At 38.4% G+C, this 72,089-nt stretch overlaps 1 protein-coding gene and 1 long non-coding RNA gene across 2 annotated transcripts; both read left to right on the plus strand.

The window, feature by feature from the left end:
* Positions 1-14,026: 14,026 nt before the first annotated feature.
* LOC116421315 lies at positions 14,027-22,899 on the plus strand. The gene is made up of 3 exons (XR_004231632.1): positions 14,027-16,632; positions 17,442-17,542; positions 22,708-22,899. It is a non-coding gene; the product is annotated as an uncharacterized LOC116421315 (long non-coding RNA).
* A 426-nt stretch (positions 22,900-23,325) lies between these two features.
* LOC100931976 (thyrotropin-releasing hormone receptor-like) lies at positions 23,326-38,396 on the plus strand. Its single transcript, XM_003758488.3, has 3 exons — positions 23,326-23,749; positions 25,151-25,568; positions 35,864-38,396. Exons 1-3 carry the CDS (start codon positions 23,373-23,375, stop codon positions 36,290-36,292), a joined length of 1,224 nt encoding a protein of 407 aa, XP_003758536.1. The 5' UTR covers positions 23,326-23,372; the 3' UTR covers positions 36,293-38,396.
* Positions 38,397-72,089: the final 33,693 nt, after the last annotated feature.

Here is a 72,089-nt window from a genome sequence, read left to right on the forward strand (position 1 = left end):
TTCCACTTTTGATGGATTCAATCAAGAAATCTGGGTTTTCTATATAAATAGGATGAAGACTCCCACCTGTTACAAACTTGACTGATTCTTTGGGGATGAAACTCCATCCCTAGTCACTCTCTTCCTTGTTTAGTCAATAAATCAATTGATCAATAAACATTTTTGAGTGCCTACTAAATGCTAAGCATTGGAAATACCAACAAAGTGGTATAAGACAATCCCTGCCCTCAAGAAGTTTACAATCTAATGTTTGCACAACATGCAAACAAAAAGAAACAAAGCAAGCAAATGATATGGGATAAATGAGAAATAATTAACAGAGGGAAGGCACTATAATTAGAAGGGAAGGCTTCCAGTAAAAGAAGAGATTTTAGTTGGGGCTTACAGGAAGCTAGGAAGGACAGTACTCAGAGAGGAGAAAGGAGAGAATTACATACATGGGAAACAGTCAGAGAAAATACCCGAGAACTAAGAGATGAAATGTTTTGTTCTTGGAACAGCCAAGAAGCGAGTAATACTGAATAGAAGAATATGGGGTAAGAAGCAGAAAGCCTGGAAAGGTAGGAAAGAACTAAGTTATGAAAGCCTCTGAATGCCAAACAGAATATTTTAAATATATTCCTGGAGGCAATAGGAAACCACTGGAGTTTATTGAATAAGGTAGAGGGGTGTGTGTGTGTGTGTGTGTGTGTGTGTGTGTGTGTGTGTGAGAGAGAGAGAGACAGACAGACAGACAAAGAGAGCTTACCAGGCCATAAATATGTGAAATGATCAGGCTTTGTGATTTACAAAAAATCACTTTTGTGGCTGAATGGAGGATGAATTGGAGTGGAGAGTGATGAAGCAGGCATAACAACCAGTAAGCTTGAGGTGTTAAAGTCAGCACTAGGGTTGTACCAATATTAAAAAGAGAAGGAGGTATATTAGAGAGCTGGTGCAAAGATAAAATCGACAGACCTTGGCAACAGCTTGGATATGGGGGAAATGGGGAGAGAGAGTGAGGAGTCCAGGATAACTCTTAGATTGTAAGTCTGAGGGACTGGGAAGATGGTGTTGCCTTCTAAATAACAGGAAGGATAGAAAGGGGAAGATTTAGTGGAAAGAAGATGAGTTGCTAGGTGGCACAGTAGTTAGAGTCTCAGGTCTAAAGACAGGAAGACTCATCTTCCTGAGTTCATATCTCTTCTCAGACATAGACAAGAGCTGTATGATGCTGGGCAAATCACTTAACTGTTTGCCTCGGTTTCCACATCTATAAAATGAACTAGAGAAAGAAATAGCAAACCACTTCCAGTATCTACCAAGAAAACCCAAATAGATAGGGTCATAGAAAGTCAAACATAATTTTAAAATGACTGAACGACATGAGTTTGGTTTGGGACATGTTGCATTTAAGATGACTGCTGAACATCCAGTTAGTTTTGAAAGGCAATTGAGGGGCGAGATTGGAGGTCAGCAGAGAATTTGGGGCAGGATAAGTATATTTGAAAATCATCAGCATCAAGATGGTAATTAAATTCATGGGAACCATTAATATCAAGAGGGCCCAGGACAGATACCTAAGGCTAGGGATCCGAATGAAAATCCTGCAAAAGAGACTGAGGAATGGTTGGGTAGGTGGTGTCTCAAAAACCTAAAGAGAAGAGAATATGAAGGAGGAGGGAATGATCACAATGTCAAAAGCTGCAGAAAGGTCAAGAAGGATGAGGATTGAGAAAAGGCCATTGGATTTGACAATTAAGAGCTCATTAGTCTCTTCAGAATGAACAGTGTCAGTAAAATGATAAGGTTAGAAGATGAATAGTAAGAGAGTGGGAGGACAGAAAGCAGAGATGCCTATTATAAATGATCTTTTCAGTAGTTTGGCTACAAAGGACAGGCGAGATATAGGATAATAGTGGGAATGGAGGAATCAAATGAGATTTTTTTCAGGATGGAAAAGGCAAGGCATGTTTGTGTGCAGTAGGGAATGAGATGGTCATGGTCAGAGAGAGAGAGAGATTGAGAATAAACGAAGAGTGAGAATGATAGAGAGGTCAATTTTTTGGAAGAGATGGGATAAAATGGGATCTTTTGACTAAGCTGAGGGTTTAACCTTGGTATGAAGTAGGGCCACTTCATGTGAGATTGGGATAAAGGAAGAAAAAATGGACAAAGGTATATTAAGGAGATGAGGAAGAGGAGAGGAGTTAATGATGAATTGACTCAATTTTTTTTTTTTTTTTTGTGAAATATGAGGCATTCTTTCAGCTGAGAAAATTGAGAGAGGAAGTATGAAAAAAGTTTGGAAAAGTCACAGTAGAAAGTGGGAGAGTGAGTGTAAGGGGAAGCATAGCAGGAGTGCTGAGAAGCAGTGAGTACCAGTGTAATATAAATTTGTAGTGATCCATTTAGAATTCATAGCTCCACTGTGCTGACAAATATTTATTTAATTTCATAGAAAGCTGAAAGTTTCTTGCCTGTAGCTTCCATTATTAATTTTAATTCTGCTCTGTAGGACAAGCAGAATAGGTCCAATCCCACTGTGTGGCAGTTCTTTTCTTTTTTTCTATTTTTCCCCTTAATAGTATTTTATTTTTCTAATTTCATGTAAAGATAGTTTTCAAAATTCATTTTTATAAGATTTTGAGTTCCACATTTTTCTCCCTCTAGATAGGTTAACTGCTTGGGGAAGAGGGTTTGCTTGTATTTCTACAGATGGAGAAGGGATCAGATGGGTGCCAATGAGCCATATTCACCTTGTCCATCAGAAAGAAACAGAAAAAGAAAAAAATCTCAAAACAAAGGAGATTTAAAAAAAACATCTGACACTGAAAGAGCATGGCTGACAATGTGTTCAAAGAACTTTTAAAATCTTCAGGAATCATTGGATTCCCTAACACAAGATGAGACTGTTTCAACTTCTTGAAAACTAGCAAGAATCATTGGATTCCTTGAGATGAAAAATTGTTGATGAGACTATTTCAGTACTTCAGAGCTTATATGAATTATTGGATTCCTCGCATATGAACTAATGGACAATGGATTCCTTTTGGACTATTTCTAGGACTTATGGACATGTGTAAATTCTCATGTTGATTCATGTTATTTGTTACATTACTACTAGCCTGTGTTATATTGCTATGTGCTTATGTCATTATGTGTAATGCCTCCCATATTGATGGATTTATGTACACCTTGTTTCATACCTGTTTCAAGTGAGCCCCTTTAGAAACCCGCTAATCTGATTTGATTTTCTATTTCCTTTGGTGTTTTCATCTCCCTTCCTGAGATGTCAGGGAGGGTGTGACCACCTTCTTTTTATGGTGTTTTCACTCCTTTTTTGAGCAGTCAGGGAAGATGTGATCACCTTCTTTGATCACCAAAATGTGGTGTTTTTCTTCTTTAAAATATAAAGGGTCTCTCTGGGAACAGGTTTCTCGGGGAGGTTTTCTGGAGGCAGCCTTAGTTTCAGTTAAAAGTAATAAATCACCCAAATGCAGCCAGGTATTAAAGGTTCAGATCTTTTATTGCTTCCTCCAAAATAGCCTTGTTGGTTTTTCTTAAAGGCCTATCTTTCTGCTTGGTTCCAAGAGCTCTTACAGTTTTGTTCTTTGCTTCTGCCTCCGTTTTCTCAGTTGTCCTTTGCCTCTGCTTTCTTCAGCTTCCAGCCAGCACCAAGGTGAAAGTTGCAATGAGTCTCTCTTGCCCCCGAGAGAGGGCTTGTGGGCTTCCTCCCAGAGTGCTCCTCTCTGACCCCTAGCAATGTTCCAAAGTAACTGGAAGCTAAGAGCCTCTTTATATATGATCTCCCAAAGGTTGACTCCTTCTGGAGTCAGGGATTAAGAGAGGTGTGAATTCACAAAATTATAAAGTTAACTTTTGTGAATCTCCCATACTTGAGAACTCCAATGAGTAAAGGTGTGAACACAAGCATTGTTTCTCAGTTCCACTTAGGACCTTGTCTTACATAGTAAGACCAAGTTCTTACTATGTGACCCTAAACAAGCCATTTTACCTTTGCTTGTCTTCATCCACTGGAGAAGGAAATGACAAATCACTCCAAATCTCTTCGCTAAGAAAACTCCATTTATCAGCATGTTAAGGTCCACAAGCTCATGAACAGTTAGACATGACTTAACAAGATTGTATTAGTTTGGTTCTAGTTGCTACATCACACTTGTGGCTCATTTTGAGCGTGTGCATCACAAAAAGCTTCTAGCCATATGAGCTGCTATTTAGCCAGCTCTCTCAACCCAGAACTTATACAGGTTTGTTTTATTTTTTAAGTCTCAAATATATCTCTGTCAAGTTTCATCATATTAGGTACAGACCATTTTTTCTCCCATAAAGTTCTTTATAGGTCTCATTTCTGTTATCCAAAAGCAAAATGTTTCCCCTTTCGCAGATCATTCAAAAACTCTGACAATTACATCATCTATTCATCTGAAATGATAATTAAAATCTTGGCTGAAACAAGGCCCAGAATAGTGTCTTGAATTTTGTTTTTCCTTTTTCTGCAGCTGGTTGGTTAGATAACACTCAATTACAATGTGATTTTGAATCTTTTAAAAGATACAATGTTATTTTAAAAATATAGTGTTAATACAATTCAAATTGGCCTTTTTTTCCCCCTCTCACATCTTTCAAAACCAGCTCTTAGAAACCTCATGTCACCAAGAGCTGTGGTTGACCACCCTGCTTAGAACTGGGATGCCTTTCTTGGGGACTTTCTAGAGTAAAGGAAGCAGATGTTTTGGGTTAGTCAAGAGAGAACTAGTTTTGGAGTTCCCTGTTCCTTTTATAGAGAGGAACTAAGTCTAGAGAGATTTACTGACTTACTCAAGAGCTAATTAATGACAGAGTTAAGACTCAGGTCTGATGACGCAGCTACAGATCTCAATAGAGACACCAGCATAGGTGTATACTCAATTAATAGTACATTCAGCCAAATGTAATTGGAAGCAAGTCTCATTACACCTTGTAACACCCAGGGAATTTCAGATATCTGAAGAGAAGGAAATGTATGAAAAGTTCCCTTAGACCAGTGGTTCTCAAACCTTTGCTCTCAGTATCTTCATGTTGTTAAAAAACTATCGAGGATCTGTTCAAAAAGTTATTGTTCATATGGGTTATATTTATAGCTATTTACTATATTAGAAATAAAAAATAATTTTGAATTTGTTGACCCTCTGAAAGGGTTTCAGAGACCCCAACAATTCTTTGGACTACACTTTGAGGACCATTGCCCTAAACCATGGAGTGATGAAAAATCACATTCAGGACTCCTGAATTCCCACAGTTCAGTACATTCTTCCAGGACAGCACTGTGAGGTCAGGGTAAGAGAGTCCAACTTTGTGAACTATTGCAAATCTACCTCAATAGTTAAAATACTAATAATAAGTAGCCATAGTTATATAGTATTAATAATAAGAGGTCATGGTTACATAGTACTTTAAAATTTATAAAGCACTTTCAATCAATCAATCAACAAGCATTTATTAAGCACCTACTATGTACCAGGCGCTATGTTGGACATAGGAATGCAAAGACAAAAATGAAAACCATACCTATCCTCAATAAGCTTATATCAATATCAGTCAGATACATGGGTCAGTAAACATATAAAATACATAAAAAAGCATATAAAATAGAAAGTGACTTTGTGGGGAAGGCACTAGGAGGTCGAAGAATCGGGAAACTTTCCTATAGAAGATGGTGTTTGTGTAGTTTTCTTTTTTTGTGTAATTAATAATTTTATTCATTATGGCCATTGAGTAATTAAGGGATGATCAATTGACTTTATTTCATAAAGTAAAAGTTTTTTTGTTTTTTTTTAAGGCAATCAGGTGTAAAACTTATCCAAAGTCACACATCTAGTAAAGCTGAGCTGAACTCAAGTCCTTCTGATTCCAGGGTCAGTATTCTACCCATTGTGCCACCTAACTGTCCCTTAAGCAGAGTCTTAAAGGAAATGAGGAATTCTAAGAAATGAATTTGTGGGATGAGGGAAAGTCTGTACAAGTCCCAGTGATGGGGAAAAGAATATTGTATATGAAAAATGGTAAGAAGGCTAGTTTAGCTGAACAGGCTCAACAGTAGGGAGTGTGAAGGGGAGTGACAGATTGGAAAGGTAAGTGGGATCAAGTGGTAAAAAGTTTGAAATTTCAATGAAAAGAGTTTATATTTGCTACTAGAAAAGGAGCTACTATAGTGTATTGGCTATGCATATAACATAGTCAGAATTGTGTTTTAGGAAAATCATTCTTGAATCTATGTGGTAGATTGGAGTGGTCTGAGACCTGAAGCATGGAAACCAATTATGAGGCTAGTAATCAGTTTCGGTAAGCCTACTACATGCCAGGTACTCTGCTAAATACTATAGAAATTAAGAAAGGCAGAAGACAGACTCTGTTCATAGGAGTGGTCCATGGAATGGTGCTAAGGGAGTGGATGATACACTTGAGGCAGGGAGAGACTTGAGATAGAGAGACTAACCAGAAGTGTCTTGCAGTGAGGTGATACAGGTATGTACTAGAGTGATTGTTGTTTCAGAAGGAAGAAGGGGATATATAGAAGAGATATTATAAACATAACTGGGTGTAGGGAGTGAGAGATACTGAGGAATCAAGGATAATACTTAAATTCTAAGCCTGGATGACTGGAAGAATGGTGATGTTCTTGAAAATAATAAGAAATTTCAGAAGAGGGAAGGCTTTATGGGAAAGGAAATAAGTTTTGTATATTTTAAGTTTAAGGTTTCTATCGGACATCTAGTTCAAGATATCCAATAGGCAGTTAGAGATGTAAGTTTGGAGGTTAAAACTGAATAATTGCATTTAAAAATCAGCAAAATACATAATAATTGAATATATGGCAACTGAAAAGATCATTAAATATAATAATATAGAAGGAGAAGAGGACCTAGGACAGAGCTCCAGAAGATATCCAACGTCAACAGCGACTGAGGTATGATCATTATAGGTAAAAGAACCAGGACAGAGACTAGTATCCAAAAAGACTAGAGAAAAGAGAGCATGAAGGAAAAGAAGGTGATTGACAGTGACCAAGGTTTCAAAGAGGTCAAGAAGAATGATCATTTGGAAAAAGTCATTAGATTGGATAATTAATGAAGATGAAAGCCAGGTTGTAGAGAGTAAAGAAGACAGTGAATAAACAAAGTGGAAGCACCTATTATAGACAGTAGGATGTGTGTGTGTGTGTGTGTGTGTGCGTATTTATAATAGGAGATAGCAGCAAAAAGGAGCAGAGATGTTTGATAACAGCTGGTGGGGCTGAATGGAACAAGTGAGGGATTTGGAAATTGTGAAGAAGACATGAGCATGTCTATAGCCAGTGGAGGAATATACAGAAAGAGACTGAAAATTAGTGAGAGTGTGATAAATGGAGAAATCTTCTGGAGAAGATGGAATTGAATGGGATCACCTTACTTGTGGAGGAGTTTGTCTTGGCAAAGAGAAGGTTCACTTCATGTGAGACAGGGTGAAGGAGAAGGTATCTGCTAAAGGCATCTGAATAATGTGAGATCAGGAGGACGGGAGAAAAGGGAGTTCTTGGCAAAAAGCCTCTTTTTGTTCATGAAAAATCAAGCAATATTTTCCACTGAGAGAGTAGGGGAAAGGAGAACTCTAGAAGGTTTGAAGAGAGATGAAAAGATTTGTAAAAGACTGTGGAGAGCTTGAGTCTCTTGGGGAAGTGTAAAAGAATTGCCTTTTACAAGGTGAAGGACCAGTCAAGATTACATAACAAATTTATTGTGCACTCAGCACAGTTTTGTGATTTTCATGTAGTTCTGTTCAGCAGAATTTTGAATAGGAGTCAAGGCAGTTGATGGTGGGAGTAATCCAAGGCCGAGGTTGGCAAGGTAAGGTCAGTGATAGTATAAAGAGCCAAGGAATTCAAGAGGAAGAATAGATAATGTTGAAGAGATTCACTAAGTGTCAAGATAGGAAAATAAAGAGAATGCAGCCAGTGCGGGAGTTATGGTCTGGGATAGAACTGAGGGAGTAGAAGAATTGATTAGGATAGTGTGGATAAAGAACAGAATTTGGGATTGCAAGGCAAAACGAGAGATACCATGATAACAGATTATGATCAGATAAGGAATTTCAAAGTTCATGAACATGGAAGTAGAAGTAGAAGATTTGGGAGTGACGACAGGATCAAGGAGGTGACCATCTCTGGTGAAATTGAGATGGAGTGGAAGAGTCATTCATAAGAAATGAGAAATTGGGAGGTTGTGGTATTTGAATGAGTATCACTATGTATGCTGAAGTTCCCTACTACGAGGGCAGGAATTGTGGAGGAGTGAGAGACTGTGAACATGTACTGAACTCAATGAGGAAGGAAGAGGAGTGTCCTAGAGGTTGGTAGACAATCTCAGAACTTTTATTGGGTAGATGTGAACTAATGAACCTCAGAGAAGGAGAGACTATTGAATGATGGGGTTGAAGAAGATTTTGGAAGCAATAATGAGAAAAAGATTATTGTAATTCCCTCATCTGGGGCAGTGAATAAGAGAGAATTGAGTGGAAGTACAATCAGTATATAGGAAAGAGAGAGAGAGACAGAAACAGACAAAGAGATAAAGACAGAGACAGAGACAGGAAAAAGACAGAGATAGACACACACACAGACAGAAAGAGAAAGAGAGAAAGAAAGAAAGAGAGAGAGAGAGAGAGACAAAGAGAGACACACAGAGAGAGATCAGACAGGAAGACAGAGACAGAGCAACATAGATACACACACAGAGATTGATTATGGAGTCTCAAGATTTGAAAGTGACTTCACTTTAACCTAAGAAAAATCCCCCTTGTAAGAATAATTATGACAATTAATATAGTTATGTATTGCTTTAAGATTTTCAAAGTACTTTATATATATTATTTCATTTTATTCCCAACATACCCAACATATGGTCATCCAAGTTTTGTTTGAAGAAATAACCAGTAAATATTTAAGTGCTTAATTTTATGTTTGGCCTTGTACTAAGAGATGGGGATATAAATATAGCCAATGAAAGAGTTCTTGCTTTCAAGAGACTCACATTCTAATGAGGGTGACAAGAAGGATATACATATATACAAATATAAAGAGAGTAAATATAAATACAAATCCACAATCACGAGGTAACTTCATGGAAATATTAAAGGAAGATAAGTCGAGTCTATTATAAAGGATATATTGAAGGCTGTAAGTTTGGAGGTATAGAATCATTCCATCAATAAACATTTATTAAGTGCTTACTATGCACTTAATACTTCTATGCCAAGCACTGTGCTTAGCTCTGGGGATACAAAGAAAGGCAAAGTTAAGAAGTTATTATAGGATATCTGTCATGAGGTAATGGTCTTTAATGTATGTAGTTATTTTTACTAATTAGAACAAATATGAATCCTCTTTGCAGCTCCTTGACCATTTTCCATTCTCATTCTCTGCTCATTAAATAGAACCATCTAAGTTGATGAATTCTCTGGTCCCTGCCTAAATCCACTGCTCTTTAGGTTGAATAACTGTTTGTTGAATTGAGTGAAACTGAATCTTTATAAGAGATCTGAGGATGATAAGGTTTATCCATATCAACAAAGGGTCATGGTAGCCAAAGAGCTAATTCGGTCCCAGTCTGCATTAATAGAAGTATCATGTTCTGAGTGAGGGTGGTCATAGTCCTGATTGTCCTCTGCCTTTTGTCAGCCAACATCGGGAGTGTTATGTTGTAACTTGACCCTGTATTTTAGGAAAGGCATTAATGAACTTGAACATGGCCAGAAGGATAGTGAAGGCATATAAAAACATGACATATAAAAACTGTTTGGAGGACTGGGGGTTATTTCATTTAGAGGAGAGAAGACTAGTGGGCGAGAGAGATGTCTACAGAAGGACTCTGGTGGAAAAGGGATCAGACATGTTTTGCTTGGTCCCAGTGTGTCAGAGAAGCAGATTTTACCTGTTTATACAGAATGGCTTCTTAGGACAGTTGTCCTAATTGCTATTTAGGATCAGGCTGCTTTGGGAAGTGACTCCTCTATGTTAATTTGAGGTCTTCTAACAGGCCTATAGAAAGGGCTCCCTCTTCAGGTAGGAACTGGATTAGCTTCCCTTTGATTTCCCTTCCAATTCTGAGATTCCCTCTATCTCAACTGGATTTTGTTATCTCAAGAAACTATAGAGCTTTCAGTATTATTCTCATATTTTCCACAAGGAAGCATGCAAATCCAACCCAACATTATTTCATAGCCTGCTCCAGGGATGGATTGTTCCCTCCCTTCCTCACGTGGATGCTGAGAACATTTGTCAAATGGAGGAGAGACTTTTTAGGAAAATGGAGTTTTGAGTGAATTACACTGTAATTTGTAATACTCTAGCATTTTCCTTCTTTCCCAGCCTATTAGAATGATCTGAAAATGTCTTGAAAAAGCCTAGAAACTTGAGAAGCAATAAAAAGTTTTATATGTAATCATCTTTTATTGCATTATATTATTAATATGCTTGTTTTATTCCATAAATCAAAAAGAAATAATTAAATTTAAATTAAAAAGGAATATAGCTTCCCTTCTTTGCTTATTAATAAATAGAAGCAAAGAAGGTATAATAAAGCAATATCACAGTTTCTTACTTGTTTCTCCTGCAACCCTATTCTTATTAGCATTTAAAATGAATAAATACATTTATTTTAAAACTTTATTTTAAATTTAATAATCACTCATTCAGGAAGATCATGAACTCATAATGTCAGACTATGGCATTTAATCAGCTATATAATTTGTGAAGGTCAGCTAGGTATCACAGTGGATAGAGGACTGGATATAGAGTCAGGAAAAGCATCAGTTTTAATCTTCACTCAGATACTTAAATAGCTTTGTGGCCCTCAGCAACTCATTTTTACCTCTCTCAGTCTTTTTCTCATCTACAACATGGGAATAATTATAACATCCCTTTCATAGGGTTGTTTTGAAGAATAGATGAGAGAATACATGTAAAGAACTTTTTCACATCTTAAAGCTATAGTGACATGTTTACTATTATTATAGGAGTATGCATCTATATGCATGCAAGCACACATGTATTTATTAAACCTGTCTTCTTTTTGTACATTATTTATTAGTGTTTAAATAAATGTAATAACTACTATACAAATAAATAAACATACAAAAGGGAAAAATTATGAGGTGATTAGGTAAAGTAGAGCTAAATGAATTAATAAATAAGCAAAACAAAATAAACAGAAATCCTTTTGGTTTCATGTCTTTTCTGTTTGAAGGCTTCATTTCCTTTCTTTCTGTTTTTAAAACTATGGTCATAATCAAACATTCACTACTTCATAAAGTTTTATATGAATTTAGACCTCAAGTGTAATCACACTTTGATGTCTACATCTACCTGCTTACAAGTAATCACAGCTAAGCAACACATTTATAGTTAGTTCTGGACATCTCTTTTGGAGTGTAGAATGTCTGAACACAGGAAGCTTAGAGATGATTTAGCCTAATGCTTCTCTTTTTATAGATGTGAAAACTAAAGCTAGTAGAGAGATATGATGTGAAAAAATATCAAGGAGTTAAACTAGATCATTTCTGAAGTTTCCTCCAGTCCTAAGTCTGTGACCCTATGACCCACTGGACTAGCTAGTGGTAAAGCCCAATTCTATTTCTATTTGCAGATATATATGTGTGTGTGTGTATATATATATATATATATATATATATATATATCTCAATCCTTTGTTCTTTACATGTACTTTACAATTGTTTATTATACACATGTGCTTACCCCTCCCCTGCATTGTTCATGTGTATACATGTAATTATTTCCTACTACTCATATGTCACAAATGTTTTCTCCACATTTATCTGTCTTAATGTTTCTCAAGATGATATCTCCAATAAAACCTCATTCCCTCAAGGGAACAGAAAACACCCCAGGAAAAATAGCCATTTATAATTGAATATCTCTTTAGGGAAAAAAAATTATTTACCTTTAAAGCCCATAGTATTTAGGAGTTAAATGCCAAAATTTTAAGAGATTCCACTGTGGCTCATTACTTTTGCAAAATAATGCATTAATACAGAATAGCCACTTCCTTCTTCCCACCCTGCTTCTATTTTGTCCTTCTCTGAGGAAAAATAAAGGAAGGTGTTACTATAATATTGCCCTTCTCAAAAGTAAGTGTACATGGAAATCATGCTGTGTGGAGGTGGAGAGGGGAGATGTTGTAAGTAAAGAAGGTAGTAATGGCATCCACATCAAGATGGTGTTGTAAAAAGATTTGAGAACCATTCATCTGTCTCTATAGGAGATAATTATGAAGGTCTTTCAATTTTTTATCTCCACGATCATTATCTCTTCTGTGTAAAGTAAACCTAGTGGGATTTACTACTAGCTCCAAAACCTACAAGTCAAATCAGTAAATATCTATTAAGTACCTACCATGTGCCAGCTATTGTGCTAAGTGTAAGAATAGAGTACTATTGTGCCAAGTACCAGGAATACAGAAAAGGCCCAAAGGAAAAAAAAATCCCTGGTCTCAAGAAGTTTTTCGTCTAATGGGGAAGATAAATTCAAGCAACTCTATACAAATTATGGTTTGGTATGTTGGATATAATCTCAGATGGAAGGCTTCTTGCAGAAGGTGAATTCTTGATCTGAGTTCCTCAGTTTCCTAATCTGAAATTAAATTACTTCTGAAATCTCTTCCACATCTGATGTGTTAAGATTCTCTAATGTGATGTTCTCTCCCCTAAGCTATCTTATTAAGATCAGCTGGTGTTGTACTTCAGCACTGACACTAGAGGACAGCAGCAGCCAGGGAACTGTCCATAAAACATGTTAAATTCCAGGAAACAGATGTTGCATGCAGACTCGAGTGAAAATCATGACCTGGCATTGGTAGGGATAGTAGCATGGACAAAGGAAGAGTATCAAGGAGAATATTTGTCAAATCCCACTAAGTCAGAATCTATAGGAGAAAGAAAGAGTGCATTCAGAAGTAGAATTGTATTTGTGGTGACAATGTTTGTAGACATCTTGCCAGAAGCTAACAGAAAGTTTTCATGTAAGGAATTTTGGGGAAAAACAACTTCTTTGTATTCACTGGAGACTCTTGTTTCCTAAAAGAGCAGCTGTCAGCAATGACTGAAATAACTTTCCCAATTAGGAATTAAAATACCTAATAATGAATACTTATTATTTGTCAGGTCCTGTGATGGGCATTTTGGAGCATTTCAAAATTGTAAGTAATCTTGGAAGTCAAGCTGTATCTGATCAGGAGTTTCTTTCATAATCTTTTCTAAAAATGTATTCATTCAACTTCCAATTGAAAACCAGAGCAATGAACCATAACATGAGACAGCTTACTCCATTTTGGACAGCTCAGAAAATCTTTAAGGCTCCCCCTAGAATATAGAATGTGAAATTATATGTTTTAATAACTTTTTATGTTCTAAAGGCTCTGACAAGTCAATAAATATTTGTTAATAATGTCAAGATGCTATTAGGAGACAGCCTGTTTTTCAGAGCTAAGGCCCAGTAAGCAAGCTATGCCCTGAGTCTGGTGTAACAACAAACCTTTGAATTGATGGTCCCTTTCAGGCAATCATTAATAGATCCAGACATGAATCCCTGCTATGAATGGAGTTTTTGTCACTAGACAATCTTCCCTCACTGTTGCTGTTATATCTCACTACTGTTGCTACACTATACTGTTTGACTCTTTGTCTAGCCATAAGTATATAAATTAAGATTCAGTCACACTAAAGTGGGTCCTTCCACTAGGGGCAGGGCCTTGGCACATGTGTCTAATCTGCCTCCTTGCTGGCAAGCTATTTCCCTCACTTTGAAATTAAACTTCTCTTTGATTCCTGTCTCTTATGTCACTTGCCTGCTCTATTTGGCTCCAGGCACCCATAGGTTAGTTACTGATTTGGTCCAGTTGACAATAATAACAATAATAAAAGCTAAAATAGTGCTTTAAGATTTAGAAAGTGCTTTACAAATATTATCTCATTTTATCCTCATGATAACTGATAGGTAGGTACTATTATTATCCCAATGTGAGAGATGGGAAAACAGCTACAAGGCATGTGACTTGTCCAGGGTCATACAATTAGTGTCCAAGGCAGGATGAGGTTCATTGCTCTATTCATTGTAGTCGCCTATAGTATATTAAGCTCTTACTAGGTGCCAGGTATTGTGCTAAGTGCTGGCGAACAAATATGAACAAATATATGAACAAAATATGAACAAATAGTCCCTGCCCTCAAGGAATCTAAACTTTAATGGTGGAAGATTACACACACATATAAGATAAAGAAGAAAAAAAAAAGGAAAGGAAGGTGCATATTCCAAGACAAGATGGCAAAATCTAGTTAGTGAAGTATGAGTGGTCTACACCTTTCCTCAGAATAGAGGCTCTTGGAAGAATTCTATTTTCCAAGCACGTACTAGCTCTGGCACACAGTGCTGTAATTATTCTATGCTTTAGGAGCCTTTATAGTCTTAGCAGTCTATGTTCTAATGGACTTCCTAGCTCTAGAAATCTGTATTCTAAGATTGCTCGCATCTCTCATGTTCTCTGTCGATTTTACCTTCTAACATTCTACATTCTGGAAGTGCTGTTCTTTAATTTTAAAACATGGCTCCTTGACTTTGAAAGGCTTACAATCCAGCAGGGAAATTTCGGAGAAATCCAGATTTTTTGGTAAGTCTTTCCCTTAGCTCTTGACTGCTTTTTTTCCCTGTTGTGTGGAAAAGAAATCATATGCTCCTAGCTTTTTACATAACCAGTAGACTGCATCGATCTGGGTTCATTTACGTTCAATAAATATTTGTTAAGTACTCACTATGAACAAGGTCTTTCTAGTGAGAAGCAGTATAAACAGAGAACAGGCCAATCCTAAAACCAGAAAGTCCTGGATTCAAATCCTGCTTCTAACAGGTACTGTTTGACCCTGTTCAAGTTATTTACCCTTCAAGCAATCCCATCAGGTGAGGGATTCTTAATCTTTTTGGTGTCATGGACTCCATTGGCAGGCTGATGAAATATGTAGACCTATTATCAGAAAGTTTTAAGTTACATTAAAATGAAATACTTGGGATTGCAAAGGAAAGTAGTTATATTTAAATAATTATTAATATTTATTTTTTTAATTCATGGGTTCCAAATTAGAAGTCCCTGCCTATATATATTACAGAGACGGTTTTGACTTGTGCTGAAGAGGAAACTGTTTCACCTGGAAGTTCTCCATGCCAGTAGAATCACAGGTCCTATCCCAGTACTTATGAATAAATCACTATGGTTTAGGATACAAATAGGAAAAAGACAAAAAGATAACAGTTCTTGTTCACATGGAGCTTATGTTTTATAGATTATAAACTGGAAGAAGCATAATTCTCTTCTAACCAGGGCAATCTCATTTCTAACCAGGGCAGTTTTGCTAAATGGACTTTGTGGTCATTGAGGAAGGATTAGAGATCATAGACAACTAGATCTAAAATTGCAAGTACCTTCAGAGGTTATTGGTTCAACCTCCTTATTTGATGTGGACAGACTAGCTACTCAGTCAGAGAACCTCTTCTCAATTTGAAATCTGTGCCTGAATGGAATCACAAATCTGGCAAAGATTCTAGGGAGTGGAAATGGGCATTTGGGTCTCTGTGGTAGCCACAGTCTTTGGATCTCCTGTCTCTGACATGGTACTGTTGTGCTCCATGGCAATCCTCAGGTCTGGAATGCTTTTGCATTGATACCTCTCTCCACCTGCTGAAATCTCATTATTCAAGGTCCAAATCAAATACCACATCCCCCACAAAGCTTCTCCTGATTCTCCTCCCCTTTAGGGGAAAATAAGTTAAAAGGAAACACTTCCTTGAAAAATACTACTTGGTATCAGCTTTTCTTATAATTCATTGTACATACTTTATCTTGTCCATCTTCCCTCTGAGACCACAAGCTGTAGATGGAAGAGACCACGTCTACGGTCCTTCCTAGTGCCTCTCATTATGCCTTGGTCAGAGTAGGTACTAGAGATGTATTTGATGATTCAGAGTTTTTGAATAGCCATGTTAGTGTGGAGAAACTCCTGGGACCCCTCTCTCCAGAGCAGTTAAGGTGACAATTTCAGCCCCTTCCCTGAAGGAATATGTGGAGCAGAGCCTGGCTGATTGTGTCTCTTTGAAGCAAGGAAACACAAGAGGAGGGAGCCCCTATGGGGGAACTGTTGATGGGGCTCCTCGCTCAGAGGGGTTGGTGCTTGTTGGTTTTCCTGAGGCAGAGAAAACCAGGTTCTTTTCTCATAGGTTTTTCTGAGAGGGAAGAAGCATCAGCTGATGAAGAGCTGGCTTTATATCAGTCAGCAGGCAGCTGTAGTCCTGCAGAAGAGGGAGAGCGAGGGATTGTATGCATACTCACACACTGAGAGGAAAAGCCGAAATCACAGCAGAGGGTGTGTGTGTGTGTGTGTGTGTGTGTGTGTGTGTGTGCTTTTGCACTCATTTGATCTTTTTATATTTTAAAAAACTCCACAATTTATAGTGGGAAAGCTCTTCATTTAGTAAAATCTGAGAGGCTTGAGAGATCGGCTTGATTATGCTCCTTCCTAAATGAATGAAACAAGACTGAAATGAAGCATTTCTAGGTAAGTTCTTCCAGGAAGTTTCAGAGGGGTCTCTGGATGATGAGGACTGCATGATACCTAAGCAGGGCAGAGGGGCAACAAAATTGTCCATGTGGGGATTGGAATGGAAACTGGTCTGCCATTGATGGGAGCGGGGGTGGGAAGAGCACAGGCTACATTTGGGGGGAACCAGCAAATTTATGCAGGAGAAGGAAGGCCATTTTTTAAAAGTTCTCCTGAGCTGTTTAACATCAGGAGATACAATACTGATTGTGACTGGGTGAGCTTCCACAATCCTGCAGATCTTATACATTTGAATGAGTAGTATTCCAACCCCTTGGATCTCTCAACTGGGATAAAGGCACTACTCGATTGATTCTCCCCAAATGCATGAAGGAAGAAATATTCTTCTGAAATATGGGGGTTTCCCAAGGATAAAGTCTTTTGACTTTGGAAGTGTTATAGGCAGCAAGTCCCTGTCCAGGCACTGACTGGTTTTTCAAATAAGACAAAATATTTAGTCAAAGGAGGGAGAGTGTTGGGGGGAGTGGGAGAGTGGGTAGTAGACAGGAGAGGCAGCTGGGTTCCTCCTCCCCCTCCCCAGGTACCTAGGAACTTCCTATCCTCTTGTTCCTGGCATTTATAGAGTCCCTCATAGTTATATATTGTTTGTTGCCAGGCAGGTTGCGTTTCCTTCACTCTGAAGCTTAGGATGGGGATGGGGAGCTGCAGCTTAGCCCACTGATGGGGAGGATATGAGTGAGGGGTGACTCATGCAAATCAGCCCCCCAATCACTTGGTTGAAGTTGCATTTTACATCTCTATTTCAGAGCAAAGTAGCCATTCAGGGACCAATTGTAATCTTCCTCTGAGTAAAGGCGTTGATCGTTTGGGTTACTAGGTTTTCATTTGCTTGTCTGGACCAAAGCAGGTATGTAGACAGCTGTCTGTCTGTCCTAACTGTCTGTTGGTATGTCCATGGATATGTGCATGCCCATTGTCTAACTGCCTGCGTCAGCACAGGTATCATTTCTACCTCTCTGAGTCATCATGGGTCTTTTTATTCACCGTTTTCAACCTGCTTTTGTCATATCTGACTGTCTGAAGCATGAGTCTTCTGTCTGTCTATAGGGTATATGTCTATGGGCTTTTCTCTCCCCTTCTTAATAGAAATAAGCCCCATAATTAATTATTGAATGAGCTACTGCTCTTATTCAAATTATTATTATTTGTAATATATATTTTATTATTTAAATTTTTTTTACAATTTTTACAATTATTTACAAATATTATTTGTAATTGATGTGCCTTAATTAGGTTTTATTATCATACCATTTTATACAAAATTCCCCAAGGGAGTTTTGTCACAAGTAATTGTTTAAATCTATTGACCCCAAATTTAAAGAACTGAACCATTTTGGTCTTGAAATAGGGGAAAAGGGGCAGCTAGTTGGTGTAGTGGATAGACCATCTGCCCTGAAGTCAGGAGGACCCGAGTTCAAACCTGACCTCAGACACTTAACATTTCCTAACTGTGTGACCCTGGGCAAGTCACTTAACCCCAATTGCCTCAACAAAATAAATAGGGGGAAAAGTCTAAATGAATTACCTTAAACAAGGTTATAGTGTCTTGTTCCAAACTGAGATTCTTCCTCATGAAGATGTCATTGGTAAACCAAGGCTCATCTCCTATTTTCCTAAAATATTTCCCTGGGCTGCTTAGAGCTGTTGACACACCTGATCATAAACTGCAAAGTTCAAGGAGATGGCCATCTAAGTAAGCTGGGGATGGGGAGGCACTCAGAACTGGGACCCAGGGAGTCCAGTTTTTCCTGCCCAATAGACTCCAACTGCCTCTTGCCAGAGAACCTTTAACCAATGAATCCTTTGGCAGTTCCTCAAGCAGAGTGCTTAAGATGGTCTGGTTGATTTTTTATCCCCCTAATCTTTCTGGACAAAGTTGCTCCCTAACCCTCCTCATCAATTTCTTCCAATTCATCCTACACGTTAACTTCTTTGTATATAGTTGTATCCCTCCTCAAAATGGAGGCTCTTTGATAGCAAGGATCATATTTTTGCTTTTCTTTGTACCCTTCGTGTTTTGCATGGCTCTTGACACAGGGAAAAGTGCTTAACAATTATTTATTGGCTGATTGACTCAGAGCACTCTAACCATAGAAAGCCCCACCTCCAACACACAGGACCCCAAGAACTAGAGCTGGAAGGAACCTCAGAAATTAATCAGTCCAATACTCATTTTAGAGAGAAGGAAACTGAGGCACAGAAAAGTGGAGTGACCTGCCCAAAGACACATAGGTGACATGTATTATCTTTTCCCCTCCTATTGAAACCTGTTCTCTGAAAAGGTTTGTCATGGCCTAGAATCTCCAGGGGAAATTCCTGAGATATGGAGACAATTCCCCCTGACTTATGGAGACAATGTCTGTGATGTAAACTCGGAGACCTAGACAATCAATCCCTAACCTTTTATTTAGGAAAAAAAAAAGTGGTGAGGGAGTGGGATTGGGTTAGAAGAAGTCTGAATGAGAGAGTTGGGAGATGGGGTGGAGTCAGAACAGGGCTTAGAGTTCCCAACCTTATTTCCAAATTCTTGCATGTTAGTACAAAGTCATGGAAAATTGTGTGTATCATGTATAATAAGGAGAGGATATTATAACAAAGGACAAAATGTCACTTTTCTACTCTAAAACCTTCATAACTTCCCATTGCCTATTGCAAAAATATATATACATGTTATATGTTTATATAGGTAATGAATATTAATTCCATAATTTATATGTAATGAATATTAATTACACAATCCAGATACATATGTACCTACATATATGTATATACATAAACACATAATACCGCACATATATATGGATGCACACATATATGATACACATACACACAATATGCATATTTACATGTGTGTACATATACATATACACATATATACAAACATACATACATATATGCCTTTAAATTCTGATATTCGAATCACTCTCCCATATGGTCCTACTTTCTAATCTTTCCTACCCAATCTCTACTTGTTTCTCTTCATGGACTCTTTATCCCAGTCACATGTCCACCTTCCGTCCTTCCCTCTCTCATACTCTCCATGCTCTTCACTGTTAGCTTCCCTTACCTTGGCTAGAATGGCCTGTATCCTCTGGGGTTGTTGAAGTCTTTCTCTTGCTTCAAGTACCACCTCAGATGTTATTCCCCGATTACCTGGTATCTATCCCTCTAGATTCTGATCTTAACTTCTGTCATTTGTATCATTTGTAAACAAGTGTGTTTATTTAGTAAGCACTTAACTCTAGGCCAGGAACTGTGCAAAACATCTGGGACACAAACAAAAAGCAAAAATAGAATACTTGACCTCAAGAAGCTTATACTCCAATTGGGGGTACAATTTGTAAACAACTATGTGAGATTTTGTAGGAAATTTCGGCAGAACCTGGGGGTCACCCAAAGGAATCTTCCATCTAAGTTATAAATCTTGAATTCCAAAATCCAATCAGATCAAGTTAAATGAACTTTCTGGGCCACTTCTGCAAAGTAAGGATGCTATCTCATAGCAGAGATCTGGATAAAGTGATTTACCAAGTTCCCTTGCAGCTATAAAATCTATGATTTAATCTTGGAGTCAAACTAGTTCCAAGAGGAGCACACCTTTCATAAAAAGCTATTTTATATTTTATTTATGCCTATATATACATAATACACACAAAATACATACACATGTACATATACATATATGTGTATTTATGTCTAATATTTTCCTTTTGGGCAGAATCTGTTTCATTTTGCATTTGCATCCCCAATCAATCATTTAGTCAGGAAGTTTTTTATCAAGTGCTTACTATGCTCCAGTTACTGTGCTAAGCAAAGGAGATTCAAAGAAAGGCAAAAACACAATCCCGGACCCCCGAAGGAGCTCACCTTCTAATGGAGGAGACAATTCCTCCTCTGTAAAATGTGAATAATGATACTAGGGTCACAGTGGATAGAGCAAATCAGACTGGAGTCAGGAAGGTGAGTTCTAATCTGGCCTTAAACATGTTCTAGCTGTGTGACCCTAAGCAAGTCACTTTAACCCTGTTTGCCTCAGTTTCCTCAAGTATAAAACACGACATCAATAGCATTCACATTGCAGGGTTATGAAGATAAAATGAAATATCATTTATAAAGCATTTGTCACAGTACCTGGCATATAGTAGGAGATAAATTCTCTTCCTTTCTGTTAATCAACTTCTCAGGGTTTTAAGTATAAAATAAGATCATGAAAGCTGTATTCAATGTAAATAGGAGGCCAGTCCAGAGGAAAGGTAATTGGGGGAGGAGGAGAACCAAATCTGCTCCTTGTAGAAGAAACAATTTGTCTTTTTTTTTGGGGGGGGGGAGGTAGTTGGGGTTAAGTGACTTATTCAGAGTCACACAGCTAGTAAGTGTCAGGTGTCTGAAATCAGTGAAGCCAAAAGGTGGAAGTAAGGGAAGAACATGGCAGCACACCTCCTGATGTGTATTGGCAATTAATAATTGTTGATTGGTTAATTCAATATGCAGATATTTGATTTACAATGAATTCAGAGGAACCTCTCTGCTGTTAAATGGGGGTCCTAGGCAATCATAAGATCTATTAAAATCTCATTTCAAAGTTAAAAGGAGCATTTTGAATACTGTGAATAATTGGTGATTTCATCACCTAAATGAGCTAGGGCGTACAGTGGAGAGTACATTGCATTTGAACCAGGAAGAATTAGCTGGGAGACCCTGGGCAATCCACTTAACCTCTGTCAGCTTCTGGATTCTCCTCTGCAAAACAGGATAATAATAGTTCCTACCTCCCAGAATTGTGAGGAGATGAAATAATATTTATAAAAGTATCTTGTAAAACCTTAAAGTTATTATATTTCCATTGATAACGATTTTGACCCTTCTACATTTCAGCAGATAATTTCATAAGTTACTATAGAAATAATAATTGCAATAGCACCTACCTTGCAGAGTTGTGAAGATCAAATGAAAATAATATTTGTAAAGTGTTACCACGCTGTCTGGGAATGGTATTTGTTATAAGTAGCCAATCTTCTGATATCTTAATAGTCTTTCTGTTCTTAACTTGACTGATTAGTCAATAAGCATTTATTATTAAGTGTCTATTGTGCCAGACATTGTGCTAAGAGCTGGTGACACAAAGAAAGGCAAAAGACAGACCCTGTTTGAAGGAGCTTGCCATCTAAGAAGGAGGCAACATGTCAATGATTATGCACAAACAATATCTAAACAGGATAAATCAGAGACAGTCAATAGATGGAAGACATTAGCAGTAAAGGAAAACCAGGAAGGGCTGGAGAAAGTGGAATTTTAGCATGGATTTAAAGGAAGCCAGAGAAGCTTAGCATGGTCTGCTCTGCTTGCATGGTCTTTGAAAATTCAGTATCACCTCCACACTGCCATGAGGAACTGGAGGAAGATATCGGCACATTGGACTATTTGGGCAGCAGATGGAGTAGGAAAAGTGTTGGATGTGAAGGCAGGAGACCTGGGTTCCCTCCCCAGCTCTGCCATTTATGAGCTCTGTGACCATGAGCAAGTTAGCTGTTGAGAAGTAGAACGAATCACCATGATATGGTAAAGTCTCTATCATATGGAGGCATTCAAGTAAAGAGGATTTAGTTGTTCGTTAGGCCAGAGATCGGAACATATGATTTATGGTGCTTTTTCTAATAAAATTCTGATGTGAAGAGGTACTTGGTGCCATAGTTTGTCCATCTACAAAAATGGGCATGAAATATCCCACTTATTTCACAGGATTGTTGTAAGGAAAACACTTCTGATTTTAAAATGCTGCAGAAATGTGAATAAGGAGAGAGAAATCCAAGCACAAATCTTGGTGCTACTATCTATTACCTAGATGGCTATGGGCACATCACTTTATGTCTCTGGGCCTCAGTTTCCTCATTTGTAAACTCAAAATGGTTTTGACTAGATGATAGTTAAAGTCCCCTCCAGCCCCAGGTACTGTGATCCTATAGCTAATGGAGAAGAAACATGAATAACTCTGTTTTTGTATTGCTTTTGCAGAAGCTAAAGATACAGGTTTTCTCCTTGAGGTCTTGGTGTTTTATATGATCAAAAGCTCTCCAGAATCTCTAGAAAATGAAATTCAGTCATCAGTTGTAGTCTCTCTCTGTCTCTTTCTGTCTCTTTCTTTCTCTCTGTCTCTTCCCTTTCTCTCTTCTTTCCTCTCTCTCTCTGTTTCTCTGTCTCTGTCTCTGTCTTTGTCTCTCTCTCTGTCTCTCTCTCTGTTTCTCTCTCTCTCTCTCTCTCTCTCTCTCTCTCTCTCTCTCTCTCTCCTCTCTCTCTCTTTTTCTGTTTCTCTCGCTGTTTCTGTTTCTCTCTCTCTCTCTTTCTCTCTCTGTCTCTTCCCTTTCTCTCTTCTTTCCTCAGTCTGTCTGTCTGTCTCTCTGTTTCTGTCTATCTCTCTATCTGTCTCTCTCTCTCTGTTTCTGTTTCTGTCTCTCTCTCTTTCTCTGCTGTCTCTGTCTCTCTCTTTCTCTGTCTCTGATTGTCTGTCTGTCTCTGTCTGTGTCTCTGTTTCTCCCCCTCTCTCCTATCTCTCCCTTCCTCCTTTTTCTCACTGTCTCTCTCTCTCTGTCTCTCTCTCTGTCCCTCTCTTCTCTCTTACACACACACACACACACACACACACACACACACACACACACATCCTCTCCCTCCTCCTCATCATGGAGAACCACAGCAGAGTGGACAACCCCACCAACATGTCACTGGTGGGCAGAGACACTATCTTGGGCTTGATGGAGTACAAGACTGTCTCTGTCTTCCTGGTGCTGCTGATCTGTGGGGTGGGCATCATCGGCAACATGATGGTGGTCCTCGTCGTGCTGACCACCCGGGACATGCGGACGCCCACCAACTGCTACCTGGTCAGCCTGGCCTTGGCTGACCTCATGGTGCTCCTGGCGGCTGGGCTGCCCAATGTCTCTGACAGCTTGGCTGGGCAGTGGATCTATGGGCACGTCGGCTGCCTTTGTATCACCTACTTCCAGTATCTTGGAATCAATGTCTCTTCTTGTTCCATCATGGCCTTCACTGTGGAGAGGTAAGGACATTTCTTTTATTTGTGTTTCCGTCCTCATTTCGCAAGGCTTCTATGTGAGTCATAAACTATAGCAAAGTCTGGGAGGGAGTTATGATCCATTGCAGGGCAGGTCATGTGTTGTAATAAAAAGAAGCCTGGATAAGGAGACCCTGGGCCTACAAAGAAAGGGAAAAACAAGGTTCTTCTACCTCCCTTCTAATGGAAGAGATGTTGGGGAGAACAGTGGTGCCCCCTCTCAGGCTCCTAGAGACCAAATGAGATAAAATAATGCTCCCCTCTCTGACGCTCATTAGCTGTGTGGCCACAGCTGAGTCACTTACCCAATTGAGACATAGTTTACTTGACTCTGCCCCCAATTTATTATTTGCTTTGAGCATTTCCTTCCTCTCCGCTACCCTGGGTCTTTCTTTCTGGGGTTCTCCACTTTTATGGCTATTATGGACCCCTTTGACAGGCTGGTGAAGTCTAGACACTTTTTTCAGAATAATATTTTAAATGATTATGGAATAAAGCGATTATATGGAAATAGTTATCAGAATATTTTTATAAAACCACCCACTTTAGAATGGGGGAATCGAAAGAAGTAAAAATCCCAGTAGACCATATGTATATAACTTTTGTGGTTTACAAAGCACTTTTGTATTCACTTCCCTGTGAGATTGGTCATGTCAACATCACTATCCTTTTGCAGATGAGGAAAGCGAAGGTTCAGAGAGATCAAGAGACTTAGCTAGAAACACACAGAGCTAAGAAATGTCTGAGCAGGATTCAAACCCAGTTCCCGTGTTCCCAAGTTCAATATTTTCCCCCTGTAGTGCCCTACTTCTACCTAGATGGTCCTTCTAGTTCTAGCGATACATTATTTTTAGATACAAAGCACTGTTCCTATTTCACAGATGAGCTACTGAGGCAGTGATGGAGCTGAGCCATAGTTGCAGTTTGGTGGATGGTCTCTTCCTGGACCATTGTCCTCCTTCCCCTCATGTGACTTAAGAACTTCTTTATCGTTGACTTCATCAGCAACAATGAGTATCTAATGAGTGCCTATTGCACGCCCTGCGTCATGCTCAGAGCTGGAAGGGATTGAGAAATGTCTAAGATAAGCAGGTGAGCCAGAACCGGCTCAACAGGTTTCTAAGAGTCTCAGGGTTCAGTTTCCAGCAGGAGCACTTGTTATGTAGATAAGGGCTTGTTCTATTGTTTTGTTGATTGTCCTGACTTAAGAAAGTGAAGGAATAAAATATTAATAATGCAAATTAAACTTAAATGTGTTGGGCAACACACTTTTTATTTTGAAGTACTGATTGTTAAACTTTTACCAGCGTGCCCTTGAAGATATGGCTCCCACCATGATCCGATCTCTGTTTAAGTGGTCCGTGCTCTGTTTTGTTTGTTCTCCAGGTACATCGCCATCTGCCATCCCATAAGGGCCCAGACAGTGTGCACAGTATCCCGGGCCAAGCGTATCATCACCGGGGTCTGGGTGGTCACCTCTGTTTACTGCATGCTCTGGTTCTTCCTGGTTGACATCAACATCACCAAAAACCAGAGTCTAGAATGTGGTTACAAGGTTTCCAGGAACCTCTATTTGCCCATCTACCTGTTGGATTTTGCCATTTTCTTTGTCACCCCCTTGGTGGTGGCCACGGTTCTCTATGGGCTGATTGGGAGGATACTCTTCCTGAGCTCTCTCTCCCATCTCCCCAGCTGTGTCGGCCCGGAGGGCTACCCGGAAGGGAGCGCTCCAGAGAGGGGAGCAGAGCAGGGCAAGGCTGGAGGCCGTCCCCGGACTAAAAGGGCCTTGTCTTCTAGGAAGCAGGTAAGATGGATTTCCCCATTTCTGGAGTGGAGGGGACAGGGAGAGAGAGAAGCTTCTGAGGTGGGAGTGGGGTGAAGGAGGAAGAGAGAGATACACACAGAGGCAGGGACGAGCAGAAAAACAGCAAGCAGTAGGAGATGGGCAAGAATTATTAAGAGCTCACTGTGTGTCAGCTGGGCAGCCAAAGTGATGGGTGTGGAGGAAGACCTGAATTCAAACCCAACTTTCCATAATTACTAGCTGTGTGACTGATCTTGGGCAAGTCAGGCTGTTTGCCTCAGTTTCCTCACCTGTAAAATAAGTTAGAGAAGAAAATGGCAGACCACTCTGATATCTCTGCCAAGAAAAACCAAATGGGGTTGTGAAGAGTCAGACCAAGCAACAAAATCAAAATCAGTAAAGTCCATGCTAGGTGATGAGGAGAACCCCCCCCCCAAATGCAAAAGCCTATCAGATCAAACAAAAAAATCAAAATCAGGAAAGCACCATGGTAGGTGATGAGGAGGCCCCCAAAAGGCAAAAAACTGTCAGACCAAAGAAAATCAAAATCAGTAAAGTCAATGCTAGGTGATGAGGAGGCCCCCCAAAATGCAAAAACCTGTCAGATGAAACAACAAAATCAAAATCAATAAAACTCTGTGCTAGGTGATGAGGAGACCCTCAAAAGGGCAAAAAAACTTGTGTCCCCTGCCCTCAAGGGGTTTACATTCTGGGTTTTTTTCCCCCAAGGCAATTGGGGTTAAATGACTTGCCCATGAGCACACAGCTAAGAAGTATTAAGTGTCTAAGGCTGCATTTGAACCCAGATCATTTGAACTCCAGGGCTGGTGCTCTATCCACTGTGTCCTCTAGTTGCTCTGAGCTCACATTCTAATGGCAAAGTCTGTAAGTTAAGGAAAAGGAGGGAGATGACAGATACAAAGAAAAAAAGACACAGTGATGGGCACTCAAAAAAAAACGGCAAGCAAGGTGGGAAGAGAAAGGGGAAAGGGCTTTTAGGAGACAGGAAGGGCAGGTGGAGGTGGGCAGAGAGGGAGGAAGGCAGGGAGGCAAGACAGCGAGAAATGCAGGAGGCAGAATGCAAGCTTGGGTCCCACAACCACAATAACCCTCCTAGGGCTTTGAGGAAGGGAATGTTAACAGAACAAAGCTGAACAGAGGAGGAGAAAAGAATGTGTGATTTTCCAGCTAGTAATTGCTACAGCATCAAATTGGTCCAATTTAATGTTCATATTTTTGCTGCACTTTCAATACATGGAATTATAGGGTTTGTTGTTCCCTGAAAAAGCTCAGGGGACACCCACTGGCGGCCCCCAGTCAGCCAGCTCCTCATCAGGAGGGTGACATAAAAAGCATCCAAGGATTCATCGATAGGCACTGCTGCCAGTCAGACTCATCAACATGTAGAGTCATTTTAATAACTAGTTTATTATATGTTGAGCATACAAAAGTCAGTGGGCCCCAGCAACCATATTTAGTAATTTTATGTAGGTTTTAGTTACAACTGCAGGACAAATACAATGGAATTTTACAGAGGGCAGAAGTAGAAGGTAAAGATTTACACATCAAAGAATAGAAAACAGAAAGGGATGATCTGCCTCAGGTAAAACGACAAACTGTCCAGTAAACACTGGGGATAAACCTGGAATCTGCAGACTAACCATTAACAATGGAGTTATACCTAATTATTAAACACTCAATGTTAAGTAAATAGGGATAATAGGGCTGAGCCAGAAATTCTTCTATCACTAACCAGTTAATCACCAGAGCTAAAGGTTGATGTTTCATTAAAGTCTGCAAGCTCTAGCTAGTTATGTGACTTATTATCCCAAGATGGTGGTAGCAATATTTAAATTCTTTATGACAAAGAGGATACTGGGGAGTGTGGGATGTGTGTGTGTGTGTGTGTGTGTGTGTGTGTGTGTGTGTGTGTGTGCATGGGAGGCAAAGAGAGAAGGAGAGAGAGAAAGACAGAAACAGAGAGGGAGGGAGGGGAGAAGGAGGGGAAGAGAGAAAGGAAGAAAGAGAAAGGGACAGACAGACAGAGACACAGATAAAGAAGGAGGGAGGGAGAAAGAAAGAGTGGGAAGGGAGGAGGAGAGGAGGGAGAGGGGAAGGAGGAGAGGGAGAAAAAGAGAGCGGGATTACAGAGTAACTAGTTTAAGTTGCAGAGAACTGGTCCACCAGGGCTTTGGGCCGGGTGGGGAACAATGTCTGTTATGTTCTTCCAGACTCAAACCTAGACTGCTCTGCTCCAGAAAGCAAAGCAAGGAACATCTTTTTAGATATTATCATGTATGTGATATTGTTTTGTTTTTTAATTTTATTTTTAATTTTTTTTAACACACATTGCTTCATGAATCATGTTGGGAGAGAAAAATCAGAGCAAAAGGGAAAAACCATGGGAGAGATTTTTTTAAAAACCAGAAAAAAAAGAACATAGCACATGTGGATTTACATTCAGTCTCCTTAGTTCTTTTTCTGGATGGAGATGACATTTCCTGTCCAAAGTCTGTTGGGATTGCTTTAGATCACTGAACCACTGAGAAGAACCAAGTCTTTCATAGTTTTCTTCGCACATTCTTGCCATTATTGTGTCCAATGTATTTCTGGTTCTTCTCGTTTCAGTTAGTATCAGTTCATGTAAATCTTTTCAGATCTTTTAAAAACCAGGTTGTTCATCATTTTTTATAGAACAATAATATTCTATTACCTTCATCTACCACCACTTGTTCAGCCATTCCCCAATTGAAGGGCATCTACTCATTTTCCAATTCTTTTCTACTGCAAAAAGAGCTGCTATAAACATTTTTGCACACATGGGTCTTTTCCCTCCTTTATGATTTTTTGGGATTCAGACCCAATAATGTCACTCCTGGGTCAAAGGGTATATCATGTATGTTTTATGTATCAAGAAAGGTGAGTATGTAAGCTCTCTTCTCTACCTTACCCTCTTACCCACTTTTGTCCCATCCTAGAGTCCTCAAGAGGTTTCCCAGTATTCTTAGATTTTTGAATAAATAGTAAATACTTAATAGATGCCTTTTCATTCATGTGTAATTGTATTCTGCTCCCACCATAATCATGTTGCCTATCAATGAGAGCCTGAAATTTCCCTCTCTGAAATATGAGAAGATATTATTGTTATTATTTTTATTTATTTAATAGCCTTTTATTTACAGGTTATATGTATGGGTAACTTTACAGCATTGACAATTGCCAAACCTCTTGTTCCAATTTTTCCCCTCTTTCCCCCACTCCCTCCCCCAGATGGCAAGATGACTAGTAGATGTTAAATATATTAAAATATATATTAGATACACAATAAGTATACATGACCAAATCGCTATTTTGCTGTACAAATAGAATCAGACTCTGAAATATTGTACAATTAGCCTGTGAAGGAAATCCAAAATGCAGGTGGGCAAAAATATGGGGATTGGGAATTCAATGTAATGGTTCTTAGTCATCTCCCAGAGTTCTTTCACTGGGTGTAGCTGGTTCAGTTCATTACTGCTCCATTGGAAATGATTTGGTTGATCACATTGCTGAGGATGGCCAAGTCCATCAGAATTGGTCATCATATAGTATTGTTGTTGAAGTATATAATGATCTCCTGGCCCTGCTTGTTTCACTCAGCATCAGTTCATGTAAGTCTCTATGAGGAGATATTATTAATAGTTACAAGCCCTATGATTGAAAAGGGGCTGAGGCATATAATGGCCCAGCCTGAATAATTAAGATTATTTCTTAATACAATTAAAAATAAGTTTTTAAATACTCCCCCTTTCCCTTCCAACCAGCCTCCTCTCTCAATCTGCTCTATTTGTCTGATTAGCCACTATGAAGAAAAGAAAGGCAGTACAGATTGATAGAGAGATCACTATATTGGGAGGTAAAAGATCTATGATTAGGATAGATTAAGATTACTTTTTACTACTGACTGTCTATGTGATTCTGGGAAAGTTGCTTTGTCATTATAAGTGAGTCAATAAACATTTACTACGTGCCTACAATGTCAGGCATTGTGCTAAATGACAAAGGTATAAAGAAAGGCAAAATACAGTTCCTGCTACTCTCAAGGATCTCTCGCAGTCCAGTGGGAGAGGCAACATGCAAACAAATATTAGACAGAATAAATTGGAAAAATTCAATAAAGGAAAGGCCCTGAAATTGAGAGTATTTGGGAAAGGCTTCTCTAAGAAACTGGGATTTTAGCTGGATTTGGAGGAAATCAGGTAAGCCTGGAGGCTGAGAAGAAGAGGAAGATAATTCAAGGTATAGGAGACAGCCAGTGAAAATCTGCTTCTTTATCTGTAAAATGACCCAATTGTACTAGTAATTATAATAACATTATAGGAGAAATGTCTTGTTGCTGATATAAATCTACTATAATGCAGAAATTATAGAGGGGGGAAAACCCAAGTTTTATTATGCTCAAGCACAGGTTCAGATCTCAGACAAAAAAAGAAATTTGAATCCCAATTAGGATTCTAAAAAGGTTTCTTATAGACAAAATTATGTCAGTGACAGAGCTTCATTCTTTTACATACTGTAATCTTGTATATTTCTCTTAGTCCATAAAAATCAGAAAAGAGATTCACAATCCCATGCCTCCATCAATGTCATAAAAGTTGAACAGATTTTATTAAACATTGTTAAAATAATGTCATACATAAACAAGCCTTATTAAAGAGACTACAGGTAAACTAAATTCAGGGCACAGTTAAAATTACATTTAAAGGGATCACAAATAGGCTGTTACCAAGGAGTCAAGGACAGTTGAGATTCTTCTCTAACTTCTTACCTAAGGAATATTTAAGGCCTTAACTAAAATTTCACATCCCATGCCCTGGCCTTCCTTTAATATTATTCTATGAATCAGTTTCTGGTCAGATTAATTAACATTAATAGAGAACAGGCTTTTAGTTAACCTAAAATTATAGTAGGAAAGGCAATGAACCCCAATGATAACATTTAATAAAAGGAAATAAAAGTCCCCATAACAATAACTAAAATTAATATGGAGGACTTTAATATTTGCAGCACACTTTATATATATTAAATCAATTGACCCTCAGAGGAAGAAACTGAGGCACAAAGAAGTTAAAGGTTTTTCCCAGGCTCAGATAGATAGTCAATGTATGAGGCAAAATTCAAATTTAGGTCTTCCAAGTCCATTCTGTATTCTATTTACCCTGCCACTACTCTACCCCAACATCTAGCTGACTCTAACTAGATCAGGGGTTAATTTTTTTCTTGGAAATTACCAATTTTTCCAACTATGTGTAAGATAGTTTTCACCATTCATCTTTGTAAGATTTTGAGTTCCAAATATTTTTTTCTCTCTCTCCCTCTCCTCACCACTCCTCAAGACAGCAAGCAATCTGATATAGGTCATTTTTAAACATATTTCCGTATTTGTCATGTCATGCAAGAAAAATCAGAATGAAAGAGAAAAAAACATGAGAAAGGAAAAGCAAACAAACAAAAAAAGATGAAAATATTATACTTTGATTTGCATTCAGTCTCCATAATTCTCTCTCTGGATGCGGATGGCATTTTCCATCTCATTTATTAGAATTGTCTTGGATCATGATATTGTTGAGAAGAGCCAAGTCTATCATAGTTGAAGATCCAGGGTTCTTAATCTGGGGTTCATGTATTCACAGAGGAGACATCAATAAATTTCAGGGCTTCATAAACTTGAAAGGAAAAAAATTACATCTTTATTTAACCTTCTATTAAAATCCAGCATTTTGTATATTTTATGTATCTGAAAATATTAGAGAAGGTGGTCATCATCAGGCCATCAAAGAAGTCTAGTGCTCATAAAAGATTAAGAATTCTTTAAGAGACTTGTCTAAGAAGCCTTGGAGCAGATGCTATAGACAAGGTGATTATTAATAAGGTGCATTATTAGGGATGACCCCTATCTGTAAGGATTAATTGACAACTTCAGGACTGTTTCCATTCCCTATTAAACAAATACCTATAGTATTTGTATACTAGGTAGGCCACTCAGGGTCTCTGGTCCTTCTCCATATGGGGCTGGACAGAAAGAACTTTGCTTTGTTCTTAGGTGACTTGGGGCCTCTTAAGACACACAGTGGCCCTCTTTCCTTCTTCCTCCCCACCATGCTAGATGTCCTTTGTACCAATATAACTCCTGGCCAGGGGAGAAAGAGAAGACAATTATCAGATTGCATCAGAGTAGCTGGCAGGAGAAAATGTGAGGGATACTAGCCAAATTTAGGTAGAGATTTGCAGCTTTTCCCTCCCTCTAAATCCTCTCCCCTCCACTGATTATTTTTTCTTTATCTCACGACTCACCTCAACCCAAAAATGTCCTGAAAGAATGAAGGGGAGGGAAGCCATGGTGTGGGTAAAACTAGGTGATGTCAAAAAAAAAGACTTGGAAAGATTGGGAGAGCAGACAGGTTTGTCTTCAATATCCTCCCCATCTTGTATCCTTCTAAGCTTATATCCACTTTTTTTTCTAATCCCTTTGGCTCTTAGGCTATCTTAAAATGATGATTCACATTTAGACTAAAGAACAAAAGAAGGAAGAATAAGAAAATGTTCCCAACTTTCTTCAGCTTCCCAGGTTGCTTACTTTGAGATTCTGTTCATAAAGGGCAGGGCCCATAACTAATAGCTAATTATTAACATGGCCCCTTGCTAATTATAGCTAATAACCTGCGTTTTCCCTTGGGAGTTAATTTTCTCTGAGTTTCACCTAGTAGACCGCCAAGGAGCCACATTCCCACTTCTATTTCTCATTCTTCATGTCCTCTCCCTTAGGGTATTCAGAGATTCCCCAAAATGAGTGTAACCGTGTTTCTTTACTTACCTGTTCCCAATCCAATCTGCTGCCAAGTTCTGTATCTTTATAGTATCTCTCATACGTGGTACTTTTCTCTGACATCTCCACCATTCTGGACAGATCCTCAGCACTTCCTTCCTGGACACCTGAAATAGTCTGCTATCAAGATGGAGAGGTCTGTCTGCCTCAAGTCTCTCCCCACTCCAATCAATATTTAACTCGTCTGTCAAAAAGGTTCTTCCTAAAGCCCAGGTCTGACCCTGTTCGATAAAACCCACTGATTTCCTGTAATCTTCAGGATCAAATATAAAACCCTCTATTTGGCTTTTAAAACTCTTCATAAGGGGCAGGTAGAGTGCACCAGCCCTGAAGTCAGGAGGACCCGAGTTCAAATCTGGCCTCAGACACTTAATACTTCCTGGCTGTGTGACCCTGGCAAGTCACTTAACTCCAATTGCCTCAGCAAAAAACAAACAAAAAAAAACAAACAACAACCAAAAAAACCTTTTCATAAGTTATCCCTGCTTTTCAGGCTCCTTTCATTTTTTACAACCCTAACACAATCTAATGCACTCAATAACAATGCCCTTCTTGCTGTTTCTCAAGGACAATTCACTCTACTTAGAATTCAATGCCTTTTCATTGGCTGCCCCCATCCCCAGAATGCTCTCTCCTCCTTATACCCAGATTCGGGCTTCTTTGGCTTATTTCAAGACTCAGCTCAAAGGCCATCTTTTTTGTAAGAGGCTTTTCAGGCATACCTTCCTTGTCCCTACTGCTGTCCTTATGAGATTACCTTTATTTACACTGTATTTATCTTACAGAGTTATTTGTGTATTGACTCCCCTATTAGAATATGAATTCCTTTTCAACAGAAATTCTCTTTTCCCCCTATCTTTGTATCACCACCTTTAGCAGCTTCTGGGACTAAGTAAGGTCTTAATAAATGTCTATTAGCTGTTGACTGACTGTCAATTCCCCTATTAGTTTCCCTATACTATGTTCAAACTCTGCATCCAATTCTTGAGAGTTGATGGGGTCTACCCTATCTATATCTATACTTATACCTGTACCTATACCTATACTTATACCTGTACCTATACCTATACATATACCTATACCTGTACCTATACCTGTACCTGTACCTATACCTGTACCTGTACCTGTACCTATACCTATACCTATACCTATACCTGTACCTATACCTATACCTATACCTGTACCTGTACCTATACCTATACCTGTACCTGTACCTGTACCTGTACCTGTACCTGTACCTATACCTGTACCTATACCTATACTTATACCTGTACCTATACCTATACATATACCTATACCTGTACCTATACCTGTACCTGTACCTATACCTGTACCTGTACCTGTACCTATACCTATACCTATACCTATACCTATATCTATACCTATACCTAAGGGAGGTATAGAGTGGGGAAAAACAAGGTAGTCCCTCATAGAAATAAACTCTCTGGATTCTGGAGCTAGATGACCTGAAAGTGAGCATCAGCTGTGACCCTTATTAGTTGTATGACAGTAGACAAAACATGTCACCTTTCTGAACCTCAATTCCTTGATGATAAAAATTTCATTATACATAGTGAGACAAAAATTGTGTAAAGATCTGTTGATAGATATGACTGTCATTCATATCACCAATGATACAGGGATATTAATGAAAGCTGAGAGTATAGCTTTACTGTATACAAAAGTGAATCCTGAGCAGCAGTTTAAAGCCACATTATATGTTTTGGTTACATAGGCAGGACTGGAACCATGGAATTTTACAGAAAGCAGAAAGGTTAGGTAATGATTTATAAATCAAAGAATGGCCATGAGAAAAAGAACATCTGTATCTGGTAAAAATAAAGAAATTAACCAGTAAACTCAGGACTAGCTGATATCTCAAGCTGGAGTTTGCAAATTAATTAGGATTATTGTTTGATAGTTTAGCTTGATTTTGCAGGTCCTAAATATTTCAAATTCAGCTCAAATTGTACTTCTGCAAGGGACCTTTCCAGACACTCCTTCTTATCTCTACTTCCTTTTTAAGTTAAATGCTCTTTGAAAGTATTAAATAAATGGTGGTAATAAAGTTGAGCTAGAAATTCTCTTAGCATAATACTATAGTATTTTGTGAAGATTCAATGAAATATATATCTGTATGTATGTGGACAGATTAGATAAAGCATTATTAAATGCTGAGTGCCAGTCATTTGGATTAATCAATTAATTTAATTAACAATTATAATATTATAATAATTAATACATTAATTAAATTAATTTGAATTAAGTGTTAGGGATACAAAAATATAAGCAATCAAGACGGTGCTAGCCTCAAGGAGCTTACATTATAATAGAAGATAAGGGTAGGGCCAGGACTGGACAAGGAAAAAGGAATAGACAGCATGGACTAGAGATGTCAGAGAAATAATTCAGAAACCTGATTCTTTGTGTTGTCCACGGAGCAGAATGCAGGGTCTCCATGGGGATGGAGGAGGGGATGAGATGGGGATAATGTCCAAAGTTAAGGCAGCACATTATGGACATGGCCAGAAAGTGTCCTGGAGGCCTGCATGCTACAGCCTGCAAAATAAAGATTGAAAGTTTATTTATCAGAGTCAAAGGTCCCAGGTCATGTTGTCTAAGGTTCTGGTGAAGTCCACTAAGTGTTATACAAATACCAGTTTTATTTCTGTTAACAATAAATCATCAATTGATCAATTCTGACAGACATGGCTCTTTTCAATAATGAGGTAATTGAGGTCAGTTCCAATGATCTTGTGATGAGAGAGGATTGTGGAAACTGAGGATGGATGACCTTTTCCACTCTTTATGTTGTGGTTTGCTTGAATTTTATTTTCTCTTTCATTTTTCCATTTTTGATTTGATTTTTCTTGTGTAGCAAGATAATTGTATAAATATGGATGCCTACATGGAATTTAATATATTTTTATCATGTTTAACATATATTGTATTACTTGCCATTCTAGGGGAGGGGATGAGGAGAAGGGAGGAAAATTGGAATAAAAGGTTTTGCAAGGGTCAATTGAAAAATTATCCTTTTTAACATATATTTTAACATGTATAACATATATTGGATTGCTTGCCATCTAGGGGAGGGGATAGAGGAAAGGAGGGGAAAAATCTGAAACCCGAGGCCATGCAAAGGTCAATATTGAAAAATTATCCATACATATGTTTTGAAAATAAAAACTTCAATAAAAATAATAAATCATCACTGTCAATTAATAAATATCAATTATAATTCACATTTAATCATTAAGGAATTGACTATTATTATTTAATAATATATTATTATTATTGATAACACTAAATGGGAGATAGTGGCAAAGTTGGAGTCCACTGATTTGGAGGAGTTCATTCCAAAAGTGTCTGGCTGTTTCCTTGTAGTGGTAGGAGTAGCTGATCTGTCATTGTCTAACTCTTCTCCCAGGTCACCAAGATGCTGGTCATGGTGGTGGTCCTCTTTGCTGTCCTGTGGATGCCCTACCGGACCCTGGTCCTAGTGAACTCCTTTATGGACCGCCCCTACCTTGACCCATGGTTTCTCCTATTCTGTCGAACCTGTATCTACGCCAACAGCGCCATCAACCCCATCGTTTACAACCTCATGTCCCAGAAGTTCCGGACGGCCTTTAGGAGGCTGTGCAAATGCCCAGAGGAAGAGCCTCAACGGCGAATGGTCTACCTGACCACTGCTAGCTACAGTGTGGTGCAGGAGGCCTTCCCAGCCAAGCTCAGGGCCTTGGGCAAGAAGCCAGGGCAAGCTCAGCCTTCCTCGGAGCAGGAGCAGGGAGCTGAGAGTCCTCAGCCTGCCAGTCAGCCGGCCAGCCAAGAAAAGCCGTATTTCAGTATGGTCTAGCGCCTTTCTGTCCTCCTTCCCCTGCTTTCTCCTCTTTCCCTTATTACCCTGCACGATTGGGTTCTTCTCTTCTAGGTTCCTTTAAAGACCTTTCAAGTGAACAAAAGAGATTTGTGATGAGATGATGGAAAGAAATCACCCTAATGATGAATGCACCAAAATCTTAACAGAGAAAGGCTTTTCTTCTCATTATTATTACTTATAATTATAATAATCATTATTAAAACACAAAGAATTACTTAATTCTTTGTAATTAAAAGGACCATGACATCAGAGAGGTGATATCATGATGTGCAAATGAATTGGATTTGAGGGAGGGAAGGCTGTGCAAGATCACCAATCTCACTTTCTCCTCCAGAGCCTCTGGGTCTAGTGATTGCCAGCAGCCTGGAGAACCTGGTGTGCAGCTCTGGAAATAACAATAGGATTTAAGGGGATTTAAGATATTCCATATGGAGAAGGAACTGGAAATGACTATACAGTCCAATTCTCTGTCATTTTCAGCTTTTCCAGCTATATAGAGACTGTGGACTCCAATGTGATGTTAACCCATTGAATCTTCTTCCCGAGGTTTAAGACTCGAGGAAAAAACAGACTTTCACTATGTGGAAAATATCTGGAAAAAATGGAAATTGACTATATTATGGAATAGAAAGATAGACTCATGCTTCCTGTTAGACCTGATATACCTAATCCCCAAAATGAAATCTCTTTGAATGGAAAAAAAATGTACAAACTACACTGAAAAATAGCACAAATTGAAGGCAGTGCTTTGGTTTTCTGCTCACTAGATTTGGGAAAACCGGGAAGCCTGTTTCAGACCGATATGGAACTTTGTGTAAGGGACATTTTAAAAAGAGGATAATGATTGATGTTTTCAACATGCCTATTGTACAGTGGGTTGAGAAGGCTTTTAGGAAAAGTATTTATTAAAGGCCATATCCCAAAAAAACTAGCAAATCTAATGAGAATAGGATTCAATTTTGAGACAAGTATTTGATATTTCTATAATACAGATCTTACATGATTTTGAAACTCCGCCATATGTCAAGTTCAATCTAAGATGACTTGGGGTAATTAAAGTTATACAAATGTGGCTCAAGAACTCTGCCAGGACATTTTTCTGCCAACATACCAGGTAGAAACTATATATAAATAGCAAAGCATTTAATTGGGATGAAATATCCAAGTAAATAACTAGAAAAAATCAAACAATAGAATTATTTCAAGTCCTTCTCTCCACCAGAGAACAAACCCCCACAGACCCCCAATCAGAGTAGGAATAAGAGAATGCTGACATCTGCTGCTGAAGCTGTCCTTCCCTTTTTCATCAAATCTGATGTTGTTATAATACTTCTTCAAAAGAGTGTAGCTCAACCTATCTCAAGGGTCAATCACATTTTCTGGACTTTCTTTAGAAACGCCCCACCATACATGACTGCCATACAAATGTATTGTTCAGACAGTTATAAAATATTTTTCAATTTTTTCCCTTCGCTTCCCTATATGGAAAATTCTCCCAAGTCTCATTCCCATTTTGAGCAGAATAAGCCAATTCATTTCAAATCCCAGCATGTCCCTCTCTGCCAGTGCTATATAAATTTCTTTGAAGTTTGGAAAAGCTTCAATGAGGCATTTAGCAATCTTGTAAGGGAGGGTGGCCTGTTCAAGCTTCACATTTCTGCCACTATACTTCAGATTTCTTTAAGTAGATGGAATAAGAATATCTTATGATGGGAAGATTTAGGGTTCAGGAGGGCTGAATTTTAGTTTTAATTCCACTACTCACTAGCTATTCCTGGGTTAATCAGTAAACCCATTTCCTCATCTGTAAAATGAAGAGTTTAATAAAATGACTCTTTAAAAGCAAATATTCTAGGTTGTCTGTGAGTTGTAAGCCTGAAGGATGGAACTCTGAAGCAGGGCTTTGTTTGGGGTGGATCACAGAATTCCTTGGAGAAGGAGCTGATGTGGGAATTGGGGTAAAGTAGAAAACTAGTCAAAAGAAGCTGGAAAGACATCCCAGTTAATCTGAGTTTTTCTTCAAGGTTTTCCATTCTCTTATCCCCTAATCTTTGGGGGTGGGATTCTTTTTTCCCCTTTATGCCCATAGCTTTACATCTAAAAGACTCCCTTGTGAGGGCTGTGGGAATGGGCTGTTAAGGACACACAAGGAAAAAATGTTTGCCTGTAGGCCACAAAGTGGAGCAAGATCATTGCTTGAGATGCATCTTCCATTGCCAGGAGCCCGGTGATCCCAGGGGACCATCAGGGGGAAGCTAGAAGAGCTGGTTCCCAGTTTGATGTAGCAGTCCAACAGGTTTCGAGCTGGAAAGGTTCAGGCTACTGAAGGAAAGAGGAAATCTAACCTCCTTTGGTCAGTCTCAGAGGGTTAGATAAATCCACCCCAAATTTTCATCCAAATGAATAGAATTCACTGCAATTTAATAAAAATAAATTAATAAATAAATATTAGGCACTTGCAACTTGTGAGGCCCTCAAAGACAACCCAGTTCTAGTCCTCAAAAAATTCAAATTCTCCCGAGAGAACTTTCTCCAACTCTAAGATTATATTGTGTGAAGGGAAGCTATTTCCTCTGAGACTAGGGCAAAGATTCAAGCTGAATAAAATGGTACAGCTAACTGCTTTCCCTCCTCCCTATTGTTGCTCACTTCTTTCAGACTCTTTATGACCCCATTTAGGGTTTTCGTGACAAAGATCCCAGAGTTCTTTGCCATTTCTTCTCCAGCTCAGAAACTGAGCAGGATTGAGTGATTTCTCCAGGAGCCCATCTTCCTGACTTCTGGCCCAGCTCTCTATCGATTTCCCACCTTGCTGCTCTACCCCTACCTATGGCCATACATAAATGTCCAGTTGCCCTCTGGGAGTTTCCAACTCTACTTGAGACTTTGCCTTCACTCACAAATGCTCTGTCAAAAGATAGTCTCGTACCTCAAAGAGTTGATGCTTAATTAGTTTAAATTAGTGCAAATAATGAATTTACCTGGAATACTGTACTTCTTATTTGAATGAACACTCTATATTTCCATTAGACTGCAATCACTTACCAGATTTTGCGTAATTATAACTTCAAATAGTGCTCATTTAAATGCCGACTGACCAGTTCATGGGCTTCTTTATGTGAATCTCTGGCTGTGTCTCACAGGTAGATCTCCTAGTCTTCCATTCTTCCTCTGCTGTCTGTTGCTTCTCCATCAGCTCAGTGGAAAGGAGAAAAAAGCTAGGTGGTGAAAACTCAGATTTTAGAAGGTATGTCTGATGGAAGAGACCATGCAGCTTCTCAGCTTTCCCCCTCTCCACTGAAGGAGAGTAGAAATGAGCACTGGATTTGACATCAGAGGAGCAAGAAGGCAAAATGGATAGCATGCTGGCCCTGGGCAAATCAGTTAACATCTGTCAGCTTCAGTTTCCTCATCTGGAAAGTGGAGCTGACAATAATGTCTACCTCCCAGAATTGTGATAAAATAAGATAATGCCTGTAAAGAGTTTTGCAAACTTTAAAAGTGTGACAAAAATGTATGGCTACCAATCATGATCAACATCACAGAGATAAGGAAAAAATCAGTTTAAAATACAAGCTTCATTGAAAAATCTGGGAACCCTTAGCATTAATTTTAAGCTACACTAGGTAGTGTTATAGTGCACAGTGTATTAGGCTAAGTCAGACAGACTCATATCTTTCTGAGTTCCAAGTCTAACCTTAGATACTGTGTGATCCTGGCTAAGTCACTTTACCCTATTTGCCTCAGTTTCTTCATCTGTAAAACGAGCTGGAAAAGGAAACGGCAAACCACTCCAGTATCTTTGCCAAGGAAACCTTAAACGGGGTCATGAGGAGTCGGACACAACTGAACAACAGCAAACATTAGGTAAGAAAGATGGCCATGCTGGAATTTCAAAGAGCACATTAGGATGGATAATTTACATATTAAAACACAGTTGGCAAAAGAAAGATCCATATCAGGTAAAGCAGAAAACTAGTCATTTGGTACAGATAGGTAGTTGATGTCTCAAGCTTGATTTTACAGGCTAGCTGTGTGATGTAAGTAAACAGAAGTAAGAAAAGTAAGCCAGAAAACCTCTTATCACAAGGACTATACAAATGCTAGTTATTACTGTGTGACCTTGGACGAGACCATCAAATCTCTCTGTGCCTCAGTTTCCCCATCTGCAAAATGAGTTAGAGTCTGAGGTCCCTTCAGCACTGTCTGAACCTGGATTCAAATATTGATTCTGCTATTTAGTGCCTGTGTAACCTTCAATTCAAACAAGCATGTATATATGCATCTAATATGTAAAAAGCTCTGTACTAGAGCTTTGTACAAAGCTCTTTGTTTTTTATAAAAGGATGCAATTCCTCTCCTATAGGATCTTATTTTCTTTAACTTTTTCTTTTGACTGTGACTCAGTTTACTCATATGTAAAATGAGCAATTAGCTTAAACCTTGAGATGCTTGAGAGATTTTCTATGAATTTGAAAAATTGGAAAGCCTTTGAATCTCCAGTGTTTTTTAGCACAGTGTCTAGCACACAGTAGGCACAAAATAAATGTTTACTGACTGATTCCCTGGGCAAAAGCTCCCTTCTAGCACTTTGTCTTGTGGTTATGTGTGAAATCCTGATTGTAAAATTCTGTTTTTTCATTCTGCCACTTATTCCTCTCCCTGGATTGATCAATGACTTCTGGGAAAGTGACTGGAGAGAAAGTGATTGGAGGAAGCCCATAAACCCTGCTCCTTCAAGACCAGCAAAAGGCAAGGAGGTGGATAGGGAAGAGTTCAGGGTTTGGACTCTGGAGCCTTAAATTTTAGTCAAGATTGCCTCTTAAAAACTCTCTCATATCTCTGGGCTTCTAAGATATTTAATACAGAAATTGTACCATTTTTGCTTAGAACTGCCAAGAAGATTAAATGACATGAAGGAAGTAAAAGTACTATGTAAAAGCAAAGTCACTGAAAATATTATTGTGAAATATATTGATAAAAATAGCTGAGAATGGGCAGCCCCTCCCATTCTCCAGGGAAAATTCAGGGGTCGTAAATTTGCTCATTCAGAAGGACAAAGACCTCCCCCTGGCATTGTCCCAGTCTTGGAGCTCCCCTCAGCATGTATATACTCTGTAATATAAAGTAAAAGAAAAAAAAAACAGAAGCTAAGACCTAATCCTCCCAAGTGAATTTGCTTGTATTTGTGCTGTAATTGTATATATGTGTGTGTGTGTGTGTGATGTGTGTGTCCCAGCCCCTACAAATGCCAGTTTTTTGGGATGAGGACCAGATTCTGTATTGTCTTCTATAGTATAAGGTCATCAATAAATATTCAAATTCAAATAAAAAATTCACATTCATCTAATGATGAATATTCATAATTACTTCCACTGGCTTTCAAGGACTTCTCAAAATGTTACTGCTCATAAGAGAAATTTTAGCTAAAGAAATAAAAGCAGCCAGGCATAGTGAGAAATCAAATGAGATAATAATCAAATGAGATGATGGTAAAGCACTTAGCACAGTGCCTGCCATGTAATGAGTAGGCTATAAATGTTAGCTATTATTTTGGGGGTTAAAGAACTGAAGTTTGGAAGCCAGGAAGACCTGAATTCAAGAGCTACTTGTGCCATTTAGTGACTTTGCCACCCTGGATAAGTCTAGGCCACTGTTTTAAGAAGATTCTCACTTTCTGGAGAAGGAATAGATTTGTATAGGGATTTTCTCCCTCTAGGAATTAATAGTATTAGTGAAATCATAAGTCCGGTCCCTAACTTTCAGTTGGAATATAAATATCTCTGCCCTCGAGAGAACTTTAGTAAATCACATTGGAGGGTGAGGCTGGAGGAAGAGGAGCTATTGTGGAAAAATTGGGGGATTTGGGTATCCTGCCATCTTTCAGATGGGCAAGTCTTAACTATCTTAATTTCACTTTCCACATCTGGAAAGTAGACTTGATTTTTTTCTCTAGCCACTCATATAACCATTGTGAAGATCAGATGACACCTTTATGTAAAGTATTTTGTAGACTTAACAGCACTATACCGGTTAGCCAGAAAATTTGTGATTATTTTGTGGTAATCAAATCAAATAGGCTGAATGGGCTGGGAATATGGGATTAGATCTAGGCTGGATATATTTATTATCTGAGGACTAGCCCAAATATGTTGGGAGAAACTCATCTCCTGTTTGGCTACCAGAAGATGGATTATGTGGCTTTGGTAAATTAACAAAAGCCAGCTGCCAAGATGTCTTGGGGAAGAAGTTCCTACACAGACAAAATAATGGATCCCTCAATTATGGAACAAAGCACTGTTTGACAAATGCCTTTGGGTAATCAATCAACAAGTGCTTATTAAGTGTTAAGTGGCCAACGCCGTGCTAGAGATACAAAACCAAAACTCTTCCTACCCTCAAGAACTTTATTTTACACAAGAGCCAATATAGACATAAATAATTATTTGCAAATGGATAACATGGAAATATATTTGCATGACTTCACTTGTATAATTGATATCAAATTGCTTGGTTTCTCGAGGAGGGAGTAGAGACAAAAGGGAGGGAGAGAATTTGGAACTCATCATTTAAAAAAATGAATGTTAATACTTTTTACAGGTAATTGAGAGATATTTGATGAAATAATTTAAAAATGAAACAATCGAACAAATGAAACAATGAAATGAATTTAATGAAACAAATAAATATTGAAAAGAAGAATTATATGCAACATAAATACAAGGTAACTTTTTTTGGAAGGGGCAGACCATTAGTAGGAAAAACTTCCTGTTGAACAGGTGTTCTTAACTAGGGTCATTGAATGGATTTCAGGGTATGGATGAATTTGGAAGGGGTAAAACATTTGTCTTTATTTTATTAAGCTCGAACTGAAATTTAACGTTTCCTTCAGTTATTTCAAATTTTGAAGGAAACCAGGTGAGGAGGGAATTCATTTCACGAACGGAGGTTGGGGTGCAGCCAGGTAAAGATGCAGAAAAAGACATGAAATGTTGTGTGTAAGGAATAACAGTCACTGAGTATTAGCTTGACATGGGGGAAGGGGAGAAGCTTTTCCCAGAAGCTGAGACAGAGGATTCTCATCTAGGACTCAAGGAGCTGGAATCAAAGATAAAGGGTCCTTGTCCCAGGCCAAAGTGAGGTTCCTTATTTTCTGTGCTTGTGCCCACTGCTTGGAAAGACTAGAGTGATTAAGAATAAAGTTTGGCTATAGAAAATAGTGACCTCAGTGTCCTATCTGTTCTTCCTCCCCATGCAGGGAATCTCTTTTCCCTCCCCGCAGGGTCCTGGTCCTTTCCCCAGCCCCCCTGCAATCCTCTTATCACCATCATTTAACTTAGACTGTATAAAAGGGAAGAGTTGCCAGTGTTCCCTTTCCCAGAGGGAGCTGCAGTTAAGCCTCATTTCTCTGTAGAATAAAAGGCTTTGCTCTTTGTCAGTTTTTCAAGCCTCATTGAGCTGAAATGTTTGGAGTGCTGGAAGGGAGAAGAAGATGTCGGGAGGGGGAAGGAAGATGATGTAGCCGAAGGGACTTGGGCTGAACACTTCCACTGTCCGTGAATAGCATCCCCACCCACTCAAAATAGTTTCCACCCACACCTCCAGATTCTAAGGGTTCTCAAAAGTCACCTAGTCTAACCCAAAGTGAATGAGATGAATCTCTACTTTTGGGGGAAGGACAAGGACTAAGTAATATCATATGCTGGTTAATCTTTGAGAATCACAGAGCTTAAAAAGATTGCTAGAAATCCTTTTATTCAGTCCTCTCACTTCATAGATGAGAAAAATGATTCTATTAACCCATTTACACCAGTGATATGCATATAGCATATGTTCTTATGGAGGAAGAGAGAAGAGGAAAGAGTATATGGAGCATGATGTTCATTCAACAGATATACATCTTCTACATGTCCAGCCCTGTGCTGGGGGCTGTGTTGAGATACACAGAATAGACAGCTAAGTGGGACACTGAAAAGAAGACCTGAGTTCAAATCTAAGCTCAGTCACTCAGTAGCATTGTGACCAAGTCATTTAACCTCTACCTGCCTCAGGTTCCTAATCTATAAAATGGGGATAATAATGGTGTCTACCTGCTAGGGTCATTGTAAGGATTAAATGAGATCCTATTTGTAAATCTCTATGTAAAAAACTCCAAAATGCCATATAAAGGCTGGCCATTACTATTAAGACATGACTATCTCTTTTAAAAGAGTTTACAGTTTAGTGAAAGAGATATAGTAGGACATGGACACAAACAAATGACATATGATATGTTATAGGACCACAAAAGAGAGTGAAACAAAATGCTATGGGAAAGGAGAAATTATATTTGTCTGCAGGCATCTGAGAAGACTTCATGTAGGAAGTACCATTAGATCTGGGCCTGGAGGGGTGATAGGAATGGGGAAGATGAGGAAGTTTCAGAAAGAAAGTAGAATAGGAAGACAGGAAGGGGAAGAAGCTCAGAGGGTATTTGGGCAACAGCAGATAACACAATTTGGCTGGAACAAAGGGTACATGAAGGGGAGTAAAGAGAGATAGGGTCAGAAAAATATGCAGAACTATCTTGTTCAGGTCCTCAGATGTCAAGCTGAGGCTTTGGACTTTGTTTACAAGACAAGAAATGACCGATTAGGAGGAGCATTAGAGTGAATTGGAAGATACCCCTCCTCACGGTGTTCCAGATCCAACACTGGCATGAAAAATGTAGAGTGAATCAGGCTACTGTCGGACTACTAGTTACTTTGCTGAGAGCCTGGTGAAAGAGCCTGCTATGGCCAGAGCCTAAGAATAAGCATGTGCCTGCTACAATACTGCATGATCCAGACTTGCAGTATCAAAGCATCCGACGGATTGCTCAGTGTGCTCGCCCCCTCCTCTGTGCCTTGGTGCATGAGGGACCCTAGGAAAATGAAAACAGGTTTGCCAGATTACTGAAGGCTGCCAGGAAGGCTCTGCACTGTGGATGAAAGATTTAACTGCTTGCTGAAACACTTTTAGGCTAGGAGGTTTTCTTTTTTTCGGTGGTTGTTTTGTTTTGTCTGAAGCTGTCAAGCATGTCTTGAGATTGATAGGGGAGACTCTCAGAGGGTTATTTGGATCAGAGACTCAGCCTAGACTAGCCTGTGTTGGAAGACAGATTTAGGGCTTCATCCCCTGTCATTTGGAATAAGTGGGCTTCCCGATTTCCCTTCTCTTCTCTCCCTAACTGATTTTCCATATTAATTCCAAGATTATGGGGATGGAAGTCTGGCTGGTGATGGCTCAGAGCCTCCCACATGTACCTTATACTCTGCCTGGTACTAGCCCATGTAAAGACTTGGTGACTCTGCTTCCAGGAAAAGAGGATGTAAGAGTAACTATAGGTTTTCTTAGACTGATTCCTGTTGACGTACTGCATAGTAATAAAATATTTTTAATTGGCTGCTCTTTCTCTGTTTCTCTCTCTTCAACCTGTTCTCCCTTCCTTCCTCTCCCTCTGTGGTAGTGAAAGAGGAAATGACTAAAGAAACAAAGGTTTCATCTTCTGAGTCTATCGATTTTTTAAGCAATTCGAAGCAATAGCCCAACAGGCCCCTTCTCAGCTTAAGGCTGGACCTTGAATATAGGGGGGAGAAAGACTTTTTATATATTGAATACAATTAATTAAATAAAGTCAATTAATTAAAAGGAAACAACACAACATTAGATAGTCTGATTTCTAATTGAATGAAAGATTAGGGATTTTCCAAATTGCCAGTGGGAAAGCAAACAGGCAGTTCCCTAAAATCAGAAAAGGGGGTGTTTCTCCTCAAGTGTCTGTAAATAATAATAAAAAAAAAAACATGGAAACAAGTGACTGAACAATACGGGGTCAGTTTTCAAGTAATATGTGTTGATTACTTGAAATATATATTTGTGAGAAAATTCCTTACATCCATCTTTGAATCATACTAGGTTTCTAGTCAGCATAACCCAGGTCTTTAGTTAAGGGTCATGATACAGCATATGGAAGGGGTCCTGCTTTTCAGCCCTCAAAGTTAGGTTCAAACAGTGCAGTAAGATTTTTCTCTCAATTCTCACAATTGATTAAAGTTTCTCACAAGACTGCAGAACTTGGACTAGCCCATCTTTTTTTTTTTTCATTTTGCTTTCTTTTTTCTTCTTTTTAAAAAGCTTTTTTATTTTCAAAACACATGCATAGATAATCTTAACATTCACCCTTGAAAAACCTTGTGTTCCAAATTTTTTTCTCCCTCCCTCTTCCCCACCCCTCTCCTAGATGACAAGCAATCAATATTAAACATGTGCAATTTTTGTATAGATATTTCTACAATTGAAATGAGCAGAACCAGGTTCATTGTACACGGCCACAAGAAGATTATACAATGATCAATTCTGATGGACTTGGCTCTCTTCAACAATGAGATGATTCAAACCAGTTCCACTTGTTCAGTGATGAAGAGAGCCATCTTCACCCAGAGAGAGAACCATGGGAACTGAGTGTAGACCACAACATAGCATTCTCACTCTCTCTGTTGTTGTTTGCTTGTATTTTGTTTTCTTTCTCATTTTTTTCTTTTTGATCTGATTTTTTTTGTGTGGCAAGATGATTGTATAAATATGTTTACATATATTGGCTCTAACGTATATTTTAACATATTTAACATATATTGGAGTACCTGCCAGCTAGGGGAGAGAGTAGGGAGAAGGAGGGGAAATTTGGAACAAAAGATTTTGCAACAGTCAGTGTCGAAAAATTATCTATACATATGTTATGTAAATAAAAAGCTTTAATAAAATAAATATATATAAATAAAAAATAAAAAAGATATTTCCACAATTATCACACTGCGCAAGAAAAATCAGATCAAAAAGGAAAAAAATGAGAAAAAGACCAAAATGTAAGCAAACAAGAAGAACAACAACAATAAAAGTGAAAATACCATGCTGTGATCCACACTCAGTCCCCAGAGTCCTCTCTCTGGGTGCAGATGACTCTCTCTATCACAAGACCATTGGATATGGCCTGAATCATCTCGCTGTTGACAAGAGCCACATCCATTAGAACTGATCATCATATAATCTTGCTGTTGCCATGTACAATGATCTCCTGGTTTTGCTCATTTTCTTAGCATCAGTTCATGTAAGTCTCTACAGACCTCTCTGAAATCATCCTGTTCATTGTTTCTTATATAACAGTAACATTCCATAATATTCATATACCACAATTTATTCAGCCATTCTCCAACTGATGGGCATCCGCTCAGTTTCCAGTTCCTTGCCACTACAAAAAGTAGCCCATCATTGAATAGAAAGAAAACTGGGCTAGCTCTAAAACTAAGTCAAAAGATGGAATCAGTGTGGTTCACTCCTTTCCCATAATTAACCATTGCTGCCATAATATTTTCAATGCCCTCAATTAACTCATCTCCTTCTTGCTCTGTCTCTTTGAAGGTAGGGGCTAATTTTAGTTTCATCTTTGTACATTGTACCTAATAATAGCAAATGCTCATTGACTTCATTTGGAGATACCAAAAACAGGCACAGGGGGTTCATTTATACAAAGTTGTACAATGGAACCAACAGCAGAGCAAAGGTGGTCCCCTAGGATAAAAAAAATTCTGAAGTTTTAAAAATTAAATTAATTTCCCCCTTTTTTCTTTATGAACTTGGCAAATATTTTATGCAGAAGTTCCATATATAAAGAATGGAAAAAGGATTGTATATGAAACCATGGATCTCTATTCTGTACAGCTTGGGTTTAATGTATACATTAAATTTAGTATAATAATTATATTACTATAATAACAATGCATAATAATATAACAATAATTTAGCAGCATCTATGTCTCCCTTTGCTCTTTTCTATGTGTTATAAAAACTGACATTCTTTTCTTTCTTTTCTATTCTGTTTTAATATCACTATCACTTAGGTTCCCCTCCCATTCAGAGAACAAGAAAAAGGGAAAAAAAGAAGAGCCTTCTTTATTACTAAAAAATATCACCAAGCAATACAAATGGACACAGTGAGGGTTTTGGAAGATATCTGTCTCAGATGTCCTTGATCTCCTGGATCTTTTGACAGGGCTGCTCCCTTGCTCCTCCTGCATTCTCTCCCATCTCTAAATTTTCACATGCTCCTTCCTAGTTTGACCAGTAAGTTTGATCACTCCCTCTCAATTCTCATTTGCAGGGTCTCATCATCCAGGAGCTGGCTCCTATGCCCCCAAGACTCTTTTCTCACCACATAGTTTCACCTTCTTTCTAAGTAGATGACTCCCAATCTATGTCCCCCAGCCTTCATGTCTTTTATACGCTACAGACCCACATCCCCAATTGCCTTCTGGACATCTCTCCCTTGGTATTCCACAGGCATCTCCAATTCAACATGTCCAAAACAGCCCAAACAGTCATTCCTCCAAATCCCTATTTCTGTTGAGGATATTCCCATTTTTCTGGTCACCCGAAGTCACAACCTATAAGTCCTCCTTGACATTATTTTAAATTCCTAAAGTATGTTCCTAAAGCATAGACTTTACTACGTTACTCATTTGCTCAAGAAGCTTCACTGTCTCCCTAATGCTTCAAAGATAAATAAGAAATTCCTTTGTCTGGCTTTTGAGTCTGCTCACAACCCAACTACAAGTTATCTTGCTAGAATGAGTTCATCTTATTCCCCCTTATACATTCTAAACTCCTGATTTTGTCAAGGACCAGCTGGGTGACTTTATGAAAATGACTTTTTTTCTCCAGACTCATTAGGTTGGATTAGGTCAGCTCCAATGCCCCAGCATCCCTGAGATTCTATGTTCAAAGGTCTCTTCCAGCTCTGACATTTAATGATCTAAGGTCCCTTGCAGCTCTGAAATTCTGCATTCTGAGGTCCTTCTCAGTCTGATAGTTTCTATTTTAAGGTCTCTTCCAACATTCAGTCCAATAACTAGCTCTGGGCCATTGAGGTTCCTGGACCAGGCCCAAGAGTGATAAGTTTACCTAAAGGTTTACCACCAGCAAGGAACTGTTTTCCCCCTTATCAACTGTTGGGGAGGAGAAGCAGGATGTCTTGTGTGTGTGTGTGTGTGTGTGTGTGTGTGTGTGTGTACCTGCCCACTTGCTTGAATGTGAGATGGGAAGCAGAGTATGAGGCTGGCCACATTCAAGTTCCCAATCTGCCTAGGGGTGATTGGGTCCTTTCTCTCAGAGAATTCATGGTGTTTGCCTCTCAAAATGGGGCATCAACCCATCAGGTGGAGAATGGCTGAATAAGTTGTGGTTTATTGTTCTGTAAGAAATGACCAGCAGGATGATTTCAGAAAGGCCTGGAGAGACTTACATGAACTGATGCTGAGGGAAATGAGCAGAACCAGGAGATCATTGTACACAGCAACAAGATTATACAATATCAATTCCAATGGACGTGACTCTCCTCAATAATGAGATATTTCAGGTCAGTTCCATCTGAAGATGGAAGAAGAAGAGAGCCATCTACACCCAGAGAGAGGACTGTGGGAACTGAGTGTGGAGCACAACATAACATTCTCACTCTTTTTGTAGTTGTTTGCTTGCATTTTATTTTTTTTCTCATTTTTCCCCTTTTCACCTATTTTTCTTGTGCAGCAAGATAATTGTATACATATGTATGCATATATTGGAATTAACATATATTTTACCATGTTTAACATATATTGGATTATTTGCCATCTAGGGGAGGGGGTGGGAAGAAGGGGGGAGTAATTGGAACACAAGGTTTTGCAAGGGTCAATGTTGAAAAATTATCCATGTATATATTTTGAAAATAAAAAGCTTTAGTAAAAAAAAAACTACCAAAAATGGAGCATCGAGGCACTTTGGTGATCTGTGAAGAAGGTTGGAAAAGGTTTTTTCCTCTCCATCCAACATGATTGCTCAGAGGAGGGGGTGTAGTGCCTCTGAGTGGGAGAAGATGGTGGAGATAACTTCATTTTATTGGAGGGCCACACCTTCTTGGATGTATGAAGAGCTGTGGGAAAACTTCTGCCTCCCCATTTCTGGGACCATGTCTCTACTCCTAGCTCCCATCTCATCTTTGTCATTTGCCCCTCCTTGGCTTCCTAGAGTTCTCCAAGTTTAGGAGCCTGGGGTTGGGAAGGGAGGCCCCTTTGAAAGCCAGTACCCTGTGAGGGGAGAAGAGAAATATTTTAGGGGAAGAGTCTCTGCATATTAAAGCTGCCTCAGGGAGGGCTCCCCCAGTTTTCTGCAGTTTCTTGGCATGGTTTTCCCCAAGAAGGGAAGGCAAGAAAGAGATGGGATACTTCTAAAAAATCTTGGGCAATAGCTCCAGAGCCATACCCCTAGCTTGGTCATCCCATGTTGCATAAAGCTTCCCAATGAGTGATATAGTCAGTTAGCTCCTGGGTCAGAGTGGTCTGGAAGGTGAGAAGGACCCCTCATCCTCTTCAGCTTCTTGTATTTAGTCATGAAACCAGGAACTAATTGTCCTGGGTCCCGTAGGAGGTTGGATTTCCATAACTTGCCTGAGCGCCTGCTGAACGAGAGTGAGGAAGCAGAGTTTTAGTCCCTTTCTGATATTAACTCTGAGGTCCTGTTATTTCCTTCTTTGTAAAATCAGGGAATTGGACAAAGTGGTCTCTTGAGCTCTTTTCCAGTGAATTTATGAGATTTGGGCCATTGTTGACTCTATCTCAGCTCAGTGGTAATTTCAGACAGAGCTGAATAAGCTTTCTCTGTGGATTTGGCCAATTTTTCCTCTCTCTTAGGCTCAAAATCCTCTGGAACTGGGCTAGGTAAGGCACTCTTACCTGTTCTGTGTGTCCCAGAAGCCTTTGGCAGTCTGTGTAACCTAAGAACCCTTCTCGGAATCATAGTGCCAACCGCATAGAATTAAATACATAGGATTACAAATTATAAGTCAATTTTATTGAACCAGTCATCAGAATTAAAACAAAACAACAAAATGGAATAAATTCACAGAACCTAGGTGATTAAGAATCCTTCAGCCAGAGCAGGACTTCTTAAACCATGGGTCACTATCCCACATAGGGGTCACATAACTAAATGTGGGAGTCATGAAATTGTGATTTAGTATCCATGTTTGATTTTGTATACCCTTTTCATATACCTCTGTACTGGGGGCATCTAAAAGTTTCATGGGCGAAAAATGTCATGGGTCATAGGTGGAAAAAATGAAACCCTGAACTTTAGGGTTCTGTCTAATCCTTTCTAGTATGAGACATTTGTGGGGTGCTGGAAATAAGCATTCATTTAACAACTACTCTGTGTTAGGCACAGGTGTGGTCTCATTTGGTTCTCCCAATAACCCTGGGAGGGAGGGGCTATTATTGTCCCAATTTTACAGTCGAGAAAACTAAGACTCAAGAGATTTCAGATTTAAGGCTAGATTTCTACTTAATTCTTCCTGACTCTGGTTGCAGTGCTCTATACACTATACCATCTGCTTCCTTTGTCATCAAATCTCTATTCAATCCCCTTCTCAAAGGCACCCATATGTTTACCTAGGGCTGCCTGCTCTACCATCCATCTCCTCGGGTCAAGCTTCTTGGATGCCAAGTATGAAGAAAGTACAGCCTTTACCTCTATCTATCAAGTGTCATTAAGATTCCTAATCAGTGGCTTCCTAATATTCCTTTTTTTTTTTTTCTGCTGAGGCGACTGGGGTTAAGTGACTTGCCCAGGGTCACACAGCCAGGAAGTGTTAAATGTCTAAGATCAGATTTGAACTCGGGTCCTCCTGACTTCAGGGCTGGTGCTCTATGCACTACAACAACTAGCTGCCTTCGGCTTCCTGATATTCCAGGATTTTTTAAACAACATATGATGTTATTTCCCCACACACACACACACTCCAGGGAGGGTAGAATACCTGATGCTTTCTACAAGGGCAAAGGTTCTTCATTATGATTCTGCCAGCCCTGACATTTTCTGTTCTAAGGTCCCTCCCCTCTCAGACATTCTGTTTTAATCTCTCTTCCAGGTCTGACAGTCTGAGTCAGCTTCAGAGTTCTGCTCAAGGATGATGTTTGGGAATTGGGGAATAATGAGGGAATGAAAAGAAATAAGAGAAGGGAGGGGGAAGCACCCAGAGAAGTCATAATCTTTACAGAAGAAAATGAGTATTCAACCTCATGCAAATTGAATGAATGCAAACGAAATGCAAATTAATTGATCAGTCCTTCATTATTATTTCATCAACCCATATGTTGCCCTTGGAAAAATACTACTAGAAAGAAATGCTTTACATAGATAATCTTCGCTTTAGCCAAATCCTACATCATTTGTGTTTATTCTATGTCCTTATCACAGACATCCCATCCCCCTCCTCATCCCCATACCAGCTTGAGACTTGGTCCTGAAGGAATGTTAAAGATTTTACTTAAATAAAAAGATCACATCCCAGCTAAGGACCTATTGACTGTAACAACTGATATCTCTTGATTCAGCTCAATAAAGATTTATCAAATAATATTTTGTGCCAGGCTCTGTGCTAGGGATGCAAAAAAAAAAAAAGGCATTAGACAGTCCTTGTGCAGGAGCTCATGTTTTAGATATACCTGTAAATGTATAAGTAAATAAAAGGTTAGGTAGCTAGGTGGTATAGTGAATAGGGTACTGGGCATGGAATCAGACCCTCAATTTGACCTCCGGCATTATCTGTATGATCTTGGGCAAGCCACTTATTCTCACTTGCCCCAGTTTCTTCATCCCCTAAAGTAAGCCAGAGAAGGAAATGACAAACCATTCCAATATCTCAGCCAAGAAAATCTCAAAGGAAGTCACAGAGAGTTAGACATGACTGAATGACTCAACAATAATAAATACAAGGACATTTGATTAGAAGTGATGCACTCAAAATAAAGTGTGAGATCAGGAAAATGATGATGTTAGAGATGGTAAGTTAGCAAAGCCTTGATACTAAGAATCTGAGCTGAATATTGAGCCATGGAGGAGACAGTCTGTGCACAGATATGGAGGGTGGACATGGGTTATTGAGTTTTGAAAACAGCTACTAGGACCGTTTGGCTGGGACTATAGTGCATAAAGGGAGAGTAATTAATATGAAGTGTGTCTGGAGACATAGTTAGGTGGGAACTGGATTGTGAAGGGCTTTATATGACAGACTGAGGAATCTGTATTTTCTCTTAGCAGAAATAGGGAACAGTTGAAGATTTTTGAGCTGAAGAGTGATATGGTCTGAGCTGTCTCTTAGTAATTTTTATTTGGCAGCTTTATGGTAGATGGGGAGATGGGAGAGACTGAAAGTGAGGAGACTAAATCAGTGGCTATCACTATGGAACAATGAGGATTAAAAAAGCCCTGAACTAGGGATACTTGGTCATTGATTGGATATAAATAAGAAAGAGGGAAGATGGGGGTTGCTAACCTGGGCGCCTTTCATAAAAATAGATAAATTTGAAGGAGTGAAAGGTTTTTTTTTATTAAAGCTTTTTAATTTTCATAAGAGATGCATTGATAATTTTTCAACATTAGCTCTTGCAAAACCTTATGTTCCAATTTCCCCCCTTCTTCTTACCACCTCCTCTGGATAGCAAGTAATCCAATATATGTTAAACATGGTAAAAATATATGTTAAATCCAATATATGCCTACATATTTATACAATTATCTTGCTGCACGAGAAAAATCAAATCAAAAAGAAAAAAATGAGAAAGAAAATGCAAACAATCAAGTACAAAAAGAGTAAGAATGCTATGTTGTGATTCACATTCAGTTCCGATCATTGGAATATTTTGAATTGTCTCCTTGTTGAGAAGTGCTATGACAGTTCAGAATTGATCATTGTATAATCTTGTTGCTATGTACAATGATCTCCTGGTTCTACTCATTTCAATCATCATCAGTTCATGTAAGTCTCTCCAGGCCTCTCTGAAATCATCCTGCTAGTCATTTCTTACCAAACAATAATTTCCCATAACCTTCATATATCACAATTTATTCAGTTATTCTCCAAATGATGGACATCTACTCAGTTTCCAGTTTCTTGTCACTACAAAAAGGGCTGCCACAGGAGTGAAAGTTTTGAGGGGGAAAATATTGAATTGTTTTAGACATATTGAGTTTGAGATATAGATACAGGTATTGAAATTAAAAAGTTTACAAAGCAGTTGTTGATGGAAGACTAGAGTATAGGGCTGAAAATGGAGATTTGAAAGTCACCTGCAGGGAGGCGATGACTAAACCCATGGAAGGTGATGTCATCAAAAGAAAGAGTATAGAGAAAGGAGGAAAAGGAGTGCAGGACAAAATCTCAATGTACAACTATATTTGATGGGTGAGGGATGGCTAATGAGCAAATAAAGGAAAATAAGGGGTAGTCAGACAAGATCCAAAAGAATAGTATAATGGAAGCCAAGGAAAAAAGAGTACCCAGTAGGAGATGATAGCCAACAATCTTAAAAGTTGCAGAGTTTAGGTAGGAGGAAGACTGAAAAAAGCCCATTGATTTTGATTGGTTATTAATCTTGGAGAACGATTTCATTTGATTTGGGGGTGGTATTAGTGCCAGAAGTCAGATTGTAAGGAATTGAGAATTGAGTGGGAGGTGAGGAAAAGGAGAATCAGTTCAATAACCCTTCCTAGGAATTTGCTTGCCAATAAAAGGTGACAGCATATAGAATGAAAGTTTGATGAAACAGCAGGTCAAATGAAAGGTTTGTTTTTTTTTAAGGAAAGGGAAGACTTAGGAATGTTTGTAGGTAGCAAGAAAGTAGAACTATGTAAGGGAAGACTGAAGATGAGAAAATTTGAAGGATGTGATTCTAGAGAATATGAGAGGAGATGGTCTTAAGGACAAAAAAGGTGAGGTTGAAGTTGATAAGGAGAAAGAGCACTTCTTCCTTAGGCACTGGACTCAAAAGGGAGAAAACTGGGTATAACAAAGAGATGTGGGGATGTGAAATGGGGAAGAAGATGGGCCTTGTGACAAATATCTATTATTCTATTATTTTTCTTAATTAAAATAGGAGGTAAGGTTCTGGGCTGAGATGGAAGCTGGTGAGGGATAGTCTAGGGAAGTTTAAAGAGGAAAAAGAAGTTTGAGGAGCAGATGAAGTGATTTCCATAAAAATTCAAGCAGTGCACATATACAATCTATATACAATTATTTGCCATTTTAGGGAGGGGGAATGGCAGTGAAAAAGGGGAGAGGACAGGAGAGGGAGGGAAAAAATTTGGAATTCAAAAAAATTTAAAAAGTGAATGTTAAAAATTGTTTTACATGTAATTGTAAAGAATAAGATACTATTTATAAAAAATCAATCAATGATGAATAAAAAGATGTCATGTAATAATGAGAATTTGGGCAAGATTGGATAACATATATTTATAGTAGATCCAGTCAGCCATTTATATTACTTCTCAGAGTTGTGTTCAGCAGCACGGAGCACAGAAAGCAGCTGAATGTAACCCAGGGGTTGGGTTGGGCAAAAAATTCAAAGATAGAAGACAATGTACAGTTGTGCTGGTTACAGCTGGGAAGGGAGAAAAGTAAAATGTGAGTAGGGTGATGGACTGGGAGAACACGGAGTGGTCAAGACCCTGAAGGTCAATGTGATCATGAAGAATGGTTATAGGATGGAAACTGAATGGATGTCCATCAGTTGGAGAATGGCTGAATAAATTGTGGTATATGAAAATTATGGAATATTACTGTTCTGTAAGAAATGACCAACAGGATGATTTCAGAAAGGCCTGGAGAGACTTACACGAACTGATGCTGAGTGAAATGAGCAGGACCAGGGACTCATTATATACTAACAACAATACTATATGATGACAGTCCTGATGGATCAGGCCATCCTCAGCAACGAGATCAACCAAATCATTTCTAATGGAGCAGTGATGAACTGAACTAGCTATACCCAGAAAAGAACTCTGGGAGATGACTAAAACCATTACATTGAATTCTAATCCCTATATTTATGCACACCTGCATTTTTGATTTCCTTCACAAGCTAATTGTACAATAATTCAGAGTCTGATTCTTTTGTACAGCAAAACAATGTTTTGGTCATGTATACTTATTGTGTATCTAAGTTATATTTTAATATATTTAACATCTACTGGTCATCCTGACATTTAGGGAGGGGTGGGGGTAAGAGGTGAAAATTGGAACAAGAGGTTTGGCAATTGTTAATGCTGTAAAGTTACCCATGTATATATCCTGTAAATAAAAGGCTATTAAACCAAAAAAAAAAAAAAAAAAAAAAAAAAAAAAGAAGAAGAATGGTTATAGGAGTAGTTATGCAGAGATGGAAAGATAAAAAGTTATGATCAGACAGAAGAATGCTGAACTTCAAGAGTGTGAATTGAGCAGTTAGGTATCACAGTGGATAATGTTGGACCTCGAGCCAGGAAGATCTGAGTTCAAATCCTAATTCAAGAATTGATGAGCTCTGTGACCATGGGCAAGTCATTCTGCCTCAGTTTCCTCATATGTAAAATAGGGATAATAATAACATCTACCTTACCAAGTTATTGTGAGGATAAAATGAGATGATATTTATAAAATGCAAAATTGAAAATGGCATGTAAATATCAGCTATTGTGTCCCTGTTTCCACTACCAAGGTAAGAGAACTTATCCACAGCAAATGGTGAAGTTTTAAAGTTGTTTTTATGTTTTTTTAATCAATTTAATGAATGAATGAATGAATTTAATAGTTTTAATGGAACCTCCAAAGCTGAGATGCAACAAAGTATGGATCGATTCTCTGCTGCTTGAGCTACTTTTGGCCTAACAACACCAAGAAAATGTTGGTAATTTGGTTCAAGAAAGGACCTCAGTGTCTGGTACTTTCTCCTGCCAGGTGATCTTCAGACTCTTCCTAAGACAATGCAAATGGAAGAGATCCAGTTTCCTGGCCTGGTGCCTAGTAGACTGTGCAGGTAGACTCAAAGTCGGCTACCACACTGGTGTAAATTCTTCCACTTGAAAAGACGAAAAGCCAAAACTAAAGTGGAAGGAATGTTGGTATGTGATTTTTTTGTTTGCAGATTGTGCACTTAGTGCAGCCTTATGTGGAACCATCAGTTACTGATGATGGTTGATAGAGGACCTGTGTTTTCTTGGTGAAGTATATGAGCTGACTGTGAATTAATCACCCACTATTTTGTGTTAAAGCAGCAAGGTCAGAGGCTTGGAAAAGGAAAATATAATCTTATCAAAGATCAGGATGGACATGAGAGATCAAGGAGTCATTAGGGGAAGGAAGTTTTTCCCTTAGTACATAGAGACTCTTTATCACAGATATGGAACAAGTGCTCAAGAAGATCTCAAGAATGTCTCTCTAAATATTTCTTTTGGGAAGGAAAGGGACCTACGTGTGCAAAAATGGGAAAGGGACCCACGTGTGCAAAAATGTTTGTGGCAGCCCTCTTTGTAATGGCAAGAAACTGGAAACTGAGTGGATGCCCATCAGTGGGAGAATGGCTGAATAAGTTATGGTATATTAAAGTAATGGAATATTATTGTTCTGTAAGAAATGACCAGCAGGATGATTCAGAGAGGCCTGAAGAGACTTACATGAACTGATGCTGAGTGAAATGAGCACAACCAGGAGATCTTTATACACAGCAACAACAAGACTATAGGATGATCAATTCTGATGGATATAGCTCTCTTCAACAATGAGAGGATTCAAACCAGTTCCAATTGTTCAGTGATGAAGAGAGCCATTTATACCCAGAGAGAAGCCTGAGAACTGAGTATGGTTCACAACATAGCATCTTCATGCTTTCTGTTGTTGCTTGCTTGTATTTTATTTTGCTTCTTTTTTTTTACTGGTTTGACTTGATTTTTTCTTGTGCAGCACAATAATTTATAAATATGTAGGTATATATTGGATTTAACATATTTCTACCATGTTTAACATATATTGAACTACTTGTCATCTAGGAGAGGGCATGGGAGAAAGAGGGGAGGAATTGGAACACAAGGTTTTGCAAGGGCTAATGTTGAAGAATTGTCCATGCATATGTCTTGAAAAATAAAAAGCTTTAATAAAAAATTTCCTTTGGCATTGTCCAGGTTAGATCTTTGATGAGATTATATTTTCCTGTTCCAAGCCTCTGACCTTGCTGCTTTAACACAAAATAGTGGATGATTAATTCACAGTCAGCTCATATACTTCAGCTGCAACTTGACTTTAAAAAAAGAGAGGAGAGAGAAGAGAACAGACAGATGGAATAAGAACTGGAAAAACACCAGAAAAGAAGTAAACGTACGCAAGGATTTGGATTCTGATTTTATGGCAAAGCTTACACATTTCTGAGGACCTTTTAGTGAGTCATGTAGCCCCAGAGATGATAATGATTGAAGCCTTTGAGCAGTTCTTGAGCTGAGCTAGATATAAGTATGACAACTATAAGAAGAAGAGTAACAAGCGAGAGCCAGGTTGGAGGAGTAAAGGCAGGGACTGACTTGAGGCTCCCCAAATTATTTTTGTCTCCCAAACTTTTTTCCAGACAAGTTAAGATAACTCGAATGAATTCTTGAACAGGGAAACATATAAAAGGAAGAGGTTCATCAAAGATTGGCAGGAAAGGTCTGCCTCACTGAGGGAAGAAGGGAGCACAGTTCAGCTCATGTTATATCTGACAAGCCAGCAGTAAGATGCAGAGCCCTGGGCACAAGGCAGCCAGCTAATAAACTTTGAATCTGTGGAAGTGACTTTTGGATCTCTTGGCCCTCTGTCACTGGGTGTGAGACTGCAGTATTGCTCATATATAGGGATCTAGTCCCTATGAGAAGGAACACTAGTACACTAGAGTTCCTGGCCACAGAGGACTGGCAACCTTGGTCAAATCCAAGGGCAGAAAACAGTGTTTGTAATCACCATAGACCAGAGTAAAGGATAGGAGAACAGTGACCACAATTCTCCTTAGATCATACCAACTTGGAAGAACTGAAAACCTACAGATTCCCAGAACTGGCTCCGAACACCAAAAACCGAAAAAGAGTATACAATGATAGAAAAAAGAAAGGAAAAGTAGAATGGGGTAACTTATTACATATAAAAGAAGTATGAAGGAGGTTTTACAGAGAAGGGGAAGATGGTGGTATTAGTGGAAAATGCTTGTAACTTATTCTCATCTGTATTGGCTGAAAGAGGAAATTACATACTCAATTGAGTATTGAAATCAATCTTACTCATAGGCAAATACAGAATAATGAAAATGTGTGTGTGTGTGTGTGTGTGTGTGTGTGTGTGTATGTGTGTGTGTTAGAACTAAAAGAAGTGAAGGTGAATTCAGGGAGGCAGTAGTCAGAAGAAAAACACTTTTGAGGAGGGAGAGGGTGAAAAGAGAAGAGGATAAATGGGGGAAAACAAGATGGAGGGAAATAGTAATTATAACTGTGAATGTGAATATGATGAATTCACCCTTGAAAAATGGAAATGAATAGCAGAGCAGATTAAAAAATAGAATTCTTTACAAGAAACATACCTGAAGCAGAGAGACATATACAGAGTAAATTGGGTAAAGAAATGGAGCAGAACCATTTTTCTTCAGAGGAAGTTAAAAAAAAAAACAGTAAGGGTAGCATTCATGACCTAGCCAAAGCAAAAGCAAAATCCAATTAAAAGAAATAAACAAGAAAACTACATCTTGGTAAAAGATATCATAAATGAAATAGTATCAATACTAAACATATATATACCAAATAGTATAACATTCAAAGTCTTTAAAGAAAAGTCAAAACTGTGCTTGTAAGGGACCTCAACTTTCCCCTCTCAGAATTAGATAAATTTAACCTAAAATAAACAAGAAAAAAAGTTAAGGAGATGAATAGAATTTTAGAAAAAGTTAGATATGATGATCCTCTGGAGAAAATTGAATGGGAATAGAAAGGAATATATCTTTTTCTCAATGGTATATGGCATCTATACAAAAATTGGACATGTATTAGGGCATAAAAAGATAAAATATAAAAACAAAACTTTCACAATCAAATGCAAAAAAGCAGAAATAAATGTTTCCCTTTCAGATTATAGTGCAAGAAAAATTACATTCAATAAGGGTCTATGGAAACATAGATTAAAAATTAATTGGGAACTAAATAATCACATTTTAAGAAATGAGTGGGCCAAAGAACAACTCATATAAACAATCAATAATTTCATTAAAGAGAATGACAACATCTAGCTGCCCCCAAGAATTTTTTTTAAAAAGGAAAAGTGACCTATAGATTCAAAAATATTACAACAGGTCTTTTTGTGGTGGCAAAGAACTGGAAATTGAGATGGTGCCCATCACTTGGGAAACAGCCGAACAAGTTGTGGTATATGATTTTGATGAAATGTTTTTGTGCTATAAGAAATGATGAGCAGGATGATTTCATAAGTCTGGAAAGACTTATATGAACTGATACAAAGTGAATTGAACATAACCATGAGAAGAATACATAGTAACAATAATATGTAACAGTAACATGTACTGCTATCAATTGTGAATGACTTACCTATTCTCAGCATTACAAAAATCCAAGATAGTTCTGTATGTATATAACCTTTCTTAAAAAGGTTCTTGTCTTCCCAATGAGGAGTAGGGGTAAGATGAAAGGAGAGAATTTAAAACTCAAAATTGAAAAAAAATATTAAAATTGTTTTTGCATTTAATTGGAAAATATAAAATATTAAACAAAAAAGTAGGATAACAGTGATGCAATGAAGGACTAAGTTTCCTAAATCAGAAGCAGAATTCCTGAATGATCTGGGAGCTAGAGCAGAGGAACACTAAAAGACAAAAGCATTGGAGGAGCAAACTTGAATCATGTTCCTTCCTTGCAACTATGAATCTGACAACTATTCACATCCAGTGAAAGGGTTATCAACCTTACCTATCGATCCTGGTTATTTTCTTCTAGCTTGGGGTTCTCAATCTCAGGATAACACTATAAGTCTAGAAAACTATACAGATATTTCTAAGAAAGATGGGACTCATTAGAGAGGGAACGGGAAGCATTTATGGTCCAAGTCCTTTGTGAGATTTTTTAGAGTTAAATAAAAACTGCTCAATTTTAATACTTTGTCAGTCTTAGTGCTTGCAAAGGTACAGAGAGTCTTTATTTTATTGTCCTTAACAAGGATCAAATTCTGATACTTACAGTGAACATCCTGACTGTGAGCAGAGATATTTTAGTATTGAGAAGTCTCCAGGATTGAATACTATGGTGTTTGTTGTGGGGGTGGGGTGGGATGGGGGGAGTTGTAGGCCATGGGTTACACACAGATTAGGAAAGGAGGAGGTAAGAGTTTGCTGATTCTTTCTATTGAGATTGGAACCTGCCCTGAAAGGTCAGTAGATAGTTTTTCTCCCCTTATTTGGAGCACCGAGTTGAGCAATAATTTCTTTGGTCAGCTGCTCCAAAAGAAGGAACAAAGAATTAAAAAGTTTTAACAGCATTTTATTTTTCCAAATACATGCAAAGATAGTTTTCAGCATTCACCTTTCCAAAACCTTGTGATACAAAGAATTTGGAAGCAAGTGATTTACATTTTGAGTTACATCTTTGTCAATCATTACTCCTGTGTTTGTAATAAGTATGCTTTTGTCCCATTCTCTCAATGCCACCTGAACGATATTTTCCCTTAGGGAACCCTGAGGGGTTTCTGGGTATGTTGGTTCTCTAATGCTGTTGACTCAAACTCCCACCAATTAAGTTGCCTACATCTGTTAAGAGCCTGTAACTAGTGCCCTAGGTCTATCTCACCATTTAAGGGATATTTTTTCAAAGAGTTATTTACTCCAAAGACACAGCAAGACCTAACACAGACATTTCTCTCGATATCTCCAGGGCCTAATCTTCTGTACACTGTCTCAGTCTCTGGAAGGAGCCTTAAAACTTAGTTCAGTTATTATATAGCATTGGTCCCACAAAGTTCATACCCAGATGCTTGGGGCAGCAATGTTGCTTTGGCTGCAGAAACTCTACCTGGATTTCTGTGATTCTCATCATCAATACTGGAAGCTCTCCTCCCTGCAACTAGAATGGAAAATAATGAATCAAAAAAACTAAAGACAGAGGCTTATGGGGGGAAAGGCAGAAGGCTTCAGGGGAAAAGAAGACCTTAAGGTAAGGTATTATATGATTTCTCATCTTAGATGCTGGGAGTTCCCTAGAAGCAAATGAAGCACAGAGGTCAAAGATGACATTTTAAAAAAATGATGACATTTCTGTTTACACAATCAATAAAAGAGTATCCACCCAAGCACATTTTTGGCCAACCAGAACCAGTTAAGGAACATTGATGCATGATCCATAGTCTCTCCAAGGTGCTTCTCTTATTCATCATGAGTCCCCGGAATGCTATTGTTATCATGGTTTCCTGGAAACTATCTCCTTAGATTCTTCACATGGAGGATATATATCAGCTGAGGAAGCTGATAGGGTCTACACATGTGCCAGATTCTCATTACATATGAGTTTAGGAAAGCCATTTCCTCTCTCTAGGTATGAATTCCCAATCTATGAAGTGAGTGGGGTAGAAAAGATTGTCCTTAATATCTCTTCCAAATGTGAGTTCTATGAAAGAAGTCCTGGATTTGGCAATTCTGCCAAATTTTCTCATTTGATATATTGAGATTGACCCTCATATAAGAAGGGTAAGCTCGTGCAGAATGCCCTGACTCTATGGGGATGGACCAACTTGGTCCCTTGGTCTCTGTGACAGGAAATAAATGCCAAAGAGGATTGATGACTGAAGCAAAAAGATTTACCCACTCAGTAAACCGAAAGGGAGAATTAACTCCCATTTTTTCTCTCTGTCTCTCCATCTGTCTGTTTTTCTCTATTTCTGTATCTCTCTTACCTCTCTGTCTGTGTCTCTTTCTTTTTATCTCTGTCTGTGACTTTCCTTCCTTCTTTCCTTTTCCCCCTTCTCTTTCAGTCAGTCTGTCTCTCCCTTCCTCCCTCTCTTTGTCTCTGTCTTTCTGTCTGTGTCTCTCTCTTACACACACACACACACACACACACACACACACACATTCAACATGTCAAGATTCTTTGAGCTCTTCATTAGACCATAGGGGCAAAGGAGTATCTTTTACCTCTTTTTGTATCCCCAGCACTTAGCACAGAGCCTGGTATATACAAGGTACTTAATAAATGTTTGTTGTTTCATTGATAGTATGCATGTGTGTGCATGTGTGTTTATGTCTGTGTTACCCTACTCCCCAGTAACATGCGTCAGCTGAGTGTACATACTTGTTCGAGAGTATACCTTCAATTCCTAGATTTCCCTTCCATTTTGTGTTTCTTTCCCTGAGCACAACTAAACAGCAATCCTGAGGTAGATAACTTAGGTCAAACAGCCCGAGATTTCTCAGCTGAGCCCTCAGAATTTTTGTAATCTGTATGACTCCTTCAAGTTTCTATAAACTTCATCCTGCAAAGCCATAAAACAAGAAGAGGAAGAAAGTAGGTTTTTTAAAAAATACATTTTATGTATTTTTAAATTTAATTTAAATTTAATTTTGAATTTAAATAAAAATAATTTTTATGTATTTCATTAAATATTTCCTAATTACATGTAAAATGTTTTAGATTTAGTAAAAAAATTTTGGAGTCCCAAATTCTTTTCTTTCCTCCTGTCCCTCCCCCTTCCTTGAGAAGGCAAGCAATATAGTATTGATTATTCATGTGAAATCATGCAAACCATTTTTCCGTATCAGCCATGACACAAAAGAAAATACACAGAACCCCAAGAAAAACAAAGTAAAAAATGGATGCCTCAATCTGCACTCAGAATTCATCAGTTCTCCCTCTGGATGGGGAGAGCACTTTTCATCACGGGCCCTTTGGAATTTTCTTTATCAGAGTATTGTATTGTATCATTGTAGCTAATCAAGTAGCTAATCTTTTCACAGTTGATCATGCATACAATATTGCTGTTACTGTGTTGTCCTGGTTTTGCTCGTTTTACTCTGTAACCATTCATATTATGTTTTCCCAGGCTTTTCTGAAAACATCCTGCTCATGATTTCTTAGAGTATAATTATATTCCATCATCATCATATACTACAACTTGTTCAGCCAGTCCACAATGGATGCATTCCCCTCGATTTTGATTTGAAGACTGAACAAGATAATGTGTGCCCTGCAAACTACATATTGTCAAAATCGAGCTTCCTGTAGGAGTGGACATGAGGGCTTAGGTTACATCTGAAGTGTGAGAATTGGCACAAGGACAGTTATTTTCGTGTAAGAGGGAGTGAAGAAACCTGAGTTGACATAGAAGGGAGGATTGGGTTAGAAATAAAGGAAGGGTAAAATTGGTATGGAGGGTAAGGATTAGCATAGGAAGGGAAGAGGAGGCAACTTGTTCCAGGTAAATAATTATGGAGCTTAGACAAGAAAAGAACAGCTCTTATTTCCTTCTATTTCAATACCATCCAGTCTATCAAGCAATACCAGCCAGGTATCTCCTATAAATAGGTCAGTGTCCTGCAAACTGTCAAATTGAGAAGAAATGAAAAATTCTACCTCTACCTTTGGAGAGTTTATCACATCATTGGATCTGCAGAAAATTAATTAAGAACAACTAAATGTTGTGAAATTGTCACTTGTGTGATCCTGGAAGAGCCACTTAAGCCTGTTTCCTTCACTTTATGCAGCTGTCAAATGAGCTGGAAAAGGCAATGGCAAACCACTCCAGCATCTTTGCCAAGAAAACCCCAAAGGGATTTTGAAGAGTCGGATGTGACTGAAATGACTGAACAGCAACAACAACCAGTTGTAGATATGGGACATACTTTTGGGGACGTTCCTTCTAAGGAATTCTTTCGGTAACATAGATGACAAAAGTGATTATCCAGATTTCTCCTGTACTAGGGAGTTCACTACATTTCAAGGTGACCCCTTCTAATTAATCAATCAATAAATGTTTTTAAAATAATCTTTTATTTTTCAAGTTACATATAATCAACAAGCTTTTATTAAATGCCTATGTGTGCCAGGCACTGTGGTAAGTGCTGGTGATAAAAACAAAGAGGCAAAAAGCAATCCCTGCCCCTCAAGGAGTTTATAATCTAATAGGATAGATAACATGCAAGCAAAATATATGCAAAGCAAGCCATACACAGGATAAATAGGAAATGATTAACAGAAGGAAGGCAGTGGGAATAAGAGAAACTTTCAGTAAAAGAAGGGGGTTTAGTGGAGACTTAAAGAAAGCCAGGGAAATCAATAAGTGGAATAGATGAGGGAGATTATTCCATGCATGAAGTACAGAGTTTTAAACTCAATAGTTTAGATTGTGAGAGGGAAAAATTTCCCCATATAGAAAGCCGAAATTTGTTTCTCTGCATTTTCACCTGTCTCTTCTATTTCTGCTCTCGGGAGTCAAGCAAAATACTTGAAGACAGCTATTATGCCCACCCTAAATCTTCTCCCATTTGACATGGCTTCCTATTTTCTCATCAACCTAGGTATTATGTGAATAAGCACGAGATTGTCGATTTTAAAAATAATAACTACCATTTACGTAGTGCTTTAAGGATTGTGAAGGACTTTGTAAATGTTATTTTAATGTTACAATGATCCTGGGAGTTAGGTATTGTTATTATCCCCATTTTGCAGTTGAGGAAACTGAAACAGGTAGAGGTTAAATGACTTGGCCAAAATCACACAGCTAGTAAATATCTATTTGAACTCAAGTCTGCCTGATTCCAGGTCTATCACTCTATCCTCCATGCTGTCCGGTTGCCTATCTGAATATCATTCCTAAGACCTCATAGAAAAGACCAAATACAAAGATTCAGATATTGTCTGGTCATTATAAATAATGATGGACCACTTGCCCAACTGCTTGCCATCATCTAGACCCCAGTTTTTTTTTTCCCATTCACTTACTTTTTCCTGGCAGAGTGAACAAGTCTCTCCCCGAGTGACCCTATAAGGTTTCAGAGATTCACATAATCAGTCCCATGTCAGATGCAAACACAGTCAGAGAAGTTCATCTCTGTGAAATCCTACACCCAGTAAGACTCTGAACTGGAAATCTTATGTGACACTGTCCACATTTAGCAAATACATATTTCCCTGTTGCCTATCTGGCTTGAATAAAATCTTCTCGGTGGTTTGAACATTTATGGAAGCTTACAGGCTCCTAATATATGCAGGGAAATATCTTTTTGAATAAGAACATTCAAGGCTTTTGCTTTACCAAAGTCAAATGCTTTTTGTAGAGGGGCCAGGAAAAGGGGAAGATTATGAACAAACAATAGACATAGTAGGCTCTTGTATTCTCAATACTTCTCAGTCACTTACAACTGAGAAAATGTCACCTGCCGTAGAAAGCTGTCTGCCAAAGCCTTCTCCTATTTTCATCAAAGATGTTCTTGATATGAGGAATAGGACCATTTTCATTTTTAAAAAATCATAGAGATGAGGAAGTAGATATGTGGTTTAATATCTGCTGATGTCACAGCTCCCATGATATTTTCTATCTGGTGATACAAAAAAAGGCAAAAAGCAATCCCTGCCCCTCAAGGAGTTTATAATTTCTATTTTATGTTTTCTATTCTTTTGGAATCTTTTTTTTTTTTGAGATAGACTGAAAGCAATCCAAGTGCATTTAAAATTGTGTTCGCTCCAGCATGAATTAAATTGTATATATTTAGGGAGGGTTAGCTATTTTCTCCTTCTCCATCTTTTGAGTGTCCTTTCTTCTTCTTCCTACCTACATTAGATATTAGGCTATTAGAGTCCAAAGCTGTGGGCTCCCTTGTTGACACTGAAGAGAAGACCTAGAAAACTAGAAAATCTGTTTGATTTTGCATCAGGTTTCTTTCTTTCTTCCAGTATTTTCTATGAAGATTTTTGGGTTGATCTGGCTTAGTTGACTTTTATATCTATCTCTGAGCAAGCTAATTTTCCTGTCCATTTTTTTTTGCTGTTTTGTGAAGTGATACTTCTCCTATACTTGCGCCATCCTCCTCTGTGGTGTTTCACAAATGTATTTATAATCTAACATGGTACTGCCATATATGTCAGCTTGGGGGAGAGCAAGTAAACCTGAAGAGGTGGCTTCTGGGATCTTTTGGCCTCCTCTGTATATCCATAATCATTTCCAAAGAATAGTGATAATGAGAGTGAATTTATTCAGTCACAGAACCTATATTTTCTTTTATGTTTTGTTTTTTATTTTAAGAAGTTATTTATTTGGTTAAGAATTCATTAATTGGATGTGTTTATGATTTTAAAACTCTGACTACAAATGGAGCTATGAGCTGCCAAACCTGAAGGAATACAGGATCTTTCAGTTTTTGCAAAATGAGTTAAAAACCTTGGTAGTAGGAGAAACCAATAGCACTGGGGTGAAAGAAGAAATTCAGTGGGTTCTTGTAAGAATCATCACTTTGCAAACTTTAATTAGCTATGTAAAATGCTACCTATCAATTGGGGAATGACTAAATAAACTGGTATATGGTTGTGGTGGAATTGCTTCAAGAAATAATGAACAGGATGCTTTCAGAAAAAAACAACAACTGGGAAGACCTATATGAACTGATAAAAAACGAAATGAACAGAGCCAGACATTTTCTAAGGGCTTACATTATACAAGACACTAGATTTTTTCTTGGGAATAAAGAAACAAATCAATCCCTTCCTTCAGGAGCCTTATATTCTACTGGAGCAGAATCAACAAAGATAAACAAAAGGCAATTTCTGGAGAGAAGGGAAGGGAAAGAAGGGGAAGGGAGGAAAAGGGAAAGAAAGAAATAGAATAAGAGATTCTTCTCTGGCAGGATCAGAGGAAGTAGGAGATGGCACCTAAATTGAGCTGTGAAGGAAAATAAAAGCTATGAGAAGAAGATATGAGGAAGTAATTCATTCCAAGCTTGAGGAATGACATACATATTGATTAAAGTGGCTGGTATGATGTCAAATTTGGTAAACATTTTAAAATTCTTTTTTCTCCCCCTTTTTTAGAGTTGACAACTTGTGTGAGTGGTTTAATACAGCCTTTGACTTTTGCTGTAACTAGTTGATTACCTGACAGCACAGATAACTAATCTTAAACTGACTCCCATGTCAGTAACCAGTCGTTTGGGGCCACTGACACATAATATATTTTACTTTTTTGTCATTTTGTCCAATGCTTACTGCAGTCAATGCCTCCTGACTCTTTTCTGGAATAAATGATTCATTCTCCATAATCAGAAGGCTTCCAAGGATTTGATAAATGTTTAATATCTTTCATTTCTCAATACCAATCTATGTTTTCCAACAATTCCCATCCCCTGCCCCTGAATCCTTCTTCACTTGGAAATCACTGAAAATAAATGCATGTATTGATTGGATCTTGCTGTGTTTCTTGTTGGATTTCTCTTACTTCTTCATCCTCAGCAGTGGTTGTAGGTGCAAAAGTCTGATTTGATTCCTTTCCACATAAGGAAGGTTGGGTAGGGCATACCAGTAGAACATAGCCAGAATGATTGGTGAATGCATAAACCTCAGTGAACCAAAGAAATGGAACCCACCTTCCTTATTATCTGCCCTCCTTTTGATTGCTCAACACAGAAGTGCTGAGGTTGGCAGTTATCCAAACCCTTCAATCTCCAGGTCACTCATCTTTGGATGCTCTCCTACTTAAAAAATATCTTTCCTAAATTGTTGTTGGTAAAGCACTTGACTTGGATTTAGGAAGAACTGAATTTGAATCCTTCAGTCATTGAGTATCTACAATCCTGGGCAAAATTCTATCAACTTCTCTCAGCTCCATTTTCCTCATCTGTACAATGGGCATAATCAAACCTATCACACAGGGTTGTTATGAGGATCAAATGAGATTATACATGTAAAATGCTTTGCAAATCCTAAGGACCATGGGCCCTTTCCATCTGACTTACAGCTGAAATTTTCTCTGGAGTCCCCCTCATTCTAATGTGAACTCCAATTCATTTTATGTTTCTATTTATATATTCAGCACTTATGACAATGGCTCACATAGAGCTCAGTGAATACTTTGTTCAAAATTATGATGATGGGGATGAAACACAAAACAATATTACAGGTGTGGTTTGACCAACAGAAGATAGTGGATCTATTATCTTTTTTATTCTGGTCATTATCCCAAGAGTATCGTTTAGGTCTTAACTAAAAAGGATGTGGGTAGGGCTAAATATATAAAAAATATGTTTTTATTTATATATAATTATTATATGTTATTTATATTTATTTTATATATTTATTATTAATAATATATTATCTTTATTATATTATTATTTATATAAATTAAATTTTATTTATATATATAAATAGAGCAGACTCCATGCTAGGCACTGAAGATACAAAGACAAAATGAGATAATCCCTGTCTTAGTAAGCTTATATTCACACATATAAATTCAACTCTGTTTGCCCAGGCTCCCTCCTAAGAGGTCAATGCTATGGAGATGTCTTACTTTGGAACTGAAGAATAATCTCTGCCCTAGAGTAACCAACTTGGTTTTCTCTTTTCATTTGCCTTTGGAAGCTTCTGGGAAGAGGAAACAAATATTCCTATCAATTTTGAACATCATAGATCATAGTTCAGCTGTCTTCCTTGTGAAACTTCAAATGGAATCAGTGCCTTCTGATAGGAGGAAGTATAGAAGTCAGGACTAAGCCAAATCTGCTTTCTGTAGGATGATGATGTTCAGGACTGATGACATACATGCTACTACTGATCTTACTTTCTGCTCCATTAGGGGAAGAAGAGTTAGTAGGAGAGATAAAGGTCTGACCCATTAGCTGTGGCCAAAAGTGGCCAATTTATATTGTTTATATTGCTTATCTTCTGATCATATTTTCATTCACTCACATAATCACGTCTTGTGTCCAGTCATAGCAACAACAACAAAAACAGAAAGCAAAAATGGGGCAGTCACCAAATCCTTGTCTAGTGTGATTAATGACGGCAATAGGCAGAGATTCAGGAATAGGCTGTGATTCCTTTAGAGAGATAGAAAACATAACCTTGCTTCATTATAGATTGAAGCTGGGTGGGGAGGGGATGGAGGGAAGGAGAAAAAGGCACTGATTCCATTTGAAGTTTTACAAGGAAGACAGCTGAACTATGATCTATATTCTGTACTTAGAGAAATTCCCTGTAAGGAAGAGAACCTATAAGAAAAGAGATATTTATGTCTACATAAAATGTATGTGGAAGACTGTGTAAGATATATAAACATGGCCTGTGGATTGCTTTATAGATGTGATCTGAAGTTTATCCCCATCTTTGTTGAAAGCAGGAGGAAGGTCATGCTTGCACTGCTAGTAGCCTATCTGGGGAAATGGGTAGTTAGGAATTGGGACTCCAGAGGTTTGGGTGAGCTTTCCTATCTCTAAAAGACAGCATTGAATTAAAATTATATCTATTTGCCACCCCCTCAAAAATTTTGAATCTAGAGATATGATTTTTATGGATTATTAAGAAAAGCTGCTTCTCCAATTGCTCTTTAGCAGGAAGGGAAACCTTAACTTAAAATCAGTTAATAGCTTAGCATCTTCCCACCAAAAGCTATCTACACAAAAGCTATCCATCACGAATAGTGAATAGCAAGTAAATTAATTTTCTAAACAAAGTATAAGACAGAAATTGGAGTTCTATAGATGTACCATAGGATACACCAGAACAAATGGGCTCTTTAACTGGAATGGAGATAAAATCTCAGCTCAAATCAAGCGAGAATGGCTTCACTCAGAAGTCCACTCAGCAACATGTACCTCTGAGTCCCAGAGGACAAGGAATGTAATAGAACTGACTATTCATACAAGTTCATGATTCCAAATGCTCCAGTCAACTGTTCAAAGAATCTCTCTTTACCCAGAAAACAGAGTATAATATTATAGAGGGAAAAAATGAAACTTCAGTGAAATATAAGGTTCCAATTACTCCTGATAAAAAGACCAGAGTTTCAGAGAGACTCTGAAGTTCAAACACAGGAGTTTTTAAAAACCACAAAAAGGTAAATACAAATGAACAAACAATCCTAAGGATAAAATCCTTACAATATAATGCAAGAGGGGACAATACAGGTATCTTCTCTGAACCTGAAGAGCTGTGTGACCCTAGGTGAGTCACTTAATTTTGTCTCAGTTTCAATTTTTTCATCTGTAAAATGGAAGGTTAATAATAGCAACTACCTCCTCGTGTCATTGGTAGAGTATTTTACTTTTTGTAAAGTTTTTTTTGTAAAATGCCTTGCAAATCTTAAAGCACCATATAAATGTTGTTGTTGTCAATATTATTAATTGTCATTCTTATGTGTAAGGAGCAGCAAAATAACAATCACTACCACCAAGTTTTGTTGAATTGAAGAATGCATGAAATTAGGTAATATTTAACAATCCTAGAAAGGTAGATTGGGGACAGATTTTGGAGGGTTTTAAATGTCTCAAAGAGGCATTTGCTTTTGATCCCATAGGTAACAGAGAATCTCTAGAGCTTATTAAGTAGGGAATCATGTGGTCAGACTGGTGCTTTAGGAATTTATTTTCAGAAACTTTCTTGGAGTCAAAGCCAGTCTTTCATCCATTTTCTTTTCTGTGAATCTTACACCCTTTGAACCAGACCTCCACAAGCATTCCCAGAGGACCTAAGCCCTTTCAACTCTCAACTGCTTTGGTCTATGCATCCTCATCTTTATCATGGCTAATCCTGACCCTCTCGCTGGCTATTCCACCTCTTTCCACCTGTTGCCTAGAGAACTGTAATCAAACACAATAGTACCTCATGGTCTTTCCTGTTCTACTCATCATCCCTGGTTCTT

This window comes from Sarcophilus harrisii, chromosome 2 (assembly GCF_902635505.1).
Source record: "Sarcophilus harrisii chromosome 2, mSarHar1.11, whole genome shotgun sequence".
Lineage (NCBI taxonomy): Eukaryota > Metazoa > Chordata > Mammalia > Dasyuromorphia > Dasyuridae > Sarcophilus > Sarcophilus harrisii.

What these genes read in the sequence shown, in the direction of transcription:
- LOC100931976 (XM_003758488.3), top strand. Translation starts at nt 23,373, where the DNA reads ATGGAGAACCACAGCAGAGTGGACAACCCCACCAACATGTCACTGGTG. An exon ending in ATGGCCTTCACTGTGGAGAG is followed by an intron (nt 23,750 to 25,150) that starts GTAAGGACATTT and finishes TTTGTTCTCCAG; the next exon opens with GTACATCGCCATCTGCCATC. An exon ending in CCTTGTCTTCTAGGAAGCAG is followed by an intron (nt 25,569 to 35,863) that starts GTAAGATGGATT and finishes CTCTTCTCCCAG; the next exon opens with GTCACCAAGATGCTGGTCAT.